At 44.4% G+C, this 71,877-nt stretch overlaps 2 protein-coding genes and 1 long non-coding RNA gene across 8 annotated transcripts; 1 reads left to right on the top strand and 2 right to left on the bottom strand.

Moving 5' to 3' along the window:
• Positions 1-32,176: 32,176 nt before the first annotated feature.
• Positions 32,177-46,909, bottom strand: LOC138764949 (suppressor of IKBKE 1-like). Of its 4 annotated transcripts, none has more exons than XM_069941441.1 (6): positions 46,802-46,909; positions 45,427-45,587; positions 44,227-44,332; positions 40,793-40,932; positions 35,889-36,002; positions 32,177-33,653 (listed from the first exon to the last, which is right to left on the bottom strand). In XM_069941441.1, the coding sequence occupies exons 2-6, from the start codon at positions 45,583-45,585 to the stop codon at positions 33,564-33,566; spliced, it is 609 nt and encodes a 202-aa protein (XP_069797542.1). In that variant the 5' UTR covers positions 45,586-45,587; positions 46,802-46,909; the 3' UTR covers positions 32,177-33,563. The 4 variants fall into 4 exon arrangements, with proteins under 4 accessions (XP_069797542.1, XP_069797543.1, XP_069797544.1 ...); XM_069941442.1 differs by having other exon boundaries at positions 46,835-46,905; XM_069941443.1 differs by lacking the exon at positions 46,802-46,909 and adding an exon at positions 46,708-46,730.
• A 5,102-nt stretch (positions 46,910-52,011) lies between these two features.
• Positions 52,012-59,392, bottom strand: LOC138764943 (uncharacterized). Of its 2 annotated transcripts, none has more exons than XM_069941420.1 (2): positions 59,341-59,392; positions 52,012-57,570 (listed from the first exon to the last, which is right to left on the bottom strand). In XM_069941420.1, the coding sequence occupies exon 2, from the start codon at positions 52,831-52,833 to the stop codon at positions 52,162-52,164; it is 672 nt and encodes a 223-aa protein (XP_069797521.1). In that variant the 5' UTR covers positions 52,834-57,570; positions 59,341-59,392; the 3' UTR covers positions 52,012-52,161. The 2 variants fall into 2 exon arrangements, with proteins under 2 accessions (XP_069797521.1, XP_069797520.1); XM_069941419.1 differs by lacking the exon at positions 59,341-59,392 and adding an exon at positions 58,909-59,334.
• Positions 59,393-61,895: 2,503 nt separating this feature from the next.
• On the top strand, positions 61,896-71,012 carry LOC138762929 (uncharacterized). Of its 2 annotated transcripts, none has more exons than XR_011357241.1 (3): positions 61,896-62,043; positions 62,284-62,371; positions 70,483-71,012. It is a non-coding gene; the product is annotated as an uncharacterized lncRNA (long non-coding RNA). The 2 variants fall into 2 exon arrangements; XR_011357240.1 differs by lacking the exon at positions 61,896-62,043 and adding an exon at positions 62,059-62,149.
• The last annotated feature ends 865 nt before the right edge of the window (positions 71,013-71,877 follow it).

Genomic DNA, 71,877 nt, shown 5'->3' with positions numbered 1-71,877 from the left:
AGGCGCTGATGCGCTTTCTTCAAGATGCCATTAGTATGTTGGATCCAGGAAATATCCTCTGAAATAGTGACCTCCAAGAAAAATTTACTCACCCTCTCCACCTCTGATCTTCCAATAATCACTGGATCGTACATGTCTGGCTTTCCCTTCCTGAAGTCAACAATCAGCTCTTTAGTTTTGGTGACATTGAGTGCAAGGCTGTTGTTGTTGCATCATTCTGCCAAGTTTTCAATCTCCCTCCTGTATGCTGACTCATTTCCTTTCTTTAAACAACCCATTACCATGGTATTGTCAGCAAATTTGTAGATGGTGTTATTGTTCTATCGAGCAACACAGTTGTAGGTGTAAAGTGAGTAGAGCAGGAGGGTAAGAATGCAACCATGTGGTGCTCCGGTTCTGATGGAGATTATCATACCAATCCTCTCTGTTTGTGATCTGGAGGTGAGGAAATCCAGGAACCAGTAACACAGTGGAGTGTTGAGTCCCAGGTCTTGGAGTTTGCTGATCAGGTTTTGAGGGGATGATGGTGTTAAGGGTCAAACTGAAGTCAATAAAGAGCATCCCAATGAATACATCTTTGCTGTCTAGGTGTTCCAGGGTTTTGTGTAGAGCCAGTGAGATGGCATCCACTGTAGACCTGTTGCTACAATAGGCAAATTGGAATGTATCAATGTTGCTGCTCAGACAGGAGTTGATAGGCTTCAACATCAGCCTTTCAAAACACTTCATCACTGTTGATGTAAGTGTTACTGGTCGATAGTCATTAAGGCAGGTTACTACACGCCTGTTTGAAACAGGTGTGTACCACACCCTGCTGGACTGAGATGTTGAAAATATCCATGAATACATTGTCACAACAAAAATCTTGCATTCAACATTATCAAAATCAAGGAGATGATTGTGGACTCCAGGAGGAAATCAGGAGAACACAAATCTGTCATCATTGAGGGTTTAGCAGTGAAGAGAGGATCAAGAACATCAAATTCCTGGGTGTCAACATCTATGAGGATCTGTCCTGAGGCCTCTATATCAATGCAATCATGAAGAAGACTCACCAGTGGCTATTTTTCACGAAGAGTTTTGAGGAGATTTGTTCTGTCACCAAAGATTCTCGAAATTTTCTACAGGTATTCTGTGGAGAGCATTCTGTCAGGTTGCATCACGGTATGGTATGCAGACGCCAATGTACAGGACACAAAAAAGCTCCAGAGAGTTGTCAACTCGGCCAGCGACTTCACAGGCACCAATCTTCACTCCATTGAGGACATCTACAAGAAGCATTAACTCCATAATACTGTTAAACAACTGATTGATCCTGTGTCCTGATAAGAATGAATTTTGAGTTAAATGTTAAAACACTGTTAAGTATGGCGAAAGACTGATTGAGTTAACCCATTGAAAATTTCATCAGACACTTCCTATGCATTGAAAGATTCATGAGACTAAAAACAATTAGGCTGGCTTGTCTGTTTTCTACTGTATAAATATGCACTTGAGATTGGTGAAATTTAGAGTTCTGATGGTGGTTTAACTACTACAGGCTTTCATAATATCATGTTAACAAACTCTTGGAGTGACCTTTAAGTCTTCGTCTTTGACTTAATTTGTGCATCAGATATCAGCACCAAGCCTCAATGGACCCCTCTATATGTAGTCCTGGAGTTTAGAATGTAAACATAAGATGAATTATTTCAAATAATCACACAACCTGGGCATTGAACTGAGTTGTTGCTTTCAGGGAATTGTGGACCTGAAACTCAAGGACCCTCTGTTCATTAACATTCCTTAATGCCCTACCATTTACTTTATATGTTCCATCCCTATTTGACTTAAGAAAATGCACCTATCAGGATTAAATACTATCTGCCACAGTTCTACTTTCCATCTGATCTATATCCTTTAGAAAATCTTCCTCAATATACAACAACACCCACCAACTTTTGTATCATCTACAGACTTACTAATTGAACATCTTCATAGATATTCAAGTTGTTAATATATAATCACAAACAATAAAGGGCCCAGCACTGATCCCTGCAGTACTTTATTCTCCATCCAACTCCAACTCCAATTCTGACCTCTGGCCCCTTCCCCCCTCAGACGCAATAAACATAGAGTCTCCCTTATCTTCACCTACCACCCGGCCAGCCTCTGCATCCAACATTATCCTCCGGAATTTACAGCACTTACAACAGGATCCCACTACCACAAATATCTTCCCCTCTCCTCCCCTCTTTGCCTTCTGTAGGGACCACTCCCTCCGTGACTCTCTCATGCACATCCCTCCCCACCAATTTCCCCACCCCAACCCCAGGAACCTTCCCCTGCAGCTACAGCTCCTCCTTCACCTCAGACCAGGGTCCCAATCAGGCCTTCCAAGTGAAGAAACACTTCACTTGTGCATTGTCACTGGTGCAGACAGAGTGAAGGTGCTCAGCGAAGTGATTTCCCAATCTGCACCCAGTCTCTTCGATGTAGAGAAGACCACAAAGGGAGCACCGGATGCAGTAAATTTTGTCCTGTGGATGCACAAGTGAAGTGACTTCACAGTAGCCAACCAGTTCAATTTTGAGTCACACTCCCATACTTACGTCTGTCCATGGCCTTATGCACTGTCCCTCCAAGACCACCCGCAAATTGGAAGAACCACACTTTTCCAGTTTCTGTTAACCTGCTCTCCTATTCCCCTCCCTCCTTCCCTTCCCCTTTCCAGTTCTCCTCCCTCCCTTCTCCCTCTATTCACTTAGCCATCCTTCCTCCCATTGATCACTGTTATTCCCTCCCTCCCTTCTCCACCAGCCTTTGAGACCACCCTTTCCCCCCACTCTTTTGTCTGGATGCCTGCCAACACTTGTCCATACCTTGATGAAGGGTTCAAGTCCGAAACAGTGGTTATGTATTTTTATCTTTGCTACACAAGGACATTGTTTGACCTGCTGAGTTTCTCCAGCTTTGTGTTTTTACTTCAACCGTAATATCTGCAGATTTTTGTGTTTTACTTCCTACTCTGACCTATTGATCTGTAGTGTAACAATGAAACCCACTGTCAGCTGGAGAAATAGCACTTCACCTTCTGATGGGGTATGTCTCAGCCTTCCAGACTCAATGAGGAATTCAATGATTTCAGGAAACTCTGCTTTTATCAGAACTGATCGATCCTGCTGTAAGTCATCCATCAGTAACATTTTCTATCAATGACTACTCATAGCTCTGCATTTCATAGCTTTTACTTTCCATTATGCTTTCCCTTTCTCTTAGTGCTCCGATTAACCTCTTCACCAGGTAACTTTATTAATAGCTTATCCCTTTGATAATTGTGGTCTCACACTATCAGAGGTATTTCCTGTATTCTGTCCACTCTCTCTGCAACTTAAAAATAATTTGCCTTCTCTCTTTTTCAGTCCTGACAAAGTATCTTTAACCTCTGTTTCTCCCTCCACAAACATTGCCTGACCTGCCGAGTATTTCCAACATTTTCAGCTTTTGATTCTGATTTCAGCACCTGCAGTTCTTTCAATTTTCATAGACTGAGAAAAGCTGTCATCAGGAACAAGAATGAGAGGATGCAAAATGAAGGTGGCTAATCAAAAGGACATGGGTGAAGAACTTCACAGAGCAAGTGATTGCTGGAAAACTCTTCCAGAGGTAGTAGTCAAGGTAGAGTAGCCAAATAAGTACTTGAACAGGATGAAATTTCTGGAACACAAGATGTGGGTGACCTGGATTGTCTTTGCACTGAGCTGGTATCAATTTGATAAGTTAAAGAATCTTCTTCCAAGGTGTAAACTTTCTGTGATTTTCGCCATACTGCATTCAACATGTATTGTAGGTCCATTGTTCGAAACTCCAGTCACCCAGTTCAATCCTCACCTCCTGTCAGTATGGAGTTGCCTGTTCTCCCTGTGACCACAGGAATTTCCTCCGGCTGCTCCCATCTCATCCGAATCCCAAAGACGTGCAGGTTACTTGCGTACGTGATTGGTAGAATCTTGGGGGCGGGATGTGGGTAACTGCTGATGGGAATCAGAGAAGAATAAAATGGGATTAGGATAGATTATTGTAAATGAGTGGGTGATGGGGTTGGCACAGACTCAAAGAACTGAAAGGCCTGTTTCCATGTTGTAAGTCTCTCTGATGTGAATATTTGTCTGACTGGCACTAAACATGAGTTTTGAATAATTTAGATTTGATAGAGACACAGCACAAAAACAGCCCTATTCGCCCACCACATTGGTGAATGCAGCAATAAAACATTGACTGTCATTGTTGGAAACAGAATTCAGCATGCAACAGAAGACCCTCAGGTGCCATTTATGTATGGCAGAAGCAACACAGTGAGATAAAAGAGGGGTAGAGATAAAGGAAACAAAATGATGTGTACATACTGTAAGTGCAGATAAGTGTGCATATGTGTGAGTATGCGCTCAAGTGTGTGTGAGTGTGTATGTGCACATTGTACTGACAATAACCACACCAGCAGTGCGAGTAGAAGACAGCTTTAATAAACTAACATGTACACTAAGAGGTCTTGTCTCTCTCCAAGATGAACCTGGAAGGCTAGACTGTAGCTTTGGACAAGGTCACCGGGATGACTCCTGGTGACCTAGTGGCGTAATTTCATATCACCACATTCACCCCCCCTTTAAAAAATTATTATTTCCCACCCCCCCACCCGATCCTTCTTCCCTTGTTTGTAAGTTCATAATTCCAAAATTTTTTGTGCCTTCCGTTGCCTTCTGGACCTCCTCGGTAGTGGTATAGGGGTGGGGAGTGTGGTCTGCCTTTCGGCCTTTCTTGGTGGAGGTGTGGGAGTGAGAAGTACTAGATGGCCATGTGGCCGTGTGGGCTGGGGATCCTCTTGTATGGGATTAGGTCCTGCCATCAAGTCTAGGGTGGTGATATTTTGTGGGGCGGGCGTACCCAGGCTCCTGATTTCTGGGGTGGGTGGTCTAGTCCTCTGGGGTGACTCGATGGATGACTGTTCTAGTGACTGCTGCTGCGCTCCTTGTTGATCCGTAGACATCTGTGTTTCCTCCGTGTTGTTCACACATCCGGCCGGCGCGAGATCCCTGGTGGCCATCGAGTCTTCTCTTCCATCTGGGAATGTGACGAAGGCGTACTGAGGGTTCGCGTGCCTCAACTCCTCTTGATCCACCAGCGGGTCTGCTTTGTGGGGTCTGCAGTGCTTCCGGAGGAGAACAGGTCCCGGTGTCGTCATCCATTTGGGCAGCAATATGCCTGTTGTTGCTTTCCTTGTGAAAGAAAAGATACGGTCATGTGGGGTCATGTTAGTGGAAGTACACAACAAAGAACGTATAGAGTGTAGGGCTTCTGGCAATACTTCTTGCCATCTAGTAACAGGCAGGTCTTTTGCTTTTAAAGTCAAGAGGACCGTTTTCCAGATAGTGGCATTTTCCCTTTCGACTTGTCCATTCCCCCTGGGATTGTAACTTGTAGTACGGCTGGCAGCAATCCCTCTCTCGTGCCGGTACTGCTGTACTTCTGTGCTCATGAATGCAGCTCCCCTGTCTGTGTGTATGTAGTTCGGGTACCCAAATATGCTGAAGATGGGTTGGAGGCATTTTATAACTGTTAGGAATTAAAGTACCTTTAAAGAAATTGCTCGAGACAAAAATTGAGAACAAAGAACATTTATTACTACAACAATGCAAAGTTGGGTGCTTCCCCTTACCCTGGGAATACACACACACACTGGGGCTCACCCAACTTTTATACAGTCAATTTCAGTATCAGAATGCCCTCCCCCTTACATTCTTCTGCCCCCTGGATGGGTTTGGCATAGGTAATTCTTCCTGCCTACGTGCAGTTTCAGTACACTTGAAGGACCAGGGGGTATCCTGTGGGTGCCCCATCATGTCATTGTCCTTATTCACACCTTCCTGATTCTCTGGGCTACAGTCTCTTGATATGCAGAGTTGACTCATTCTATCTAGGGTTGGCTAATTTCATATGTATAAATCTGTGTATGGTTAGCTAATTAGAAATGTATGACTTGGTACTTCTGTCCAGGGCTAGGAGACCCTTATCTGATCCAGACTACCTCAACTTCCTACATTCTATTGTACCTTACCATTCCTTATCTTAGTCCTATGGTCTTGTCACAAAGACTAGAAGATTCTTATGTTAATCGTGCAGACTCTGCTTTCCTGCATCCTAAGCCCCAAGCTTATCCTGTTTGAACTGGTTTCAGCCATTTTACTGATGAACTTTAGTTTCTTCCATGTTCATAATTTTAGGTCAATTTTCCCATCTCTCACAATAACAATGGCTGCTGATACATCAGAACACGGGATTGCGAAGGGGAAACGGGAATATTCATCTATTACATTTGGGAAATAGACATTTCTATTATTGGGCGGAAGAGGGCCTTTAAAATTGAGGCTGAGGCACTCAAAAGGTTTGGTAGCTTTTATCAGGGTGACTTTGTGTGGCCGGTAAAATTGCGCACAGATGGGGCAGCTCTTGTTCACTGACCTCACTTCCTCTACCGAAAATGGAAGGTTTTGGGTTTTAATGAAGTGAAACAGTCTAGTGACCCCCGGGTGGCCCAGCTCATTGTGCAAGCTTGCAACTGGGACGTGGGATTAAGGATGGCACGTGCCTCTGGATAGCGCGTCCGGGGGCTCGTTGAGTCTCCCAGGGTGGTATAGAATGTCGTAGTTAAATGTAGACAATTCTATCTGCCAGCACAGGATTTTGTTGTTCTTATGTTCTGGTTATCGAATACAAAAGCCACAGACTGTTGGTCCGTGATGTGTTTGCATGCCAGATAATGTCGCCAGTGCCTTACTGCTTCCACAATGGTTAGGGGCTCCTTCTCTACTGCTGAGTGTCTTTCCTCTGACCCCTGTAGGGTTCGCGATAAAAAGGCCACCGGTCGTCCATCTTGGTTTAAGGTGGCTGGCAGATCCAGATCGGATGCATCCGTTTCAGGTAGAAACGGGATCGACTCATCTATGGACCGCATGGTAGCTTTAGCGATATGGACCCTAATGTCCCTGAATCCTCTGGTGGCTGCTGGGCACAGTGGGAAATCGGAGGCTTTTATAAGTGGGCGGGCCCTGTCAGAGTAGTTGGGGACCCATTGGGCGTAGTAAGCGAACAGTCCCAAACACCTTTTTAGAGCTTTCAGCGTGTGTGGCACTGGGAGGTCTAGGAGAGGGCGCATACGGACTGGGTCTGGGCTGATTTCCCCGTTCTGCACTATGTAGCCCAGGATTGGCAACTTCCTGGCATTAAAGACACATTTGTCCCTGTTGTATGTTAAGTTCCTTTCCTTGGCTGCCTGGAAGAAGCGTTTTAAATTCGTGTCATGATCCTCTTGAGTGTGGCCACAGATTGTCACGTTGTCCAAGTAGGGGAACACTGCTTTCAGTTGGAACTCATCTACTATTCGTTCCATTTCTTTCTGAAACAGGGTCACTCCATTGGTGACACCGAAGGGGAGTCGCAGAAATTGATACAGCCTGCCGTCTGCCTCAAATGCCGTGTAAATGCGATCGCTGTTTCTAAAGGGCAGTTGGTGATATGCTGCCTTCAGGTCTATGGTGGAGATCACCTTATACTGCGCAATGTTGTTGACCATGTCTGCTAGGTGTGCCAGGGGGTAGACATCTAGTTAGGTAAATTTGTTGATTGTCTGGCTGTAATCCACTACCATGTGCAGTTTTTCTCCTGACTTTACTACAACCACCTGGGCTCTCCAGGGGCTGCTGCTCTGCTCTATGATGTCCTCCTGTAGTAGCCTGTGAACCTCTGTCCTAATGAAGGCTCTGTCCCTCGGGCTGTACCTCCTGCTCTTTGTGGCTATTGGTGTGCATTCTGGGGTCAGGTATGTAAACAGCGGAGGAGGTTCTATGTTCAGGACAGACAGGCTGCAGTGTTGTTTCTTCGTAAGGCGTAGTGGGGGGTGAGGCCCGTTGTGCACTATTGTAATGCTTTCTAACTGGCACTGAAAATCTAACCCCAATAGTACCGGGGCACAGAGGTGAGGGAGTTCTAGTAATTTGAACCCTTTGTATTTTGTGCCCTGGATTTCTAGAGTAACCCTGCAAAACTGTTTTACCTTAGCCCCAAGGCTGCTGGCTGCTAACAGGATCTGGTGATCACTCGGGCGTGTGGGGAGGGCAAGGCGGTTGACGAACCCCTGGTCAATAAAACTTTCAGTGCTTCCACTACCTATTATGCAATTTACCCTCACATCATTAGTTTTGATGCACACAGTGGCATCAGATAAATTGTGTGGACTTGCCTGATTCATGCGTAGGGAAGCAAGTCTGGCGTGTCCTTCCATCCGATAGTACTCGGCGTCATATTCATCTCCTGAAGACTGTCCTCTGCTCTGTAGCATTTGTCCAAGATGGCCAGCTGCACATGCCATTCTTCTTCTTCTGTTTGTTGGTGGAGAAAGAAGAGCTTTCCCACCTCTCATTAGCATGAGAATGGACCTTGGCTGTGGCCTTGGGGCTTCTGCAGACTTTTGCATAATACCCACGTTTTCCACAGATGGAACAGACATTTTCTCTGGCAGGGCAGAGGGCTCTGGGGTCCACAGATAAAGCACTTGGGACCCTCAAGGCGCTGCTGCTGCTGTGAATTCCTGTGAGGCAGCAAACTTTTCTTTTCGTGGGGCTAGAGAGTCCAGCAGTGACGTTTGTCCCAGCCCCAGGGTCCTGTGAATACTCCTCCAATTCTTTCCTGGTGCTTTCTAAAGCTTCTGCAATCATCTAGCCCCACCATTCCTTTCTCCAGCAATCAACATTTCGTCTCAGTGGACTGACCGTATGCCCGCAACAATTCTGTCCCTAATAAGGTCCTCCGCATACTCCTGAACTGATACTGCTTTAAAGTTGCAGCCTCTCGCCAGGTCTTTCAGAGAGAGTATAAAGTCTTTGGCAGACTCCCCTACTTGTTGTGACCTGGTCATGAGTCTGTACCGGGAGTGGAGTTCACTATGGCCCCTTACTGTAATGGCTCTGTAAAATGCTCATTACCTCTTGGTAGGACCTGGCATCCTGTATAAGGGAGTAAGGGTGGTCTCCCAGCTGCGCTAACAGCAGCATTAATAGCTCTTTATCTGATGCCTCAGCACCCTCTATGTAATTCAGAAAGCATCTCTGCCAGCGGCCGAAGTGCATGCCAGCTCCGGAATTTCTGGGGTCGAGCTCCAGCCTGTCTGGTTGCAGAACATGGCTAAGCCGCAGTCTCTGGTCCCTTACGTAATGTGGGGGAACCCCGGGGGTCATTCCCGGTCTCCACATGGTCTTTGGGTCTAGGTGTAGCAAGGGCAGACCCTGGGGTACTGCGAGCTGCTGGTAGGGCCTCTGTGGGGCTTGTGTCTGCTGGAGGAGTAACCTGGGTGCTTGGGGCTGTTGGCTGAGTCTCTGGCTTTGGGACGTTTGCAGTAGGCATGGGGGGTGGGCGGGAATCCCAGCAGTACCCCGTGGAACTGGGGTAACTGCTGCTGGGGGTGTGACGGTAGTGGTGTCTCCTTTCCCTGACTCTGGAGTGGTCGGGAATTCTGCACATATGTAGCAATTGGGAGCACGACGTGGAGATCCTTCCACCCGTGCTTGTAGTGGCCCCTTTCTGATTGGACCAGGGTTTAGGGTCGGTGGCATCTGTACCGGCAAACCCACGGGCACACAGGGCTCTTGGCCATTTCTTACCTGCCCTATTGTACTTCTGTGGTCTTCCCCGCATTCCACCACGCTTCCAATTCAGCGGTCCCTCACTGTCTCTGTCCCCAAATTCCTTTCCTCAGGAAGAGGCTCCAGGTGGTCGGGAATGCGCGTTGGTGCAGAAGCAGCTTCCATCCTATGATATTAGTTTATTAAATTGCACAGACAATAACCACACCAGCAGTACGAGTATCTTTCTTTGGCTTGGCTTCGCGGACGAAGATTTATGGAGGGGGTAAAAGTCCACGTCAGCTGCAGTCTCGTTTGTGGCTGACAAGTCCGATGCGGGACAGGTAGTCATGGTGGGGAGCTGACTGATGGAGGACCTCAGTTTTCTTCAGGCTGACTTCCAGGCCAAACATTTTGGCAGTTTCCGCAAAGCAGGACGTCAAGCGCTGAAGAGCTGGCTCTGAATGGGCAACTAAAGCGGCATCGTCTGCAAAGAGTAGTTCACGGACAAGTTTCTCTTGTGTCTTGGTGTGAGCTTGCAGGCGCCTCAGATTGAAGAGACTGCCATCCGTGCGGTACCGGATGTAAACAGCGTCTTCATTGTTGGGGTCTTTCATGGCTTGGTTCAGCATCATGCTGAAGAAGATTGAAAAGAGGGTTGGTGCGAGAACACAGCCTTGCTTCATGCCATTGTTAATGGAGAAGGGTTCAGAGAGCTCATTGCTGTATCTGACCCGACCTTGTTGGTTTTCGTGCAGTTGGATAATCATGTTGAGGAACTTTGGGGGACATCCGATGCGCTCTAGTATTTGCCAAAGCCCTTTCCTGCTCACGGTGTCGAAGGCTTTGGTGAGGTCAACAAAGGTGATGTAGAGTCCTTTGTTTTGTTCTCTGCACTTTTCTTGGAGCTGTCTGAGGGCAAAGACCATGTCAGTACTTCCTCTGTTTGCACGAAAGCCGCACTGTGATTCTGGGAGAATATTCTCGGCGACACTAGGTATTATTCTATTTAGTAGAATCCTAGCGAAGATTTTGCCTGCAATGGAGAGCAGCGTGATTCCCCTGTAGTTTGAGCAGTCTGATTTCTCGCCTTTGTTTTTGTACAGGGTGATAATGGTGGCATCACGAAGATCCTGAGGCAGTTTTCCTTGGTCCCAACAAAGCTTGAAAAACTCATGCAGTTTGGCATGCAGAGTTTTGCCGCCAGCCTTCCAGACCTCTGGGGGGATTCCATCCATACCTGCTGCTTTGCCACTTTTTAGTTGTTCGATTGCCTTATATGTCTCATCCAGGATGAGGACCTCATCCAGCTCTAGCCTTAGGGGCTGTTGAGGGAGCTGGAGCAGGGCGGAATCTTGGACTGAGCGGTTGGCATTGAAAAGAGATTGGAAGTGTTCTGACCATCGGCTGAGGATGGAGATCTTGTCGCTGAGGAGGACTTTGCCGTCTGATCTGCGCAGCGGGCTTTGGACTTGGGGTGAGGGGCCGTACACAGCCTTTAGAGCCTCGTAGAAACCCCTGAAGTCGCCAATGTCCGCGCTGAGCTGGGTTCGTTTGGCGAGGCTAGTCCACCACTCATTTTGGATCTCCCGGAGTTTGCGCTGAAGATGGCTGCATGCGCGATGGAAGGCTTGTTTCTTCTCTGGACAGGACGGCTTTGTAAGGTGAGCCTGGTGGGCAGCTCGCTTCTTTGCCAGCAGCTCCTGGATTTCCTGGCTGTTTTCGTCAAACCAGTCCTTGTTTTTCCTGGAGGAGAAGCCCAGTACCTCTTCAGTGGATTGCACTATGGTAGTCTTCAACTGATCCCAGAGGGTTTCAGGGGACGGGTCCGTGAGGCGGGTTGCATCGTCGAGCTTTGCTTTGAGGTTTGCCTGGAAGTTTCCTCTCGCTTCGTCTGACTGCAGGTTTCCAACATTGAACCTCTTTCTGGGGGCTTTGCTGTTCCTGGGCTTTGGCTTGAAGTGAAGGTTGAGCTTGCAGCGAACCAGCCGGTGGTCAGAGTGGCATTCCGCGCTAGGCATGACCCTGGTGTGGAGCACATCTCGTTTGTCACTTTCTCGCACCAGGATGTAGTCCAGGAGGTGCCAGTGTTTGGATCGGGGATGCATCCAGGTGGTCTTAAGGCTGTCCCTCTGCTGAAAAAGGGTGTTTGTAATGACAAGCCGCTGTTCTGCACAGAGCTCCAACAGGAGGCACCCATTGTCGTTGCACTTGCCGACGCCATGCTTGCCCAGGATTCCTGGCCAGGTTTCTGAGTCTTTGCCGACATGAGCGTTGAAGTCGCCCAGGATGACAACCTTGTCAGCTGCAGGGGTGCGTTGGATGAGGTTGCGCAGGTCGGTGTAGAACTTGTCCTTTTCTGCTGGTTCCGCCTGGAGGGTTGGAGCATAGACACTGATGAGGGTGATGCGACGCTTGTTTTGAAGGGGGAGTCGCATGGACATGTTTCGGTCCGAGAGGCCTGTCGGAAGGTTTTCGAGTTTGGAGGCAATGAAGCTCTTGACCATGAAGCCTACACCAGATAGGCGTCGTTCATCCGAAGGCTTGCCAGACCAGTAGAGTGTGTAGCCCGCGCCGCGTTCTTGGAGGCTGCCTACATCTGCCAGGCGGACTTCACTGAGAGCGGCTATGTCGATTTCAAGTCTGAGGAGTTCTTGTGCAATGAGGGCAGACCGACGTTCAGGTCGGTGGCTGTCAGCCTTGTCTAGCATGGTTCTGATGTTCCAGCATGCTACCTTGAGTTTGTGAGCATCTTTTGAGGGGGTGGACGTGGAGGGGGAGGACGTGGAGGGGGAGGACGTGGACCTGTCCTCGGGCCTGCGCAAAGGAGCTTTTAGGTGGAGTGCAGTGCGCGCAGTACTGGCCCCACCCTTTACACCCATGGTTCGTGTGCCGTGGCCGAGCGAGCTGGGACGTGGCAGCGAGGTCCTTGGGTCGTAGGTTTTATATCGGAGTGGCCTTCTCCTATGCAGGTTTCTTACCCGGGCTGGAGGGGTCTGCCTCCCCTCTTAGGTCGGTCCATACTGCCCGGACCGGGGCCAAGGCCGCCGCAGCTCTCCCTGTGCCTGGACTGGGGCCGCCGCCTCCCACTCTCTGCCCGGATCGGGGCCTCCGCCTGCCTCACTCGACCGAGGCCGGGGCCACCGTCTCCCCCTTGCTCCTGCCCGGATCGGGGGCGCCACCGCCTACCACTGTATACTGTATACAGTATACAGTACGAGTATAAGACAGCTTTAATAAACTAATATATACACTAAGAGGTCTTGTCTCTGCAAGACGAACCTGGAAGGCTCGACTGTAGCTCTGGTCTGCTTTATATACAAGGTCACCGGGATGACCCCTGGTGACCTAGTGGTGTAATGACATATCAACACACACGTATTTGTAATGATGCAATGTGAATTATTAAGTTATGTCAATTATATTGAACCATGAAGGTTTTGTTTCCTGAACATTATTGGGTGCGTTTTATGGATTTTGGGCTGCTGATCATGAAAATCACTTTAAAAATTTCCTGTCATGTACCATTTATTAGATATTACCTATTTTTGTGATTTCCTGTTATTTAAATTTTTTTAAATTTTTCATTTGCATCAATACATAAACAGTATTTATATCCATATCCATAAGAATAATAAAAACTACGACGCAAAAATACATTTTTTATATCCCCCCACCCTCCCCCTCCTGACCTGAAAAAAAAGAAAAAAAAGCCTGTCTAACGAACATATATCTTTTAATTTCAAATTGACATAATAATCTTAAACTAATTAAGGTGGGTTGGATGGAAGCGTGGTGGAAGCTGTGTAAAGTCGTAGTAATAAAATCCATGTAACCATATAACCATTTAACCACTTACAGCACAGAACAGGCCAGTTCGGCCCTACTAGTCCATGCCGTAACAAATTCCCACCCTCCTAGTCCCACTGACCAGCACCCGGTCCATACCCCTCCAGTCCTCTCCTATCCATGTAACTATCCAGTCTTTCCTTAAATGTAACCAATGATCCCACCTCAACCACGTCTGTCGGAAGCTCATTCCACATCCCTACCACCCTTTGCGTAAAGAAATTTCCCCTCGTGTTCCCCTTATAATTTTCCCCCTTCAATCTTAAACCATGTCCTCTAGTTTGAATCTCCCCCACTCTTAATTGAAAAAGCCTATCCACATTTACTCTGTCTGTCCCTTTTAAAATCTTAAACACCTCTATCAAGTCCCCTCTCAATCTTCTACGCTCCAGAGAAAAAAGCCCCAGTCTGCACAACCTTTCCCTGTAACTCAAACCTTGAAATCCTGTCAACATTCTTGTGAACCTTCTCTGCACTCTCTCTATTTTGTTTATATCTTATATCTTATATTAGGATTTTGAAATCTTATCAAATTTTTCTGGTTCGATTTGTAAATTGTATGTTATTTTCTCTAATGCTATTCAATTTAATAGTTCCATTCGCCATCTATTCAACCTCACAATATCATCTGATTTCCATGTTACAGCTATATTTTTTTCATATTGCTACACTTAAAAACTTCTTTTGATAAATATCTAACTTCAAATGAAAATATCTTCCAATAGAAATATTCTGGGATCCTTCAAAATCTGTGTCTTCCAAACTCATCCCAATAAAATACGTGTCTTTCCATTTCCTGTCACATTTTAAATCGACCAAGTCTACAAGACCATGAAGTGCAGCGTGTCCGTGAAAATTAATCTTCTGCATTTACACTTGGACGTCTTCCCTGCTGATCTTGGTGCAGTCAGCGGTGAACACGGTGAAAGATTTCATCAGGACACTGCGACCATGGAAAAGCGGCATCAGGGTAATTGGAATCCATCAACGCTGGCCGACTATTGTTGGACACTGACACAAGAGGCATGAGATGCTGAATACAAACAAAAATCAGCGGCAAAATATTTTTAGGTCAGGTGAACTAATGCAATGAGTCAGTATCATTTTGTGATTAAACATGCTAAATTTAATAAAAGTTAATTTAATGTTTCTTCCTTTTCCTACACGATACCACAAATCTAAAATTATCTTTGTGTTCATCTTGAGGTTGTCTATCATAATCGCCACATTTTGTTCAAGAAACAAACCTTTTTTAAAAAAAAATTGTTATCCACTGCTTAGTCAGCTCAGAGCTCTGATTTACCTGTAGGTGGGAAATGGTTCAGTATTTTTAATAATAAGACAATTAAAATATCATAATGCATCTGATCTGAAGACATCAAATTTATCCGATCAGGATGAACAATGCTCATGTTGCTTCTGACAATATTTCAGCAAAGGGGTACCGAGTGAGAAGTAACAGTCAACCTGACACATGCCAGGCAATGACCACCTTCAAGAAGGGAAAATCTTACCATTTCCCTTGACAATTCTACCTGGGTTACCACTGATCAAAAATGGAAGTGGATCAGCCTCAAATATTATGCTGAACGTTCATCTCCTGACTCTCCAAATCCCTTTCACCATCTCATCAGGATGGTTTGGAATTCTCTCACTTGCCTGGACAAGGTCAACTGCAGCCATTGAAGCAGCTTATCATTAGCCAGGAAGAAGCAATATACTGAGGTGGCCCTCTTTCACCCACCCTTCAACACACAGCTCACTTTACAGTTTGCCAGCACTACGTGTCTGCACTGACTATTAGGTTTCTTCAACAAATCAGAAAATTCCAGTTCCTGGAATATCAGGGAGATGTGGCAAGGCCAGCTGTTGATATCCATGCCAATCAGCAGTGGTACCACCACCACTGAGTTCCCTTCCACATCGCACGTAGACACAGAACTCTCTCACACCCAGACATTGCTGCCCAAACACAGCCAGCGCTGGCACAGCCATTTCACACACATTCAGATTACGGACAGAAGCTTTGTGCTCCTGGAGCTGGCACTTTTGGTCATTCCTACCCTTCACTGTGAATGTTACACATGACATGGGCATCTAGCTTGCTGTCCATTACATTTAATCGCATTGGCAGTAACTATGGACCACCCACTAACATCTGAACATTTCAAAAAAGTTTGTGTCCCATTTGTACCTTTGTTTCTAAAAATCCTCTTGATTTTAAGAATCACCTTGTGCCATCTATCAGTGGAAATACATCTCAGTGATTGACTTGATCCATTTTATAGACGGAGCAGTTGTCTTTTCTCCTTCACACTTACTGACCTTTTTTTGAGTTTCCAATGTAGTCACGAGAGTGACTTTCGTCAGCTGAAGATGGGTGATACAGTTAGCCTGGGTTCGAATCTGGCACCGTTTGTAAGGAGTTTGTACATTCTCCTTGTATCTTTGTGGGTTTCCTCTGGGTTCTCTGGTTTCCTCCCACCCTTCAAAATATATGGGGGGCTGTTGGTTAATGGGGTATTTGGGTGGCATGGACTTGTTGGACTGTTAGGGCCTGTTACCATGCTGTATGGTTTTTTTGAAAATGTCTATGTCTATATGCCTAAATATTTTTTATAAAGTTAAAAAAATGTAAAACTTTAATTTAGTTTTGCACAACACAGATGAGATAATATCTGGCTTAGAACATGTGGCACATAAAACCATTCTGTTTATGGAAACATTTCTCATTCTCTGGCTTCTTCTGGTTGAATTCTTTTTGCCGCAAGGGGTTCGTTGTGGTGAAACCTCAATCAGAACACTGGCCTCACTTTCACGCAGTCCGTCCCTCATTCTTCCCTCCCTTTTCGAGAAATTTCTGTCTCCTTCCCCATAGGAGCCATCATCCATGGCGAGTCTGAAGACTCCCATTGCTATCTCCATCCTGCTTTCTGTGAAGATTCATTCTATTCTCCCAGTTCCTGCAATAAGTGGACCCCACACAGCTGACTTTGAAATGAATGCCTTTATCCTTAACTTGTCCTTCCTTCTGTTGATAGAGTCCTCATCAACATTCTGGGCATCTGTTCTCACCCACTTTCCTCTGAGCCAGAGCAAAGACAGAGATCCCCTTGTCACTGCCTCTCATCCCACCAGCCCCTCAATCAATAGATCACCTTCTGCCATCTTCTGTGAGAATTCAACCACTGGAGGCAACTTCCCCTCTCTGCCTCTTTCAGCATTTCAAAAGGACAATTGCCCTTGAAACACCCTAGTCAACTCTTCCATCTCCAGCACATGCTCTCCTTTTTATGGCTATTACCAGGCGACCACAGCTGATACTCTTTTGTCATTTCCATTCCCACCAGCCAGTGATCCAAAAGTTCCTTGCTAGCATATCAACAGTTCATTTGTACTTCTTCCCATCTAATGTGTTGAACTCAGTGCTCACAATACAGTTGTCTCTACTTTGGCCGAACTGAATGCAGATTGTGTGACTCCCTTTCTGAACTCCTTCCTTCAGATAGCATCGGAGAAACTCTATTTGGTGTTGCTGTCACTTTAATCGTTCTCCTCGTTCCCACTCTTACCTATCTGTTGCTAAAAAGCTTCAATGTAAGCCTCAGGGACCACAGCTAAAGAAAGATCTGCTGCAAGGTTATCCATCTGTAATATTAACTTGTCTTTCCTCTCTCCAGACACTGCCTGTGTACTTGTTGTTTCCAGCTTTTTCCTTTTAGCTTCATCTTTTAACATTCACTCTGACCTGCATTTCACAGCATATTTCCCTTTGTTCTCAGCCCCCCACCCCCTTTAAATCTAATCACCAGATTGCACTGTAAACTGAGCATTTCAGCCTGACCTTATCAGATATATTTCCTTTATCTGTTGAGTTTTTCCAGCATTTACTGTATTTATTTTGAATATTTGCCATCCCAACAAGGTTCCAGATTTAGCTGAATTCCAACTTTCCTTCATAAACCACAAGGATATTTCATTTACTCACTCTGATGGCTGCTGTAAGCTTCAGGAACTAATATCCAGCAGAGGTAGATTCAGGGGAGCTGTACAGAGAGAGTTGGGATCATCTGACACAGCTGTTGGGGCTTGCAATGCATGGTCTACTTATTAAAATGAAATGCTTCAAAAGTCTGTCCCTAATTAGTCACGTGAAACTCCATATGGCGACTGACTGACTGAAGTAGTACGCGAGCTCTCCTTATTTCCTGTAGTAACCCATTTTTTCTAACCAAACTGCAATCTGTGCAACTGTTTCTTACATGACATTTTACATAAGTTTTTCATCACCTTACGACACCTCGAGCAATCTGTCAGCATTTTTTAACATAAAATGCCAAACCCCGTTTTAAATTAGCTGCTTTATTTCACTTAAAGTGCTCCAATGCAGTTGACAGGTGATATTGATATTTACAAAGCCTGAATTTAATTTTCTGGAACAAGGAGAGAATAAAATGTTTTGGGACATGAAAATATTTGCAGTATTTACATTCAATTGTCATTTCTTGCTGGGTACAATGTTAAATCATTCAGAAATATGAAATTCACAAGAATTTAATTAGGCATGACAATGTGAGACTGCAACTTGGCACTTCCACGAGTGCAATTCTAGATGGGCTGCCCCTTGTGATTCCACGTATGCGAAGTTCCGAACTCCAGACAGTGGCAGGGAATTGGCGATGTATTGAAAAGAATGTCTTTTCTATGTGGAAGGAACAGCAAGGAGAAAGAATACTGATACAGAGACAATCTTATACAGGTCCACAGATCTGAACCTGCTTCACTCTCCACAGATGCTACCTGACTCGCTGAATATTTCCAGTACTTTCCCTTTAATATTCAGGGAGGACTTGCCATGAGATCTAGTAATGGATGCATAGGGGAACAGGTTGGCAGTAATGACAACAATACCATATGCTTTTAAATGAGGATAAAGAAAATCCAGATTGACAGATTGGAGATAAGCTGATTGTCAGGGGAAGATCAGTGGTAGCAACACAGAAAACACCATTAAGTAAACCATCAGGATCATTTAAAACCATGTTCAGCAGAGTGCAAGATAATACATTCTTCTAAAAAGACTAAATATTAATCAAGCAAGTCTCCGTGGATGAATAAAGACACAAGAGAACAACTGAAAGGAAGGAATTTAACCATTAAATTTTTAATACCTTTATTCCACACTGAAAAAAACCCATTAACGTACACAGCTGAAAGCACACTGAGCAGGAAGAATATTTGAAACATTGAACTCAAATTAATTGTTGGATGGTGAGAAGACACATTAAGAGCGTTTCGTAGACATGATGGGTTGTTTACAGTTCACTCGATCGTGTGATCACTACAGAGTCTGTGAACATGATTGAATCGGCATCACGAGAGAGTATGCTGTATGCCATCACCTAGCATCGCAAAAGAGTAGCGTCCTGCATATTGCAAGTGTGGGAACAGATCGGAATTCAAAATTAAAAGTATGGATTCGGACCACTGTAACTTTGAAAAATCATGTCGGAGCACCGTAAGTAGGGAAGCACCTGTATTTAAATCATTATTTACTACATGAAACAACATTGTTCAATATTTTATAGGGCACATCAATAGAGATTGGAAAGAGAACAGGGCCACTAATGGACAGGCAGGACAATTCTGTTGAAAGCCAAATTAAATGTGAAATGATGGAAATATCAAATCATTTTTCTTTTTACTCGTGTTTACTCGGGAGAGAGAAAAGGGAGACCTGACATTCAATAAGTACTTTTAAGTTAGAAAAATGGGATAGTAAGGGAGCTAAATTTAACTCAGTGCGGAGAACACTGTTGATCAAAGTGGCTGACACCGTGTGCTTTGAAAGAATACAAGGAAGGGAAAGCAGTGGCATTATTACTGACATTTAGTAATTCATTAGATAATCTGCAATACCAGAGCCAGCTTTCCATTCTGCTACTCTGACACCTTATTCATCAGACAATTATGAGAACATTTAGATGCACCTTTTCATTTCTTCAATCTACTCCCCCTTTATTCAAACATTTGAGTGAGATTGTTCAAGAAAATGTTTCCTCTTTTCATGCTGTCTTTTTCCCTCTTGGTTTGTTTATTGCAAAATCATATGAAAAAATTCCATAATGTGAATTGTTAACAATTTTTACTTCAATAGCTTAGACTGGAATCAAAAACACAATTTTCAAGCGGGAGATCCTAAACTCATTTAATTCAAACAAAATCATTTCTTTTTGACCATATTTACAATGATAAACTAACAACATTGTTGACCTGCTTAATTATTGAATTAAATTGAATTATTTACGGCCACGTGTACTGACACAAAGTGAAACAAAAAATCAATAAGTGAACCTATCTTTGAGCACACGGGTAGTGGAAATAAATTGTTCTGTTAAAACAGTGCAAAAATAGTTTCATTTTACCCTTGAGCAGTTCATCTAGTAATCTGATAACAGTGGGGAAGAAATTCCCCTGGATTCCAACAGTTTTCAAACCCTTATATCTTCTACTTGATGGGAGGGTGGGGAAAAGAAAGAATGAATGGAGTGGGAGGGGTCTTTTAATAGTTGGTTGCTTTCCCGTGGCGGCATGATGCAAAGTAATGGGTTTGCATAATGGCCTGGGTTGTGTTCAACAACTCTCTGCAGTTTCTTGCAATATTGGGATTGGCCTCAATAGCCACAGCCAACACTGCTCAACAAACCAGTAACTACTAGAGATGCAATATCCCATAATTGACCACGAGTGACAGAGGCCACACACACATAGAACCATATAACCATATAACCATTTACGGAGCGGAAACAGGCCATGTTGGCCTTTCGAGTCCGCACCGGTTCACTGATTTTGTGCGCCCTCTTCAGGCTTTGATCCGGACAGAACAATCCCTCTGTCAAGCTGTGATCCATCAATGGTGTAAATGCACAATGCTGGAGAAACTCAGCAGGTCTAACAGTGTACTTTATGTCGCAAAGATAAAAATACATAACCAACATTTTGGGTTTGAGCCCTTCATCAAGGTATGACAAATGTAGGCAGGTGCCCGAACACAATGGTGGGTGAGGGGAGGAGCACAGTCCTATAGGCAGATGATAATAGGTGGATAAGGGAGGTATGGCACACCAGCAGGTTGGGGTGGGGGGGGGGGGGGAAGTCTCTGTGAATAGAGAGAGGGAAGGGGCTGTAGTGCTGGAGAAAAGAAAGGGAAGTGAGGGAGAACGGAGAGTACGCTAGGAGAAACTGGAGGAGTCGATAGTAATGTCATCAGGTTGGAGAGTGCCCACATGGAAAATTAAGTGTTACACTTTTGGTGGTCTTGGTGGGTCAGTTCACGAGGCCATGGAGAGACATGTCAGCATGGGAGTGGGGTGCGGAATTTTAGCAGTTGGCCACTGGGAGATCCCTGTCACTTATACGGACAGCAAAGGTGCTCAGCAAGGCAATCTCCCAGTCTGTGTCTTTTCTCTCTGACATAGAGAGACCACAGCGGGAGCACCAGATGCAGGAGATAACTCCCACAGATACACAAGTTGCTTCATTTGAAAGGACTGTTTGGGGCCTGGAATTGTGGTGAGGGAGGAGGTGTGGAACTTCCTTCGTTCGCAGAGCAAGGTGCCAAGGTGGAGACTGGTGGAAATAAATCTGTGGACGAGGGAGTCAAGGAGGGAGCGGTCCCTACGAAAGAAGGAAAGGGGAGGAAGGGAGATCTGCTTGGTAGTGGGATCATATTGGAGGTGATGGAAATTCTGGAGGATAATGTGTTGGATGTGGAGGCTAGTAGGCTGGTAGGTGAGGACAAGGGGAATCCTGTGTTTTTTAACGTCTGAGGGCAGAGGGGGCCAGGGAAGATGAGTGGGAAATGGAGGAGATGCAGGGAAAAGCTGAGTTCATGGTGGTGGAGGGGAAGCCACATTTGTGGAAAAAGGCAAACATTTCAGATGATGTGGGAGATGGAGAAATTAGGAGAAAGGAATACAGTTCTTGAAGGGGACTGGGTATGAAGAAGTGTAGTTGAGGTAGTTTTATGAGGTAGTAGGTTTGTAAAATATGTCTGTGGAAAGCTTGTCACCTGAGATGGAGACAGAGAGATCAAGAAAGAGTATTGCCAGAGATGGACCAGGTGAATTTGAGATCGGGGAGGAATTTGACAGCAAAGTGAATGAAGTTGTCGAGCTCATCATTAATGCATGAGGCAGCCCCGATGTAGTCATCAATAAAGTGGAGGAAGAGTTGAGGGGCCTTGCCTGTGTAGGCTTGCAACATGGATTACTCCACAAAGCCCCACAAACAGGCAGGCAGAGCTTGGACCCATACAGCTACCTGTGGCTACTCCTTTGATTTGAAAAAAGTGGGATGAGCTAAAGGAGAAGTTATTAAGAGTGAGACCAAGTTCTGCCAGGCAGAGGAGGGAAACTGGTTAGCTCTCTTGTCAAGAAAGAAACAAAGAGCTTTGAGACCTTCTGTATGGAAGATGCAGGTGTAAAGGGATTTTCATAATGAAAACAAGATGGTGAAGTTCAGAAAATTGGAAGTCATTGAAGAGATGGAGGGCATGTGAGGTCTTGCAGATGTAGGTGGGGAAGGATTGGACCAGGGAAGAAAAGATAGAGTCAAGGTAAGTGAATATTATTTTGGTGGGAAAAGAGCATGTGGGTCTACCTGGATAATTAGGTTTGTGTATCTTGGGTAAGGGGTAAAACTGGGCAGTGCAGGAATGGGAAACAATGAGGCTGGAGGCCATGGGAGGGAGGTGACCCGAGGTGTTGGAGACAGTGGTGATGTGCTGTGGTAGGGTCCTCTGGAAGTGCTAAGTAGAAGGTGTCTAGAGTTGTCATCTGGTCTCGGCAAGGTAGATGTAGGTGCACCAAACCATAACAGCACAACCCTTGTCTGCGGGTTTGCTTGTGAGGTTGGGGTTGATACGGGCAGAGCGTTTAGAGGAGGTGAGATTGGAATAAGAGTGGGGATTGGTGAAGTTGAGACAGTTAATGTTTCAGCAGCATCTGGAAATAAATAGAGCCAAAGTAGCCAGGACAAGATGTCCAAAAGGTAGAAGGCTTAAAGCAGGGGAAAGGATCTTGAGTATGGTCCTACTTGCTACGGTGCATCTAAAAAAAGTGGTCAGAGACATTAGGGACATGTTGAATTTCTTTGGATTTCTAAGGAAGTTGACATTGGTGCATCTTCCTGACCCTAGCTTCAATGTATTTGGACCAGGACAGATTATTGGTGTTATTTACACCTAAAAGCTTAAAGGTCTCTACCATTTTCAGCCCAGCACCCATTGAAATCACATCAATTTAATTTAAATATGTATTAACAAAGTTTGTGTGGTGATTTGGACTTTTTTTAATCAGGGCAGTCATAATTAAAGTGCAAATGAAATAGACACATCACAGTTTTCTATCTCGTAAACCAAAACAATCTGCATTGTGAAAAGAATGTCCAGTTTGCAAAGGAATATACCCTTTCTTTCCCCAGAATTTTTTTGTAGATTAAATTAATTTATATCTCATTTCTTTCTTACGGGACATCATATCTTTCTCTGAATGCATTAGTGATGTTGCAAAAGTTAACGGGCTATCCACCTTCACTGCTCTCTGTGGACAGAAGCAATAGCGTGGATCTCTCAGTGGCCACCCATTTCAATTCTCCATCCCATTCCCTTGCTGAACATGCCTGCCCATGGTCTCATGCACTGCCAGACAGAGATCACCGTAAACTGGAGGAACATCACCTCATCTTCTAATTGGCCCCCCTCCAACCAGTTGGCATTAATTTCGACTCCTCTGGCTTTCGTTACCCACCCCCCCCGCCTTCCCCTGTCACCTTTCCCTATTTCTGCCCCTCCATTTTGTCTCCTTTTGCACATCATCCCTTATCGTGTCTTTTTTTCAATATTTTTATTGGTTTTATCAAATAAATGTTCCACAGGTAGATAACAATAAAGTATTAACAAATCTCGTATAGCAATACAAGTAGTACTGAGATCAATGTATCATTAAAAAGAAAAACACTATACTAAATATCTAATTCAATCCCCTCCCTTCAGAGGCTACTGACCAACACAAACAGTTCACTATTCATAATGAAAAAAGGTAAACATTGGGTTCAAAAACCGAAAACTAGTTAATCTTAAAAATTTTCAAACTAATTAAGAAAAGAGCCCCATAAAGAAACAAAGTTAGGATTCACTTCAGTAGCAGAACATCTAATTTTTTTCAAAGTCAGACAAGCCATCATATCAGACAACCATTGAGTGTGAGTGGAAGACACAGCATCTTTCCATCTCATTAAAATGGTCCTTCTTTTAATAAGGGAGGAGAGAGCAACTACAGTCCTTTATCATATCAAATTAACACCTTTGTTGGTCTGGATTCTACCCCCCCCTCCCCCCATTGTTTGAATTCTGAGACTTTCTAAGATTTCCTGCTTCTGGCTTATTCTGCTTATTCCTTGAAAAAGGGCTCAGGCCCAAAACTTCGGCGATACATCTTTGTCTCCTATAGGCGATATGTATTACGTTGTATCACGTTGCTCTCCATTGCAGGCAAAATCTTCGCTAGGATTCTACTAAATAGAATAATACCTAGTGTCGCCGAGAATATTCTCCCAGAATCACAGTGCGGCTTTCGCGCAAACAGAGGAACCACTGACATGGTCTTTGCCCTCAGACAGCTCCAAGAAAAGTGCAGAAAACAAAACAAAGGACTCTACATCACCTTTGTTGACCTCACCAAAGCCTTCGACACCGTGAGCAGGAAAGGGCTTTGGCAAATACTAGAGCGCATCGGATGTCCCCCAAAGTTCCTCAACATGATTATCCAACTGCACGAAAACCAACAAGGTCGGGTCAGATACAGCAATGAGCTCTCTGAACCCTTCTCCATTAACAATGGCGTGAAGCAAGGCTGTGTTCTCGCACCAACCCTCTTTTCAATCTTCTTCAGCATGATGCTGAACCAAGCCATGAAAGACCCCAACAATGAAGACGCTGTTTACATCCGGTACCGCACGGATGGCAGTCTCTTCAATCTGAGGCGCCTGCAAGCTCACACCAAGACACAAGAGAAACTTGTCCGTGAACTACTCTTTGCAGATGATGCCGCTTTAGTTGCCCATTCAGAGCCAGCTCTTCAGCGCTTGACGTCCTGCTTTGCGGAAACTGCCAAAATGTTTGGCCTGGAAGTCAGCCTGAAGAAAACTGAGGTCCTCCATCAGCCAGCTCCCCACCATGACTACCAGACCCCCACATCTCCATCGGGCACACAAAACTCAAAACGGTCAACCAGTTTACCTATCTCGGCTGCACCATTTCATCAGATGCAAGGATCGACAATGAGATAGACAACAGACTCGCCAAGGCAAATAGCGCCTTTGGAAGACTACACAAAAGAGTCTGGAAAAACAACCAACTGAAAAACCTCACAAAGATAAGCGTATACAGAGCCGTTGTCATACCCACACTCCTGTTCGGCTCCGAATCATGTGTCCTCTACCGGCACCACCTACGGCTCCTAGAACGCTTCCACCAGCGTTGTCTCCGCTCCATCCTCAACATCCATTGGAGCGCTCACACCCCTAACGTCGAGGTACTCGAGATGGCAGAGGTCGACAGCATCGAGTCCACGCTGCTGAAGATCCAGCTGCGCTGGATGGGTCACGTCTCCAGAATGGAGGACCATCGCCTTCCCAAGATCGTATTATATGGCGAGCTCTCCACTGGCCACCGTGACAGAGGTGCACCAAAGAAAAGGTACAAGGACTGCCTAAAGAAATCTCTTGGTGCCTGCCACATTGACCACCGCCAGTGGGCTGATAACGCCTCAAACCGTGCATCTTGGCGCCTCACAGTTTGGCGGGCAGCAGCCTCCTTTGAAGAAGACCGCAGAGCCCACCTCACTGACAAAAGGCAAAGGAGGAAAAACCCAACACCCAACCCCAACCAACCAATTTTCCCTTGCAACCGCTGCAATCGTGTCTGCCTGTCCCGCATCGGACTGGTCAGCCACAAACGAGCCTGCAGCTGACGTGGACTTTTTATCCCCTCCATAAATCTTCGTCCGCGAAGCCAAGCCAAAGAAAAGAAAGATAGGCGATATAAAGACTGGCTGAGTTTCTCCAGTATTTTGGTGTGTTTTTACTACAATCACTGCATCTGTAGATTTTCGTGTTTTACTCAGAAGTAGCCCTCACCCACAAGCACAAGTATCCACTTTCCAGCAGGGGTCACTGGCCAGCAACCAAATGCATCAACTTTGATTTTCCCTTCACAAACATAGTGTCACTGAATGGAGCTGTTATACCTCAACAATTAAAGCAGCAAAATCAAAACAAACCTTGGAAAACCTGAATCATCTCCCAGTTTGGATTATTTAAGCAACTACTGAATACATTCTAATGAAGGGCTCCTGACCTCTTTTTCACTCTATAGATGCTGCATCGGACTTGTCAGTCACCAACGAGCGTACAGCAGACGTGGTCATACCCCTCCATTTTGTCTCCTTTCGCACATCATCCCTTATCATATCTTTTTTCAATATTTTTATTGGTTTTATCAAATAAATGTTCCACAGGTAGATAACAATAAAGTATTAACAAATCTCGTATAGCAATACAAGTAGTACTGAGATCAATGTATCATTAAAAAGAAAAATACTATTCTAAATATCTAATTCAATCCCCTCCCTTCAGAGGCTACTGACCAACACAAACAGTTCACTATTCATAATGAAAAAAGGTAAACATTGGGTTCAAAAACCGAAAACTAGTTAATCTTAAAAATTTTCAAACTAATTAAGAAAAGAGCCCCATAAAGAAACAAAGTTAGGATTCGTCTGCGAAGCCAAGCCAAAGAAGAAGAAAGATGCTGCCTGACTCATTGAGTAGTTTCATCATTTTCTGTTTTTATTATATTCATTTTGTTGCAGATGGGATGATTTATTTTTTGCACGTGTACACCAATGATGTCTGGATCATTTATAGCAATAAACACATTTTTATTACAGCTAACAGCATTTGCGCTTGGTAAAGTCTGTGGTAGCTTTCTCAAATTCATCTCACCACATGAAACACTAGTCTGCAGATGCAGTGATTGTAGTAAAAACACAAGAATGCTGGAGGAACTCAGCAGGTCTCAGTGTCCATAGGAGCAGAAAGGTGAGAATCGATCGGGGGAGGGTGTGACTGTGAATACAGAGATTGTGGAAAGGGGTAGAGAGCGAAACAGCTCGAGTAAAGGAGATAAAGGGATAGGGGAAGGGGGCTAACAGAAACCAGAGACGTTAATGCCACCTGGTTGGAGAATGCCCACACAGAATAGGAGGTGTTGTTCATCCAATTTGTGGGTGGTCTCAGTCTGGCAGTGCAGGAGATTGTGGACAGACATGTTAACATGGGAGTGGAATGGGGAATTGAAATGGGTTGCCTCTGGGAGATGCCTGCTATTTCAGCAGGAAATGGAGGATCATGTCCAACCAGAAAGGAAATGGAGGATCATGTCCAACCAGATGGATTTAACATTCACTTTTCCGATTTCTGTTAGGCAACCCCCCCCACCCCCCGACCAGCTCTCCCCTTCCCCTTTTTTCTTTCTTCTGTCTCCATCTCTGCATTCAGATCAATTCTCACCTTTCCTCTCCTCTCCTCCCATTCATGACCAATTGTCACCTTTTGTCTGTTGGCCTGTGCTCTTCCCCCTGCCATTTGTTCCCTCCTCCCCAGAATTTTTAGTCGACACCTGTCTGCTTTTTGCTCACTCCTTGAAGGACTCAGGCCCGAAATGTCAGTTATACACTATAACCTTACCTCCTGTGTAACCTGCTGAGTTCCTCCAGCATTCTTGTGTTTTCACTTTGTTTGAATCGCAGCCTTAATTTCCACTTTCATCATGTACTTTCCTTTCTTCTGACGATAAAGGTCTTGGGCTAATTTGTCACTCATGTAACCATGTCCCATTGTAGCTGATGAGAGGAAAGAAGCTGTCATCACATTCAAAATCAGGTCTCAAAAGACAGTGATGGCTTTCAGTATCATTCTCAGATGCTGGGCATCACCATAAAGGCGGACATTCATTGGTCATCTCGTCGACGTGTGTACTTTCATCCCGAGATTTTGGTGTCAGTGAGGTGATGCTACTCCCTGAGAAAAACAGGGAATTCTCCAAGTGAAAAGATCGTGTGAAATATAATTAAACTAGCATCATGGCTGTGGGTTGGAGGGAAAGCAGGAGATGAGTCGTGTACCTGCCAGTCTTTGGACTCACTATCAAATTTCTTCATCAGTAAAGGCCATTTATACCTGTCGTCCTTTTGACTCTATTTCTCTTACTTTATTCATAGAGTTTGGCCTGCTGGGCACGTCTCTGCCTCACCATTACAATGCAATACGAAAAACAGAACTTTAAATGAGCTTGGAACTGCACTGATTTGGATCTCCTCTTGGTTCTACCTATCCCACTAAGTTGTTCTTCTCCCTTTCTGAATGACAGTGTTCCAGACTTAAAGCATCCATAGATGGTGCCTGACCTGCTGAGTGTTGTCAGTGTTTTCTAATTTTATTCCTGCTATTGTTTTTTTTTAAAGATAGAAAGTACAGTATCAAGCGATGTATAAAATACTGAAATGCCTGTCCATAGCTTATTTCAACAATGGCAGATGGCTTTTGAAGTGGTGAACCACTTGATCAACTTTGTGTGTTGATGGAAATGTACCCATCCTATTCAGTCTAGATTTTTCTTTTTACCAAAAATAGAATTTATTCACAATAAAAGATTTACAAAAGAAAAACCATTCAAAGAGTCTTCCCCTCAGTTTCACATCCATACATTTCTATCACTGTATATTGTTACACCCATTTCTATTTCCACCAGTGTGGCAGCTTTTCATTACTCTGTTAACAGTTTGAGGGGCTTCTCCTCAGTCTCAGCCCCTCGATGCCCACAAATGGGAGTTCTCTAGCCTGTGGTCCTTTTCCATAACGCCCTTGCATTGGCTGCACCAAGCTTCAGTGCGACTGTAAGCACGTACTCCTGCAGCCTGGAATATGCCAGTCGGCAGTATTCCTGGACTGACATTTCCATGTTGAGGGATGCCTTGATCTGTGCCTCGATTACTTGGCAACGTCACTCCTCTTAAGCCCTCATCCTTCCTGATGGATGCAGAACACAAATAAGATTGGAGAGGGTAGTCCTGCCCAACTCCAGATTGATGGCGAAGCTATCTGCTTCCCACCTATTGATATGAACTGCACTACAGATATCCATGTCAAGCAGTTTAATCCAATTCCAGATTCCCTCCCCCATACCCATTTTGGAGAGCAGGTCCATCACGTATGTACGCGAATTCCAGTCTAACATCTTCTCCTGGTCTAAGTTGACCAATTAAGTCTCCACCCTACTGTCTTGCACATAAGCAATGGTATCCCTGAGCCATGCAAGACTGTCAGATTTTCCTGCCCAGAACGGTGCAGGTTTGGACTGGGTGCATCACCTGCCGCAGGGCACACTTGATTGGTGATGGCCTTGGACAGGATTTTGCCATCAATGTTTAACAAATATATGGGTCTCCAATTCCTGATATCCTCCTTTCCTTTCTGGTTCAAGGGTGATGATGCGCTTCCTCACAAATTTGGATGTGCTGCCTGCCAGAGCATGGCATACCTCCGTAATAGAGGTCAGGAAGTTTTGGGAGGCTATTCTGTCTGTATCCTTCCAGTCATACAGTTCAGCATAAAAGGATCTGCAGATTCTCTGTACGCCTGTCTGCAAAGATGTGACTGAGCCATCCTCTTCATTAAGGCTGTGGATCACAGTGCTCTCTCGGTGAACCTTTTGGAAGAAGCATGAGCACGTATCATCCTGCTTTACTGTGTGGACTCTGGTTCGGGAAATGACTCTGAGGTATTCATTCCAACCTGTTCACCTTCTGGTCATTGACAACCCACAGGACATTGCACCTGGGGACTTTTGCAAGGGCAAAATGGATGTGACCAGATTCTCTGGGGATGGTTGTTGCCATCACAAATGTTGCTTCCAAGCTTTCTGGAGGAGCACATACACTTTCATCTTTTCATTGGGATTGAATAAAAGTGATCACTGAGCAATAATTCAGAAATTGTACACCCTAGTTGATGGTGAAGGGAAAGCCACTGAAGGGAGAGTTATGCTTCAGAAATACTGTTCCAAACAACAGATGCAGCATATAATAAAACTTTTACTGCAAAAGGTAATGAAAACATGACATTTTCTTCTGTATTAAACTGGATAAGTTTGAACAAATGGCAGGGTGAATTCAGGTTGCATTTTACAGGGCCTTTAACATCAAATTGTAGCAGCAAGTTGTACAATAGGATGAAAGGACAGATGAGCATAATGCCTGGAAATACTCAGGTCAGATCTAAGGGAAGAGATGATGAGTCAGTATTTCCAGTTTTGGTCAGAACTGGGAAGGAAGCCTGTAAAACTGGAGACACACAGGAAATAGCATCTGCTGGAATCGGAAACCAAACTGCATCTGCTGGAAGATGCTGCTCCTGTACTTGCTTCAGACCCATTCAAGAGTTTTGGCTAGAGACTTCCATTCTTTTCTCTCACTAGGTGCTTTCAAATTCCCTTGTAAAATGGGGTTAACCAGGCAATTTGCCCAGTTAGTGGCCCACTCACAAAGCAGCTTGAAAGGGTCTGACCCAGTCAGCGCCATCCAAAGCAAACCAGGTATCTGCCCTACCTCGGAGGTAGTCAGGGAACCCAATTAAACTTACCCAGGGCAAGTCGATCGGTGGCTTGAACAGCAACATGGCCAACCCGGTTATTCCCGTGACATCAGGACTTACACGCTGGCGTGACAGGGAAACCCTGGCTGAAGTGTCTATGGTGGTCCGGGGGACAGAGGGGTCGCTGCCATGGGGGAAAAAAAGGATGATGTCATGGGGGGGGGTAAAGGAGCTGCTGCAGGTGTGTGGGGGGGGGAGAGAGGGAGACCGACCGCTGGCGGGGGGGTGGGGGGTGGTGAAGAGAGGGAGACCGACCGCTGGCGGTGGGGGGGGGGGGGGGGAGAGACTAGTTCACCAGGTTGGCGATTTACTAAGACTATTCCCCCCCCCCCAGCTTAAAAGGTGCTGGATGCACCTTTGCCCCACTAATCACACCTGGGTCTCAGGAGGGCTACACAGGTGCTGCAGTTTAAAAGCACCTACTGATGCTGCTCGACCCACTGTGTTCCTTCAGCAGGATGTATTTGACTGTAAAACTACAGTGTGAGTGGGGGAGGGAATACCTGTGATAGGGTAAATCTGAAGTGGCTGGGGGAAGATAAGCTAAAAACAAGCATAGAACCCAAGACAAGGTTGTGGGAGCTGCAGAATGCAGGTCAGGAGAACAATCCCAGAAACTCAGGTTGGGCCTGTCCTCCAATCCCAGACAGAAAAATGAAACGCTGAGCAAAAATCACTGATGGATTTGTAGCGGCCAGGTTGCAGGGCACAGCACGGGACTCACCTAATGGACTGCACGCAAAAGCTAGTGTGCCGAGGATCGGCACGTTGATCTGCTGAGTCTCCTGCTGAAAGGTGCGGGACACTCAATTTAAACCTGTTGGTCCCATGGATTGGCAGCAAACCCATAGTGTCCTGTGGAGCTCAGGACATGCAGTATGTAAAAGAAGCTTGCAAACTGAATAAATCAGTCTCAAGTTGACTCCTCTGGCATGTGTTTGTATTACTTTAGTAGCTCTACCATAGTAGCCGCGACAGATTCAGATAAAGAAATCTTAAGTTGTAGAATTCAGTGTTGATTCCAGAGGGCTGCAATGTGGCCAGGCAGAAGACAAGGCATTGCTCCTCAAACTTGCATTTCACTGACAGCATAACAGGTCAAAGTGAAGTGAGAGGAGGAACTGAAGTGACAGAACAGGAAACTCAGGGTCAACCCTGTGAACGGAATGCAGGTGGCTCTACAAAGCAATCTGTGTTTGATTTCCCCAGTGGAGAGGAGACGATATTGTGGACACCAAGCATACACGAGATGGCACAAGTTTCAGAGATCACTGCTTCACCTGGACGATCTGTTTGGGTTCCTGGATGGTGGGAAGGGACAAAGTTAAAGGACAGAGTTTACATCGTCTGTGGTCATAAGTTCAATATAGATTTTTACACAAACATGTGTTTTGGGATCTGAGGCACCTGTAATTTATGATTTAATAAATAACATTTAAAATAGCGTTTCCTAAATGTTTCAGTCTGCTGCTCCCTTGGCCTCCAGGTCATCTCCCGAGCACCCCCACCATACAACGGGGCTGGGGTGGGGGGGGTTAGTGTTGGCCCTAAGTGGGGTGGGGGGTTGTCAGCGGTGGCGCTGAGAAGGGGGGGTTTCGGTGGTGGCTCCGAGAAAGGGGTGGTGGTTGTTGCGCTGGTGGGGGGGGGGGGGTACTGACGCCACTACAACATAGTGCCCACCGAGACCAGTTCTTGCACGATCTCCTTGTCATTTATTTTGCTCACTACCGTCACCCCGAATCTGGCCAGAAAATTACTGCACCGGCTCATTAAACTTTGCAGTAAACTGAATAACAAGAAGACGCAAGGTTCGGAACACCCCCTATTTCCTAACCCCCACCCAACTGCCCCCTTTTTCCTCACCGCCCCCTCAAACACTCACAACAATACACACCTGGGAATGATTACGTGAAAATAATTTAAGAAATTTATTTGGACATTTACAAACAGAAGGACTTGGCCAAGCAAATTAAAGGATTCCAGCTGTAGTTGCAGAGACTTCTTAAGGAGATGCAATGATAAAAGTTTCCATTACTCAAACCCCAGGCTCTTAGGTTGCTACTGGAAATGGTAAAGGGGAGGCAAAGCACCCCACCCCATTCTTCAACCCATCACTGACTATCCCCACTCAACATGTGTCACAGAAGGATAAGTGGATAATGTAAAATATCCAGGACAAAACAATTGCATCTTTTTGGACACAATCCTGAAGCTACATTAATGGGAGAAAGAAACAAGGAAAAGAAGTAGCAGGGTTGGCTTTTGTGTGGCAGAAACACCAAATAGGAAGAAATTCTCATGTCAGTCCTGTAAGTGTCAAGTGATTTACAGCAGCAGGATCAAGGAGAAAAGTTCTTCGATTAATCCACTCATACTTGTGCCATAGCAACTTAGGCATGGAGGAAAGCATGAGCATAAACCTGTTCACTTTTTGTTCTGACTGGCCCCCACCTTTCCTGAAAGTCATGACCCACACTGGACAATACTAGTTCTTCCATCCTTGATGGGTGATTTGTCGAAGTCTGGAATTGTGAGAACCAGGAGGCCTTTCATGAACCATCACAGCCAGGTTTCACCTCTCCTTTCTACAAACACATACGCACAAGCTTTGTCCAGAAAGGAAAAAAAAGATATTCTTCTCCATTTTTGAGGCTGTAATAGTCAGGCCAAAGGTGGTGCAATATTGATTGCAATTAGCAAATACACTAAGAATAAAGGCTGGGGCTTCTTTGCTGAAAGTAACCACATCGGGAAATTCCAACCACCAATCAATGTTGTTCTTCATTATAAATTTAATCAGACTCATGTCTCAAGTTTGAATGTCAGAGTAGATGACTTGCTGTTTCTCAATTGGCTCATTGCCGTGCACTTAAATGTGCGGATATTCTGTCTGAATGGAGAAACAACTAAAAATAAGAACAAGGCAGATTTATTAAACTCAAGGTTCCCATCTTGTTGGTGGACTATGGAATAAATATTTGAATATTAGGTTCATCTTGTTTTCTTCCAAGAAAGTGGTTGTGTGGAATGAGCAGGCATTGGCTGCCACTGTCAATATTGGAGAAGTTGTAATGGGAAAAAGGACATCTACAAACTCAAAGCTTCTCCGAAGGCAATGGAGGTATTCTACTAGGAATTCTTATTAAAAAGTTTCTAGCTGAATCTTCATACCAAGTCCCATTCTTAGTAACATTGGTGACGACTGAGCATGTTATGAATTGGAGGCACTGTTCGAGTGGTTGTAAGTCAGTGCAGCGACCTGATTCAGGGACTATAAAACACAGCTGGCAGTTATTTTCCATATTGAAGAGGTTGAGCATTTTCCTGAAGAGTTATTTCTTTACTGAATGACACAAGCTCCCGCAATTCCTTATTTTCAAGCTATAAAACAAAATGTAAAAAAAAAATGAGCATGTTGGATTTGAAGTCATTTTCAAATCATTCAAGTCCTTCTACTTCTTCCTTTTATTGTGCATTTCTGAAGGTGCCAGCTCCTACCAAGCAATTGGTTTATGGAATATGGAAAACTGTCAGCCTGGATAGTGAACTGTAACATATTGAACAATAGTGCAAAAATGTGCCACCCTCAGCTGCTGCCAGAACTAAAAAGAATCAGGATTAGACTTGGGTGTGATTGCGGTGTTGCCGAATACCAACCAACTCACTATCTCGGACCACATAATAGCTTTGGAGATGGGGATGGTTTGAGTGAAATGGTGGAGTGTCATTATTAAATATATAGACAAGTGTCTCAGTGGATGCTGCATCCTTGAGGGCGAATGAGGTGGAGATAGATTCTTGGGCGCTCTGGAGGAATAGTTGAGGGATTGGAGCTTCAAGTGTCTCAGCTACAATTTTCTAGTTATGACTAGGATCAAATGAGTGGACAATGGGAGAAAGAGCTCCAAGGACAAAACCGTAAAACGCCAGGTATCCGGCACTCTTACCATACATTTTACACTCTTAAAGCATTTTACTTTATTTTCAGTCATATTCTTTGAAAACTTTAACCATCACTGAATCTGCAGGTTCCTCCCCCTCTGCAGAGCTGCCCAAAAGATGAACAACAACATTATAGATAATTAACCCCCCCCCTCCAAGTTTACAGATAAAGCCTCTGACCGGGGCTCAAAAAGAAAAAAAAAGGAGTCACTTTTAGAGTCACCCCAATGGCGAGTGGCATCAACCAGATCTTCATCCTCGGTGATACTGTTTTATTCAAACTATAACTTTATTCAAATAACTGCTACGAGCAAAGAATGGACAAGGCACTCCATTGGCTGAATATTTGTTCCCATCTTCACCAAAGGTTTATTTGTTACTTCAGAAAAGATTTACTTTTACAATTTTAAACTTATTTTTTTAAACCTATTATTTTATTCTTATTTATTTTAATTTAAAAAAAAATACTTTCTTCTATTTTTTGCCAGTTGCTTGAGGCTGTTGGTTGCTTAAATTCCAGATACTAGGGGTTTTACTGTAGTCTGAATGTCCACAAAGTGGCAAGAGTGACACTTCACAGAAATAAACAAATTTGGGTCTGTTTCTTTGCAAAATCTGTTGCAAGCTAAACGAGATGACACAGAAAAGACAGATAGCTTGGTGACAAAAAAAATGCGAAGAGAAGGTGGGGCCTCATGCATATGAGGAGTTCAAACATGTTACAGGTTGAACCTCTTTAATCTGGTGACGTTGGGACCTGGCCATTGTCAGACCACAAACAATGCCAGAAAATAGAAGATGCACAGAAAACAGCTGTCAAAGGTGTGGTAGGTGCCTTGAGCAGACCCATTTCCTATCACAAATCTGATCCCAGCTGGCGTAGCAGTTGGCACAATGAGCAGTTAGTGCCAGTGATCTTGTGCTGTCTGTAAGAAGTTTGTACTAACGGCGACAGATTCAAAACTTGTTGGACAGAGTGGGATTACAGGTCACTGAGCGCCAGATAATAGGTTCAAACTGTGTGTGTAGAGAGAGAGAGAGAGAGAGAGAGAGAGAGAGAGAGAGAGAGAGTGAGAGAGAGAGGGAGAAAGACAGAGAGAGAGAGTGAGAGAGAGAAAGAGAGAGAGAGAGAGAGAGTGAGAGAGAGAGAGAGAAAGAGAGAGAGAGAGAGAGTGAGAGAGAGAGAGAGAGAGAGAGAGAGTGAGAGAAAGAGAGAGAGAGAGAGAGAGAGAATCAATGCGAGAACCAGAATGGGTGCAAAGAACAGAAGAAAATGTAAGGAGGCGAAACTACAAATTGGTTGATCGAAGAAATCTCTTCACTCTTGTTAAAAGGCATGGTGGTCTGCAGGGAGGAGAGATGCAAAGAGATGATGGGTGGCAATGAAAGAATTTGGCCCATGTTTTCCACAATGTCTCAGGAACAGGAGGGAATTTTGATGAGAAAGCAACAGATCCTCTTGTGGTTCCTGGACCACAGAACTGAATCTTCTACTATCAGGTCTAGCCAAGACATTCACACCACAAGGTTAACCAGTTCATCCTGCTAAATTATCACGGCAAGGTACAGTGATAGGAAACTGGTTCTGCTATCAGGAGAGAGGCGTTGTCTGTCGTATCACGTCAGCAGAGTGGCTGCCTAAAATCCGGTGGAGCACACTCTCAAAACTCCTACCTCCAGCTGGGCCATTTTTTCTTGAATTTGGCAGTTTTCTGGATCCCCCATTTGAACAGCTTTCCTCATGACTGTGGCCATTTCACAGATCTGTTCAATGTGAGTTTGCAACTCCTGGAAGTGGAAAAAGAAAAATCACCTGGGAAAAGTCAGCAAAATGGGGAATCTTAAGGTCAGCATGGTAAATATTTTAACCCAATATGCCATGGGAACTTCAACAAGGACACATGAAGTATTGCAATCTCAGTGAGATCTGTGACTCCACGGGAAACTCCGTTAGGTGTCCTAGAGTTCAGAGCATGTTGAAAACAAAATCAGCCTATACTTCTAAACATACCCTATCTTTTGAACAAGTGGACATTAAGTGAGGGGTGTTCAATCAAATAATTTGCCAAGTTAGGCATTATATTGCAACTTGACAGCTCGGTCTTAATCTTTCACACTGAAAACCCAACAGAGGTGACAATGGTATGTGGTCTCACGTCAGTGCAAGTTTACAAGCCCACACAGTGAAACCCTGAATAACAATGTCACTTAACTGTTTTCATAGAGAAATAATGAAGTCCTAATACCTCAGCGTATGCAAACTAAATAATACAAATGAAATTCAAAATATTTCAGAATTCATTATTTCATCATTACAAACAATAAGGATATCACAAGAAATTCCAGTGAAAATGCATTGTGAAAATACTTATTTAAACAAGGAAGCCCTCACCTCGTTTGCTGGTCTTTTTCACATCTGAATAATTATGGGACTGTGGCGGCACACATTCTCATGGCGAACTGGCCCCACTTGCAGCGAGGGTGGACGATATCATCCACCATCCCCTGGCTATGGGCAAGTACACCACCCTCAAAGACCTGCTGCTTGGAACTTTTGGGCCAACTCCTCAGCAACGGGCTTCCATGCTCCTTCACCTAGATGGGCTTGGGGACCGTAGACTATCGGCACTGATGGACGAAATGCTGGCCCTTTCGGAAGACCACAAGCCTTGTTTTCTCTTCCGCCAAATATTCCTGGAACAGATGCCGGAGGACATCCAGTTGCTCCTCACAGATGAAGACTTCTCGAACCCAAGGAGAGCAGCAGCTCGTGTGGATGCCCTTTGGCACATGAAGAGGGAGAACGAGGCATCCCTCAACCAGGTGGCACGGCCAGGAGCCAGGCAACCGCAAGCCGCTCCCGACCAAGCCAGAGGAGGGCCAGTCGACTTGGTGTTTCTATCACCAGCGCTGGGGAGTATAAGCCCATAAGTGCCGCCAGCCCTGAGGGTTTCAGGGAAGCGACCAGGCCAGCCGCCATTGATGGCTGCGACGGCTGGCCACACATCCTCCTTTATGCGACGGACAGATACACTGGCTGCCGATTCCTGGTGGACATAGGGGCTGAGCTCAGCGTCCTTCCTCCCACAGCATTAGAGATTCAGACCCGATCTTGAAGTCCAACCCTGCGGGTGGCCAACAGCTCCACCATCAGGACCTATGGCACCGGCAGGGCACAGATCCAGTTCGGGAAGGAGAAGTTCCACTGGAGGTTCATCCTGGCCTCCGTGGGCACTGCGGTGTTAGGGGCAGATTCCTCAGAGCTCACGGCCTACTGGTTGACATGAAGGGCAAAAGGCTGGTCAACGCCTGAATGTTCCACTCCACCCGATTGGACACAGCAGAAGCCCGCAGGCCCGAACTCACCGCCGTAGCCACTGCCAGGGACAAGTTCGATGAGATCCTCCACAAATTCCCCGCTATCCTAGCGTCACAGTTCAACGCTGCCCTGCCCCTGCATGGGGTCTTCCACCACATCGCCACACAGGGCCTCCCGAGAAGCTCCAGCAGGCAAAGGAGGCTCCAGGCTCCAGGAACTGGGAATCATCCGGCGCCTGGACATCGCCACTCCATATGGTCCCGAAATCGTCCGGGGGCTGGAGACTGTGAGGGGACTACAGTCGGTTTAACGACGCAACCACCCCTGACAGGTACCCGGTGCCCCACATACAGGACTTCTCCACCAACCTCCATGGCACACGGGTCTTCTCCAAAGTGAACCTCATGCGGGGATACTATCAGATCCTGGTCCATCCAGTCGACGTGGGTAAGACGGCCATTATCACCCCTTTTGGCGTATGCCCTTCCATCTAAAGAACAAGGCCCAAACGTTCCAGTGCCTCATGGATGCGGTTGGAAAAGACCTGGACTTTGTGTTAATTTACCTGACGATATTCTCATTGCTAGTTGCAACCATAACAAACACAAAACCCACCTCCGCACACTCTTTGCCTGGCTTGCGGACTTCAGCCTCACGGACAATGCGGCCAAATGCCAGTTCGGCAAGGAGTCCCTCCAGTTCCTGGGGCACAACATTTTGGTGGCTGGGGCTGCGCCGGTGCTGAAGAAGGTAGTGGCTGTTCAACGATTTCCCAAACCCTCCACCCTGATAGGCCTCCAAGAGTTTATGGTGATGGTGAACTTTTACCATCATTTCATCCCCGTAGCCACGTGCACCACGCACCCATTGTTCACGCTCATGGCCACCAAAGAAAAGACTTTATCGTGGTCAGAGGAGGTGGACAGGGCTTTCTTTGTGACAAAGAAGGTTCTAGCCAGCACCATGCTGCTGGTGCACCCGCGGCCAGAGGCGCACAAGGCACTGTCCATAGACGCCTCAGCTACGGCAGTGGGGGGGGGGGGGGGGGGGCGCGGGGTTCCTGGAACAGTGGCTTGATGGACAATGGCACCCGTTGGCCTTCTTCAGCAAGCAGCTGCGCCCACCAGAGCTCAAATGCAGCACCTCCGACCGGGAGCTCCTGGCGCTGTATTTGGCCATCCACCATTTCTGCTACTTCCTCGAGGGAAGACTGTTCACAGCCTTCACAGATCACATGCCCCTCACTCAAGCACTGGTGATGGCCAAGGATCCACCATGTCCACCAGACAGCAGTGCCACCTCTCGTACGTGTCTGAGTTCATGACCAACATCCGACATAGGACCGGCAAGGGCAATGTCGTGGTGGATGCGCTCTCCTGTCCAGCCATCAACATTCTCGTGCGCAGCCTGAATTACAAGCAACTGGCTCAGGCACAGAGGAACGACGCAGAGTCGCAGGCCTTGCGGACTGCCATCTCGGGCCTCAAACTAAGGATGTCCAAGCGCCCAGCAGCCCAGACACATTGCTCTGTGACGTCTCAACAGGCACGCCGCGATCAGTGGCGAAGGTCTTCAGTCTGATCCACGACCTCGCTTACCTAGCGGTAAAGACAACAGTGCGGATGGTCGCGGAGCAGTTTGTGTGGCACGGGCTGAAAGAGGAGGTGGCAGAACTGTATCAGGTGCCAGACCTCCAAGGTCCAGCGACACACGCGAGCCCCCATCCAGAACTTCGACCCGGCGTTTCGCAGATTCCAACACATCCACGTTGATGTCGTCAGGCTCCTGTCAGTGTCCAAGGAGGCTTGTTACATCCTCACAGTGGTGGACCAAGCCACAAGGTGGCTGGAGGCCATCACAATTAAGGAGGCCTCCACGGAGATGTGTGCCAGGACTCTGGTCAGCTAAGGGATCGCCCGTTTCAGTCCCGGCGCACATCACTAGCGACAGAGGGCCGCACTTCATGTCTGCCCTGTGGACTCAGATGGCGAAGCTCCTGGGGGTCAAGCTCCACCACACTGCAGCATACCACCCGCAGTCCAAAGGGTTGGTGGAGAGGTTCCACAGGCACCTGAAGGCATTGCTTATGGCCAGGCTCTCTGGACCAGACTGGGCGACGAACTACCCTGGGTCCTCCTCGGGATTAGGACGGCACCCAAGGAGGACCTGCAGGCCTCAGTAGCGGAAATGGTCTATGGCGCACTGCTTTCCCTGCAGGGTGAGTTTTTTGGCCCAGACCCTGACATCATGGCCACCGACAAAAACCTGCTGGCGGACTTACGCAGGAGACTGGCTTCCCTAGCTCCCCCACCCTCGGCACCCAGACGTTTCATCTCCCCAAAGAGCTCGACTTGGCCCAGTTCGTTTTCGTGTGGTGGGGACCACAAGGTGCACCGCTACAGTGACTGTACGAGGGGCCATACAAAGTCTTGCACCGGTCCTGCGGAACCTTCACCCTGGACGTTGGGGAGAGAGAGGAACTTTTTATGGTGGACCACCTGAAGGCGGCCCATCTGGACTTATCACAGCTGGCCGCGCCAAAGTGCCGGGGCCAGCTGCCAAACAGGATGCGTAGCCGGTTCTGGGGGGGGGGGCGGGGGTTGTTTGGCGTACACATCCTGCTTCTATCGCCACGTGGCAGGGCAGCCATGGGGAAATGGCATTGTCAGAGGTTTCTCTCTGACTCCAGCCTCCCTTCCAGCGCCCACCCTGGGCAGTGATTATGATGTCACAATCCACCAGGTGTGGCAGGGCAGCCATGGGGAAATGGCATTGTCAGAGGTTTCTCTCTGACTCCAGCCTCCCTTCCAGCGCCCACCCTGGGCAGTGATTATGATGTCACAATCCACCAGGTGACTGAGCTCCTGCTGCCCTTATTGGGGCGTGCTGAATTGGAATGAAAACAGTTGTAAACGACCCTCAATATGGTGGCTGTGTTTCTCCCACTGCCCACACTGCCACAGGACAATAAATATTTCAGAAATTTAAGGTCTTACTTGATGCCAACACTGCTGAAACCCCATAAAAAGACTAATTTTATATCACTGATATAAATTGAAACCCAATTCCAAATAATAAAGTTTAACAAAATCAGAATTACAGAGCATCAAACTTTCTATAAAAGAGAAGGGAGCACCAGCACGATCATTTCCTTTGTCTAACTCAGTTTATGTTAACCATCAGATTGATCCAAAATGACTAAAATCAGCCCTCTAAAGAAAGATTTTTCCTGTTTTAAACTAGGAACGCAGCTTCTTACCTGGGAATGCTCCTGGTATAAGTTGGTTATTGGTGTACTATCCAGCTTCCTAGAGGCTAAAAGATGTAACATCTGCTTCCTGTATTTACTCATGATGAGTTCCAAAGCATAGCGATGCTCTTCCAGGGAGAGCCACAGTTCTGAGAGAAACAAATCAACCATCAGCAAGTTAAGGGAGAACCATACTAATCTCAGACCACTCAGGCAACAGAAATTCTCAGGATAATCCTTATTGCAAACAGAAACTGCAGTGGTATGCCTGTATACCACACAACACTGGATGAAACAGAGACTGCTTACCATTTACTGCCACCTTCATATGATTTTCCAGAGAAGAAAAGGTAAGGTACTTCCAGTTTACCTCAAGATCCTTGTATTCAGGTAACATATCCGTAACAGAGTTGCTAACACACCATGGAAATCAAACTTGTCACCAACGTAAAATAAGGAAACCAGAGATTCAACACCATTTATCCCTCCTCCCCTGAACATTATCTTTGGATAATACTGAGATATTATCTTTGGTTAGAAAAACAATAAAATAATAATGTTAATTGTTATATACAATATACATATGAACCAAAATTTTTACTTACTGCAGCCAAACAGTTATTTGTTTTCAAAAAAAGTAAATAATTGAATTTTTAAAAATCAATAAATACCTAAGATAGAGACATAATAAATATTCACAATAATGCTACTGTATAAAAAATGACTTGCCATGGTCATTTTATGGAGCTATTTATGATCAGTGTAACAACCTGATGGCCTTTTGAAAGAAAATATTCTTGAACAAAGAGATACTTGTTTTCAGGCTTCAGTACCTTCCACTCAAAAGAAGCAGTGAGAAGAGGTTGTGACCATCTGAATGAATCAATACTAACTACTTATTTTCATTTCACATCTGTGAGGTGAATTTCTTTTTTATATCATGTGTTCCCAGTGAAAAATCCATTTCTACAAAAGCTAGTCAAGATATTGAACAATCTTCACACTTCTGCAGTTAACCAAAATAAAACTTTCAAGCTGAATATCTGCATTTAATCTAGTTTTACAGGGCTTGCTTCAGGTTCTTTATGTTTGAGTTGACATGGAGATTGAGGGCTTCAGCTTCTATTCAGTTTTCATCAGATGCAACTCCCCCATAGCTCTCTATACCCCTCCCATCCATGTACCTATAATTTTTTTTAATGTTAATGTCACATCTATGCACTGCATGGTTTCCTGTGGAGTGACAAAGTGAATCACCTCCTCTGCTACTCCAGCTGAGATCAGCCAACATTTTTGTGCCTGTGATGGCAGGTTTGGCAAACAATTTTACCCTGGGGGCCATCAGAGTGAAATCTCAGCCTTCCTTCACTACATTCCTGCTAGGAGCGCTATCTTGTGACTCAGTTGTGGGCGCACTGACTGACTTCTCTCTCTTCAACTCAAAGGCAGAGAAGATAATAATGATGCCCAATACAACAATGCTAAAGATCAGTCAACACTACTTAGACCTGCAACAATTTCTAGCTGCACAGAAAACCATCATTCTGAATTATTGTTTCAACTTGCCCAAGAGATTAAAGAAAAACAGGATAGCTATAGTAACCAGCCAACAGAAAAACAATTGTGAAGTATGCAGTGCAATGTTATATCACTATTCCCATTTATCCTTATTGATCAAAATTGGTAATAAATAATTCAAGTATAGTTTAGTGAGTGTACCATGGGGCAGTTTATGCTACTCGACTGTGAAAGAAATGCTGAAGTGATTTATATCCCTGACTAAACATCTGATTAGAAGATGTCAGTTCAGAGCTCACATTTTCTAGGATTATGGGTTTAATTCCAGTCTGTGCAAAGGGAACATTCCTCTCTCTGCCTGCTGATTGATCAATCCTTAGCACATGCCTCAGCCTTAACCCTTAGGTTACAATCTCTGCAACTAACTTTCCCAATTATGATGAGGGCTTTTCCACTTGAAATGTTAACAATTTCTCTTTTCACAGCGTACTGCTTCCAGCTGCTTCTGTTTCGATTGGAGTTTTCCAAAATGTTTAATTTTTCTGTTTTCAGGGGGAAATGTATGTTTTCTGTTCCCCCTTTTTTCAAATAGGAATTTTCAGGCCTGCCTCTTCCTTGCTGCATATAAAATAAGGAGTTAGCGTTCTACAAAGTGGAAACAGGCCCTTCAGCCAAGCTGTCTGACTTAGCTGGTCCCTTTTGCCTATACAGTAAAGCACCTGGTATCTGGCATCTATGGGTTTGGTAGGTGCCAGATAAGTGTATTTTACAGTTGCTTGAGACTTACTTTACAATGCCTAATCAGGATAAACAGTTTAAAAGACAAAAATACTATAATGTACTTGTATGGAATATCTAAACCTTAAAGCATTTTACTTTATTTTCAGTCACATTCTTCGAAAACATTTAACTGTCGTTGCATCTTCAGGTTTATCCCCCTCCATGGAGCCGCCCAAAAGACGAACAATAACATTATAAATAATTAACCAATAATTCTCCTAAGTTTACAGATAAAGCCTCTGACCGGGGTGACTCTTATCAAGGATAAGGAGACACTTTAAGAGAGTCACACACTTTAAGAGAGTCACCTCCAATGGCAAGCGGCATCTACCAGCTCTTCATTCTGGGCGACACGGTTGTGTTTCACTCAACTTTATTCAAACAGCTGCTACGAGCAAAGCACGGCCAAGGCCCTCCGCTGGCTGAATATTTGCTCCCATCTTCACCAAAGGTTTATGTGTTACTTCAGAGAACATTGATAATTCTAAACGTACATATTTTAAAAAGTATATTATTTTATTCTTATTTATTTTAATTTTTAGAAAAAAAAAATTTTCCTTGTTTTTTTTGCTGGTGCTTGAATTCCAGATACCGGGGGTTTTTACTGTATTTGGCACATATCCCTCTCAGCTTTTCCTATTTATGTACCTGCCCACTGCAATTTTACCCATCTCTACCACTTCCTCCGACAACTCATTCTGCAACTGTACAACCCTCAGTGCGAAAAAGATGCCCCATCAGATCCCATTTAAATCCATACAATGAATGGCAGACCAAGAGATGCACCAGAATTTCTGAATGAACTCTCATCAACTCGACAATGCTACTCAGACCAAAATAAACAGTGGGCAGGACATAATGTATTAACTAATTCATTGTATTTAACATCCCTCAGGCATAACCATTATTCATTTAATCTCCAAAGACACGTAAGGGTGCTCCTTAGAATGTGACCTTGTGAAGATACTGCAGAGGAAGCTTTTTCCAGGCATGAATTTCACTTCATCTGCAGAGATTTGATAATAATTACTGGGGATAAGAAAAAAAAACCCCTCAACTCTGGTAGCTGTTAATATATTCTGATATTTTTCTGAACCAGAATAACTCGTCATTAAGAGGCTTTTAATTAGTAAGAAAAGAGAAACCTTTATTTTCCTGCTGCAGATCCCGTATCTGTGTGTTCTCCTGAGAAAGGAGGGAGTATGGCTTGTAACTGGACAGTTTCTTCAGCTTTGCAAAATCTTCCTGATTCTGAAAATAAGGAAAGATGAATGGAGCAATTCGCAGGTGAAGCGGTCTCTATCCCTCTGTTTTTTTGTGTTTCGGTGTTACTGGTCCACTGCTGTATATCTACTTAACTAAAAAAAATGTAAATCTTGCTTGTGAGACTTCAAGCCTGTTTGCTTCAGCTCTTGACAAGACCGCTCCTCATTCTCTTCAGCACTCCTGAACTAGAATGGAATAAATGCAATTTGGATTACCGGGAAATCCCAGCCTTACTTAAAAACAGAAAAAAATCTCTGTCAATGGCTAAATCATGCACATTCCCTTGACCAAATATTACAAAGGCTAATTAACAAATAGAAGAGGGGAATAATTGAAGAATGCGCTCATTAATACATTTCTATTAGCATAAAGAGGGGGAACTTGCAATTTGGCATTTACAGAAAAAAATGAGCGAGTTAGAGATAAATTGGCTCAAAAAAAGCTGTTTTTGCAAGAAGTCAGAGAGATAGACAAGCATTGAAGGCCAGAGACATCTTACTGCTTTATATTTGACCAAAGAGATTACAGATGGTGTAATCTGGATCAATAAACAAATTGCTGGAGGAAGTCAACAGGTCAAGCAGCATCTCGGAAGAAGCGGGATTGTCAACAGTTTGGGCTGAGACCCTCCATCAGAACTTACTCAACAGTGAAGATTGTGCTACAAGTGATGGGGTGCAGGAACTGAACCACCTTGTGGAATTATCTTCAGGTAAAGTAATGACTCAAAGAGGCAGCCCATAAACACTTCCATCGGAGCATTGAGATAATGGGCAATAAATGTGGGCCCAAGCAGAAACTTGACATTCCAAGAATTAATTCTAGTCCATGCAAAGGGAATAATCAATCCTTATCACATCCCTTACCCACATGGGAACGTGGTGGAGGAGTTACTGGGGGGGGGGAAGAAAGGAGTGCAAAGGCGCAGGGAAAGATGCACAGGAACATCAACCGGAAGAAGCTGTTAACAGAAACTTATGCAAACTATGAGGAACAGTAATTTATCAGGAAGGAGAGACATTCCTTAAGAACATACAGTGCGAGCTCAATGCTTCATTGTCAAGTGGACTTTGTCTTACCCGATCTGAGGTTCCTGACCCAACTTCCTTCATATTCTCCACCCTTTTATTGAGTGTGGAGGTCTGATCAATGAGGGACTCTGTTGCATTATGATGATCCTTCAGTCGCTCCACCAAAGCCTTTGCATCAGTCAGCACCTTCTCGATAGTGCATGCCATCACTAAGGAACAGAGGGAAACTGTTGGATTTGTCATCAACAGAACGCTGGGTCTGATAATTATTTGTTTATTGCTCTGAGTTTTGGAGACTTGTTTTGAAAGAGACAGGTTTTTCCATTGCTTTTTTTTCCCTCAGAAAGCAGTCAACTCATAAAGAAGATTAGATTCAAAAGAGAATTATGAGGGCTTGTAAATCATTCCCAGATATTATTCTTCATAAACAAGCAAATTATCCAATCAGGTTCAACATCACAGGCAAACCCAATTAAGATGTGTACATATCCCCTATGTCATTAACAATAACCAGACATTTTACCCTATGAGGCCCAGGGCAATAGGAACACAGCCACTGTCACTCCACTCAATGCAAGAGACACATTTTCTCTGGCTCAGATCCACAATGGTCACTGCATTTACTGCAAGGAAACCCTCAAGAAATGTAGCTTTCAACAATGGTGATTTCATGACACCACTTACTACATTTCAGCTGGTTGAAAGAGAATGAGCCAGACTCATCCCAGTTTCCTTTAATTTGTCCTGTATCCTGCACTTCAATGTTGTTCAATTACACATCTAAGTCCTTTTTAAATGTGAATAAGTCTTTGGTTTCCAGCATCCTTTCAACTTATTTTAGATCATGGTCTCACAGCTCCACTGACCTGGGTTTAATTCTGACCTCTGGTGTGATTTGTGTGGGCTTTGGTCGTTCTCCTGGGGACAACGTGGGTTTGCTTTTTGTGCTGCGACGAACTTAAGTATCTCAACAACTGCTGGGTTAATTGGTTCCTATAGTGTCGGGGCAAGGGGTGTAATCTGGGAGTTAATGTAGTGTGGGGAGAAATAAACGGGATGACTGTGAAGAGATGCTTCATGGTCAGCATGAAGTTATTGGGCCAAAGGGCCTGTTTTCATCGCTCGCCTAAAGCATTACAGAGACTTTTTTGAATCAGTCGCTCACATGGACTCATCAGCCAAAAGTTGTAAAGGAAAACCAGACGAGCAAGTGCCCTTTGCCAATAGAGATGGGAAACACATCTAGCCAGGGGCATTTTCACAAGGAGAACGGCTCAGTCACGCCGAATTAAAGCCAACTCTCCTGGAAAAGGGGCGTTTTAAACAAACCTTTGACACAAGGCTTTACTTATGACCTGGCCACACTGCAGGGAGCTCACCCCTGCCGTCAGCTCCCTCCCTCCCTCCGACCAGTCGCTCTTACCCGGCCTTTCCCACTGCTAATTCAACCCCTCACCGACGCTTCCGCTCAGTCATCCAGGCTCCTTCACTTCCTGCTCCGCCGCCCCTGCGTCACTTCCTACTTAGCCGCCCTGCGTCACTTCCTACTCAGCTGCCCTGCGTCACTTCCTACTCCGCCGCCCCTGCGTCACTTCTTACTCCGCCGCACCTGCGTCACTTGCTCCTCGAAAGTGGGGCCATCCAATGCGCATCGGGTTTGAAATGGAAGTTGTGAGTTTTGCATCGGTCGCCTCGCAAGGGCGTCCTTTGGCCTTGCCATGGACTAGTTGAACCATTAACCCGCGAGCTTGTAGGAGTCACACGGTGTGCAAACAGGCCACTCGGCCCACGGCGTCCTGCTGACCACTGGGCACCATGACTTCCAACTTCCAGCACTTGGTCTGTCACATTCAATTCCTAAGCAATTCAAGTGCTCAGCCCGACTCCTCTTAAATCCTGACTCTGCTTCCATCACACTGGCTGTATTCCAGGAATTCCCCATCTCTGTATGGAAAAGATCCACCAAAACCTTCTGCCCCTTACACTAAACTTCTGTCTTCTAGTTTTATTAACTTTTGATAAGGTTCACTACGGTTCATTAGCTATTTCACTTAGAATTTTACATACCTCAATCAGGTCCCCTCTTCACCTTCTCTATTCCTGAGAACACATTTAGAGCTTGTCAGTCTCTTCTTATAACTGACAACATCCTGGTGAATCTCCTCTGCACACTCTTCTGTGCCATTACATCCTTCCTCTAGTCTGGTGACCAGAAATGTGCACGGTTATTCGAGGTGACATTTTATAAAGTTGGAACAACATTCCAGCTCTTCAGATTCAGAATCAGAATTTATTGTCATGAACAAGTCATGAAATTCGTTTTTTTTGTGTGGCAGCATCATATTAGAACCATCTTACGACATTACTATAAAAAAATAAAAATAATAGTGCATGAAAAATCTCTGGTCCATTGATTATTCAGAAATCAGATGGCAGCGGGGAAGAAGCTGACCTTGTGCCGCTGAGTGCTCGTCTTTAGGTTCTTGAACCTTTTTCCCCAGTGGTAACAATGAAGAGGGCATGGCCTGGGTGGTGGGCGTCTTTGAGGAGAGAGGCTGCTTTTTTAAGACACCTTATGTAGATGTCCTCAATGGAGTGAAATCTAGTGCCTGTGATGTCACAGGCCAAGTTAACCCTCTGGAGTTTATTCTTGTCCTGAGAGTTGACACCTCCATACTAGGCAGTGATGCAACCAGCCAGAATGCTTTTCACAGTCCACCTGTAGAGGTTTACGCGAGTCTTCAGTGACATACCGAACCTCCTCAGACACCTCACCAAATATATCCACTAATGAGCCTCCTTTGTGATTGCATCAATATGGAGGATCCAGGACAGATCCTTGGAGATGTTGACACCCAAGAATTTGAACTTCTTGACTCTCCACTTCTGAGCCCTCAATGAAGACTGGGCCATGTTCCCCTGACTTCCTCCTGATTTATTGTTAGAGTACATATGTGACATCATATACAACCCTGAGATTCTTTTTCCTGTGGCTGAGGCAGAATTATCAGCCAACCACACTCTTTTAAAGACTCTTATATTTGCACTTTATTGTTTGTTTTTTTTTCTCCTCTGTGTTGCACATCTCAGGGATGTATGTGTAATAATGTATGTACTCTGACAATAAATCTAAAATCTCCAAAAAAAAACTATATAATATACATATATAAACAAATAAAGAACTGCAAGCAGATAACAAATGTAAACAAGCTGACTGTCCAAAACAGAGAATAGAAAATAAATGAAGTGCAAAAGTAAGAGTCCTTAAATGAGTCCCTGATTGAGTTCGTTGTTGAGGAGTCTAATGGTGGAGGAGTAGCAGCTGTTTCTGAACCTGGTGGTGCGAGTCTTGTGGCATCTTTAGCTCTTTCCTGATGGCAGCAGCGAGAACAGAGCTTGTGTTCAAAGAACTTGTGTGCTCTTGAGCTCAAAGCCCCAACTAAGGAAAAATCAGTACACCATATTCCTTAACCACATTATTTACCCATGTTGCTACATTCAAGTGACTTGCTCACCAAACTGCCTCTCTTCCTCAATAATCCCTCAGATTATTGGTGTATGCCCTAGTGATTCTCAACCTTTTTTTTCTATTTACAATACACCTTAAGTAACCCCTTACACTCCACAGAGCACCAAAAACACCTCACATTTAACTCCATCTTCTGTTCCCCTATCCCTAGGTACTGCACAACTCTTTGAATAGTTTGTTTTTACTGCAACAACCCTATTTCTCTTTCCAGAGATGCTGATTCACCTGCCGAGTGTTTTCAACATTTTCTATGATTCATGCAGAGTCACCAGGATCACAAAAAAAATTCACTAATTTGCATGTTATTTTAATCTTTTAATAAGGAAATAAAAGTTACTTGTGTTGGAAGCAGCATATTGGTGTGGATGGAAGATCGGTTGGCTTTCAATAAACGAGAATCCTTCCAGGTGGACAGGCTGAAGTCAGCACACCTACCGTGTGCTGTAGTCCAGTTCGGCTAATGACGCCTGTAGATCTTATTTGGGCATTGAGCAGGTGCCCAGGAACACCCAAGGCAGTTCATCCACCCAGTCGGGACCGGTGAGGTGGGCCATAAGTGCCGACTTAAGGTGGTGGTGTAGTCGCTCGACCAGCCCATTGGCCTGCGGGTGATAGGCCGTGGTGCGGTGTAGCTCGATCCCCAGCCTGTTGGCGAGCTGTGGCCAGAGCACGGTGGTGAACTGGGTGCCCCGATCGCTGGTGAGGTGATTCGGGACGCTGAACTGGGCAGCCCAACTGTGCCCAAATGCAATTTACTTGCATTTCTTTCAGTCTAGTGGTACTGCATTGGGTGTTCTCTGCAGCAGAGAAGCCAAAAGCAGCTTGTGTGATCACTTTGCAACACTTCCAGTTTCCTGTCACCTTCATTCATTCATCATCCCATTCCCACTCCATCACTTGTCTATGACTTCCTGCTGAGGATCCTGTCTCATCCTGAGATTCTGAGGATAATTGTAAGCACAAGTAACAGCACCTCATCCTCTACTGGGTTTGTTGCTGCGTTCTAGACTCAGCATTGAATTCTCCAACTTTTGATCAACCCTGTTTTTGCTCTTAATCAAAGCCGATTGTTTCTGCCTGTGATCATATTGGTTCAGTTTATTTGCATTGTTTAAGCTACAGAACATATCCCACAGCCTCAGTATGGACAACCCATTACGCACATAAAGATTCAAGATACCTTTATTGTCAAAAATAGCACAGAGCATGTAATATTACATGAAAGGAGTAAAACACGAAAGTCTGTAGATTCCTTGATTGAAGTAAAAACACAATGCTAGAGAAACTCAGCAGTCAAACTGTCCTTTAGATAGCAAAGATAAATATACATAACCAACGTTTTAGGCTTGATCCCCTCATCAAGGTGCGACAAAATTTAGGCAGGCGCCCAGACACATCTTTCCTGCTCCTTCCCTCTCGGCCTTCTCCCTCTGCGATTCTCTCTGCACTCATCCTCCCCACCCATCACATCACATGCCTGGCACCTTCCCCTGTGCCCGCAGGAGCTGCAACACTTGCATCCACATCTCCTCCCTCACCATGGTCCAGGGCCCCAAACAGGCCTTTCAAGTGAAGCAACACTTCACTTGAATATCCAGTAGACTTAGTTACTGCAGCTATTTCCCCCATTTGTGGCATTCTCTACATCGGACAGACCAGTCGCAGATCGGGAGATTGCTTCGTTCAGCACCTCCGCTCCGTCCGCAACGACAGCGACCTCCCAGTGGTCAACCATTTCAATTCTAGGTCACACTCCCACGCTCATGTGTCTTTCCATGGCCTTATGTACTTCCCCACCTTGACCACCCACAGACTGGAGGAACAACACCTTATTTTCTGTCTGGGCACCCTCCAGCCAAATGGCATTAACATTGACTTAAACCTGCTCGCCTTTTCTTCTCCCCATTTTTCTGTCTTTCCAGTTCATCTACCCATCCAGCCATCCCTCCTCCCCATCAATGTTACAGTCCCCTCCCTCCTTTCTCTACCTATCATCTCCTGCCTTTGCCACCCCCCCCCCTTCCCACCCCCTCTCTTTTGTTTGGACGCCTGCCGGCATTTTCTCATACTTTGATGAAGGGCTCAAGCCCGAAACGTCAGTTATGTATCTTTACCTTTCCTACATAAAGGACACTGTTTAACTTGCTGAGCTTCTCCAGCATTTTGTGATTTTTACTTCAACCACGGTATCTACGGATTTTTGTGATTTACTTCTACTATGTATGAGATGTTGTCCACTAGACTGCTCACAAAACAACCTCTGTCCCTGCATTTTGTACACGTGACAATAAACGAGCTTAACTGGTGTCAATTTATGTTTGATGACACACCTAATGTACCTTGTGATGTTTAGCTATGTTAAAAGTGTTTATTAAAATAATGTTGTTGATGTTGAATGCTGTAAATGGCCATTGAGCCACTAGATGTCACCAGAGTCATTCATGCTTGTTTCAGTCTTTTTCTGATCAGTGAAGGATATCTAGATGGATAAAGTAAATGATCCTGGAATCATCTGCATAGCAAATCGCAAAAAGAAAAGGAAACATCGGATGCAGAAAAGATAAATTTAAAGTGGAAACATTAAAAATAAAATGCTGGAGCTGCCGTAATGGCAGCACTGCTGCTGATGTGGAGCGGGGAGAGCAGGGAGTAGAGACACAGCACTTCCCCTCTTCCCACAATCCACTGACCCACAAACAAACTCAAACCCCATTGGCCTTGACCCCACCAGTCAGATAGCCATTCCTCTCAACCACTGACCTTTGGGGCTAACGGTCCACTGAATTGCAAGGAGCAGGCCTTCAGAAGAATGTCCAAATTTATCAAAAAAAGTTACCATTGAACCAAAGTGCCAATATTAATTTTTATAAACATTTAAAAAAACATTTAAAAGTCTATAACTCCAAAAGTAAAAACTGCTTTAAACCAGAATATTAAATTTTTGAGACACTCTTCCATTGATCCATTTGTGAGCCTATTGCTTAGTGCTGTAGGTGTTTGTATGTGGCAAGTGCATTGCGAGTTTATAACCAGAGTAATTAAGTATTGGTTTGTAGCGGCAGCTACACTGCTACTGAAATAACAGACAACCAGACGGGTTGAGCTCAGTGAGCAGAATTGATTTATTGCAGGCTGCCTGGCTGGCCTTATACTCCCAGCCTGGACCTGGCTGAGAATCGCGTTGGGGGTGCTGACGGCGCCATTTTGCCCGGCTGCCCCACCGGATGTGTTACAAGCAGGGCTGGTTCGCCTGCCTAACGGCATGCCGCCACACAGCTCCCCCCAGAACCGGCACCGACGTCCTTTATAGTCGGGCGGTCTTGCTTCTTGGGCTGGGCCACAACAACTGGTTCGTTGGGGTCGAGGTATGCTGACTTCAGCCTGTCCACCGTAAGCAGTTCCCTCCTACCGCCAATGTCCAGTGTGAAAATGGACCCTGAATGCTGGATGACTTTGTACGGCCCTTCATAAGGCATCTCCAGAGGTGCCGTGGACGGGCTTCGCCGAATAAAAACATACTCTGCTGAGTGTAGCTCGCTGGGGATGTAAGATGCCTGTGTGCCGTGTCTGGGCAGCGGTGGGGGTGCGAAGGACCCCAACTGGGCCCGGAGGTGGGGGAGTAGTTCATCCGGTGACTGTTGGGTGTTGTGAGGTGCGTTGACGAACTCACCAGGTAGTGAGTCAGGATCGGTGAGGTGGGCCATAAGTGCCGACTTAAGGTGGTGGTGTAGTCGCTCGACCAGCCCATTGGCCTGCGGGTGATAGGCCATGGTGCGGTGTAGCTCGATCTCCAGCCTGTTGGTGAGCTGTGGCCAGAGCATGGGTGGTGAACTGGCTGCCCCGATCGCCGGTGAGGTGATTCGGGACGCTGAACCGGGCAGCCCAACTGTGCAAAAGCACTCGGGAGCAGGAGTCCGTGAAGGCATCTGGCATCGGGATCGCCCCGGGCCAACGAGTGGTGCAGTCCACCACTGTGAAAAGGTAATGGTTACCCCGGGAAACAGGTAAGGGCCCGACGATGTCCATGTAATGTGGCTGAACCATTCCTGGACGTGCTCAAACTCCTGTACGGGCGCTCTGGTGTGCCTGTGCAACTTGGACAGCTGGCAATGGGTGCAGGTTCTGGCCTAACCCGCGATCTGCTTCCGCAGCCCGTGCCAGACAAAATGAACTGCCAATATATGGCGTGTGGACCTGATGGAAGGGTGCGAAAGGTCATGGATATGGTGGAAGACTTGCCTGCACCACTGCTGGGGAACCACTGGTCATGGGGTGCCCAAGGAAACATCACACAGGATGGTGCCCTCACCGCTAGGAGCTGGGAGGTCCTGGAACCGCAGGCCTGTGATGGCAGTACTGAAGGCTCGCGTCTCCTCGTTAGACTTCTGGTCTCAGGTGAGCTGGTCGAAGTTGAGGCCGGGTGTCAGTGCGCAGATGGCCGATTGTTAGAGTGCATTGGTGACCACGTTGTCCTTCCCCACCTTGTGCCGAATGTTGGTGGTAAACTCCGACACAAAGGAGAGGTGACGCTGCTTGCGGGCTGACCAGGGATCCTTTGCCATGGTGAGTGCCTGAGTGAGGGGTTTGTGGTCGGTAAAGATGGTAAAAGTCCTTCCCTCCAAGAAATAGCAGAAATGCCGCACTGCCAGGTACGTGCTCAGTAACTCACGGTCGAAGGCGGTATACTTGTGCTCTGGTGGGCAGAGAAGCTGGCTGAAGAATGCCAGCGGCTTCCACTGTCCATTCACTTGCTGCTCCAGGATGGCGCTGACGGCTGTGGCAGAGGCATTGATGGAGAGCACCATATGCAGGTCGGTGTGTGGGTGGGCGAGCATGATAGCCTTCGCGAGGTCATCCTTCGTGGCCTCGAATGCCCTGCAGGCCTCTGGAGTTCAGGTAAGTGTTTTGTGTTTGGCTGCGATGAGGGCGAAGAGCGGCTGCATGATGCGTGCAGCACCTGGGATGATATGATATTAGAAATTGACCATACCCGCGAACTCCTGCAGTCTCTTGAGGTTGTCTTGGCGTGGGAACTCCTTGATTGCGGTGACCTTTGTAGCGGCGGGCGTGACTCCTTCGACTGTGATGGTATGGTGCAGGAACTGCATGGACTCTTTCCCGAACTTGCATTTGGCTGGGTTGATCATGAGGCCGAAGTTGGGCAGAGGGGAAAAGAGGGTGCGCAGGTAGGCCTTGTGTTGCACCCGATCCCTGCTGGCCACAAGGATGTCGTACAAGTAAATGAAGACGAAATCTCAGTCCCTGCCCACTGAGTCCATAAGCCGCTAGAAGGTCTGGGCGACATTCTTGAGCCCGAACGGCATGCGAAGGAATTCGAACAAGCCAAAGGGAGTGATGATGGCCGTCTTGGGTATGTCCTCGGTGTGCACTGGGATTTGGTGATTCCCGCGCACCAGGTCGACCTTGGAGAATATCCTTGTGCCATGCAGGTTGGCCGTAAAGTCCTGGATGTGAGGGATCGGGTAACGGTCAGGAACTGTTGCCTCGTTGAGCCACCAGTAGTCTTTGCAGGGGTACCAGCCGCCGGAGGCTTTCGGGACCAGGTGGAACGGTGAAGCCCAAGGGCTGTTGGAGTGCCCAATGATCCCCAGCTCCAGCAGATGCAAAAACTCTTCCTTCGCCACCTGGAGCTTATCTGGCGGGAGCTGGTGTACCTTGACATGGACCGGTGGGCCTTGGGTGGGGATGTGATGGAACATCCTGTGGCACGGTGAGGCAGTGGAGAACTGTGGCTTGAGGAGGATACGCTGGAACTCGTCCTTGGGCATGCTGATTATGGCCATCTGCGGCTGCTCTGTGCAGGAGGCGTTGAGGCGAACGGATGGAAGGTACGGGCATCTACCAGGTGCCTACCCGGAATGTCAACCAGGAGCCCGTGGGCAAGGAGGAAGTCGGCACCCAGGATGGCGGTCAGAAGGGATGAGATAGTGAACCTCCACGAGAACTTTTGCCGGCTGATCTGGAAGTGGATGGTCTTGTCTCCATACATCTGGATCTCCATTGCATTTGCTGCATGGAGGGGAGTCCTTGAGGCCGGTTCCTGGACTTGATGGCCGTGGCCAGAATGACACTGATCTGGGCCCCAGTATCGACGAGGAAACGTCGGCCATTGACTGAGTCCTGCAGGTAGAGAAGGCTGTGGCTCTGGCCAGCTGCCGCAGCCATTAACAGCGGCCAGTCTGCTCATTTCCCTGGAACGTGCAGGGCTGACGACACTTCCAAGCCTTGGCTCCCCAGCACTGGTGTTAGAAGCAAAGGCCCGGAACAGATGCCTTGCCTCTGGTTATGCTCTTTGTGGCCCCTGCAGGGACCGGGTGTTCTACCGCAGCGCAAGAGGAAGGCTTGGAATGGTCATGCCCGTGACTCGCGACCTGCTGGACTGCTGAACCCTCCGGGAATCGCTCAAACCATAGCTCTTGAGCCTTCTGAGCAACCTTCCTCAGGTCAGCAAAACTCTCTTGGGCCAGTGGCAGTAGGATGTCCTCAGGAAAGATGCACTCAAAAAGAGGACAGTTGGTGTGATCAGCCATGGTTGCAAGCATCTCGTCCATTAGCTCAATCGGGGACCTGTCCCCCAAGGCGTCGAGGTGCAGCATCCGAGCGGCACACCTGGATAGTCCAAGGGAGCTGGTGAGCACCCGCTTATCTTCCGTGTGTGGGTGTTGAACGAGGTGCAGCACGTGTTTGGCGGTGGCCTGGTTCAGGGCAGCAACCACATGGTAGAACCTGGTCGTGTCTGAGGAAATCTGGCAGAGGTGAAACGGAGCCTCTGTGTGGCTGAACCAGGTCTCTGGCTCATGCTCCCAGTAGTCAGGGAGCTTGATGGCTATAGCACTGACCGAAGGGTTGTTCATGTTGGGTTCAAAGGCATTTGAACCTATTGGGGTCACCAATTGTAGCAGCAGCTACACTGCTACTGAAATAACACACAACCAGACGGGGTGAGCTCAGTGAGCAGAACTGATTTATTGCAGGCTGCCTGGCTGGCCTTATATTCCTAGCCCAGACCTGGCTGAGAACCGCGCTGGGGGCGCTGATGTCACCAGGGCGTCACGTGGGTCCCCAAACACGGGCTTCTGAGCCCGGTGCCAAGGTTGAAGGGGAAACCCCCAAAGGGGCTGCTTTGGCCGGCTGCCCCGCCATGTGTGTTACAAGCGGGGCCGGTTTGCCTGCCTAACGGTGTGCTGCCACAGGTTCTCTATTTCGAGCCCCACAAGAAAAACAAGACAAATGGACCTCAATGGTCATTATACAAAAGATCCATCTTTTTAAAAAATGTTCACCTGCTGGACACCTGATATTTGAGTGTTATTGTAGGAAATGCCAGAGGAAAATAACTCTTCAGTGTTTGAATTATATTCACTGGATTAGTAAATTTCCCAGAGAAAAGGCAAGAACCTGGACGTTTGATGCAAAAAACGCTGAAACTCTTAAAAGCTTACATGGAGAGAGAATGTAATCAAAACTGGTAAAAGTTAAACACATACTAAGATATTGAAGCAAACGTAAGTGGGATTAAAGGTGAGAGTTTAAGTAGAAGGGAGGAAAAAATAAAACCCTTTGGCCCACCAACTCCCCGCTGTCCATAAAACACCTGTTTACACCAATCTTTACATTTATCCCACACTTTATATTTTCATTGCATTACATTTTTTCCAGATTGTACTGCTCATCTCTACATTAGGGACAATTAACATCGCAATTAGCATAACGTATCTTTAGGATGTGGGAGAAAACTGTAGCAGCTGAGGTAAACCCACACTGTCACAAGGAATCTGAGCAAAGTTCATATAGACAGCACCCAAGGTCAGAATGGAGTCTGACTCTCTGGTGCTGTGAGGCAGCTCCACCAAGTTGTACCACCAAGTGACATTAAATGACACAAAGGTTGATAGTACAAGGTGACAGAAGGTGTAAAGGGGCAAGTGAAGAAATCAAAAACAATCGAGAGAAGACATATATTGTAGAGAGAAATGGCAATCTGAAATTACAACAGGAAAGTCCTGCACATGCTGGAAATGAAATCAGAACATGCTGGACATCCTGACCATTTGAAACTGTTCATAAAAATCTCCGTAATGTGCCTGTTTGAAAGATAAGATACGGTTCATTGAAGTTATGTTGCCCTTCATGGAAACAGAGGAGGAACAGTTAATGCTTTGGACATAATCCAATCAAGTCACGTCAAATCAAGTCATATAATTGCACAAATACAACCCTATGAAACAGCATTTTCTGGTCCTCGGAACAAAACACACAGACACACAATCAGACATAACACACATACAGACAAACGATATCTATGCAGATTCATAAATACAAGTAAATAAATAAATATAGTTTTGCTCCAATGAGAGTCTCAAATGGTTAATGAGAGCAGTTCCTTTGGTCGTTCAACATTCTCACTGCCTGTGGGAAGAAGCTGTTCCTCATGGTGCTGGCTCTGATCCTCCTGTATCTCTTCCCTGATGAGAGCAGCTGAAAGATGCGATGTGTAGAGAGGAAGGGGCCCTCAATCTTCAGACAATTATTCTATTAGATCACATTGGTGGGAAGGAGGGAAACTCCAGTGATCCTCTCTGCCACTCTTAAGGTCCTGTGGATTGACATCCGATCCATTTCTCTGCAGTCACCGTACCACACTGTGAAACATTAGGAGAATTAGATTAAATTTAACTAGAGTGTGGCTTTCTATTGCTGTCTGGAGGCTCTTGCTAGAAAGTGTGTCTGGTGGAGTAAAAGATCAGGAATAGGCCATGTTGCCTCCAAAGGTAGTTGAAACTGGGGAATTTGGCAGTTAAAAAAGTCAACTTCTCCAAAAGTAAATCTAAATTTATTAAAATTGCATTGTCAATAGTCATGAAATGTATAGCAGTAACATGGAAATCTGATTCCCGACTTCACATTGATCATTGGAACATGGAAGTGTAAAGTTGTATTCCCCTTGAGAAGATTACTTATAGTCTTAGGAATAGATACAGTATGTTCATCAAAATTTGACAACCTTGTTTAGATTACTTAGATGTTCAGATTGAATAATTTATTTTGATATCTGTCAGCCCTTTATTAGAAATTTAATGCTTTAAAAATAATGTGACTCTAAAATGTTGAACCTTGCTCCTGTTAGTTTTTCTTTTCTATTTTCTTTCTTTTTATCTCCCTCTATTCCCTGCTGCATGCCCCTTTCTAATCTTGGGAGGGGACGCTGGGAGAAGAGGGACTCTCCTTTAATTTATTTTCAGACCTTATGAATTTTTAAAAATGATTTTATATTCAATGTATTATTGTTACTATATTAATTGTCCTATATTCAGTATTTTCTTAAAACTTAAATAAAATATTTAAAAAAAACAAAATAAAATAAAGAGTTGAAGTCCAGGGCCCCTCACCACCCTCTTTAACATTAGAAATATGGCCAATCAGTTTTAGCAGTGGAGAGTTTGCAGAACTCATGCAATCACAGTCAATCTTCAAGAGAAATACTTCTAAAAATATATTTTTATGTCTTGGGAATAAAATTTGTTTGAGGGTGCACTACTCTGTGTATGGTGATGGGGCTATTGATCTGTTCTTCAATGGCAACCTCATAACTAGATTGTGATCCCTATTCTACATTGGATAGACGGGGCTTAGACTGGGAGATCACTTTGATGAGCACCTCGGCTCTGTCAGCTGCAGTAGTGTGGATCTCCAAGTGGCCACCCTTTTCAATTCCTCATCCCATTCCTTGCTGACCTATCTGTCCTTGGTCTCAAACACTGCCAGACTGAGACCACCCACAAATTGGAGGAACAACACCTCATCTTCTGACTGGGCACCCTCCAACCAGAAAGCATTAACATCAACTTCTCTGGTTTCTGTTAATCACCCCCCCCCCACTTTTTCTTCCCCCTGTCACCTTTCTTCCAGCTCTCTCTCTCTCTTCCCCCTCCCCTCCTTTTCCCTCTGTCTTCTTTCACAGAGCCAAAATTAATTCTCACCTCTCCTCTTATTGTATCCAATTGATGCCTTTTGTTGGTCTGGACTTCTCTCACTGCAAGCCTGCAGTCTTTATTCTGATGCCTTCCTGTTCTTTGCTTACACCATGAAGAAGGACCCAGGTCAGTAATCTATCTTTACCTCCTATGGATGCTGTGAGACTGGCTAAGTTCCTCTAGCATTTACTATAACATAGGGATCTGCAGACTTTCATATTTCACACTGTTGAACTTATTTCTCAGGGAATGCTTACAAAGAAGAATACTGGCAATGACTTCATAAAAATATACCTACAAGGGCAAACTTTCACTAAGTAATTAAAAATGTACTATTTTAATTGTAATTCTATTCAATTTAAATTCTCATAAAAATCTAATGGAGTTTTGAAAAGAAACAACAGGGAAAGAATGGCAGAAAAGGAGCTAATCAGATACTTTCAGAAGTGAATGGTGATCCTCCCACAAATGATCCTGCTATTAGTGGTTGTCTATACCTAATGACTCATTTTGCAGAGGGACAGGTTCACATGGCATGACTGTGTAACATCAAGCATCAGAGAAGGCCAGGCTGTACTCATCCTTGACCCTTTCTGATCTCCAGCTTCTGTTGTAAATAGCCGTCATAAACTGTCTGATAAGCGTTGGATTGTAATCCATCATTCAACTTCATTATCTGTCTTTTTTGTTTGTGTTTCTTCATTGTAAACAACCCGTATCCAGACTAAAGCAATATGACTCCTGCAGTGCTACCTCTCTGCCGCTCCTATTTATTTACTCAGTGACTATGGTAGATACCAGAGTTCTGTCCTTGATGACTTCTCTTTGCTCGGTCTTGTCCTGTTTTCCCTTCAGCTTCTATCTGGACATTTCCACTTAAACACATTACCACCTATCAAACCTGAAGGCAGCTCTGGACTCTGTCCAGGGCTCATTAGTGGACACCTTCTTAACAGAAACCGAGGCAGCTTAGTCCAGGTTCCAGTGAACTCAAAACTGCAAACCTGCCCATTAATGTGGGGCTAGTCAGTTGAATGCACAAAGGTACAAAGAAGGAAAGAACAGAAAATAAAAAAAAATTTCAGAATCAGAATTAATTGTCATGAACATGTTTTGCAGCAGCATTACAGGTGCAAATATTGCTATAAATCACATTAAAAATGAATAAATTAGTGCAAAAGAAGAGAAAGCGAGGTAGTGTCTATGGTTCATTGTCCATCAGAAATCTAATGACAAAGGGGAAGAAGCTCTTTTTGAACATAAGAACATAAGAAATAGGAGCGGAAGTTGGCCATCCGGCCCGTTGAGCCTTGCTCCGCCATTCAATGAGATCATGGCTGATCTGATGATAGGCTCATCTCTACCAACCTGCCTTTTCCTCAGATCCTTTAATTCCCCTACTATGTAAACATCTATCCAACCTGATCTTAAATATATTTACTGAGGTTGCCTCCACTGCTTCAATGAGCAGTGAATTCCACAGATTCACCACTCTTTGGGAAGAGCAGTTCCTCCTCATCTCCGTCTTAAATCTACTACCCTGAATCTTGAGGCTATGTCCCCTAGTTCTTATCTCCCCCACTATTGGACCATTGTGTGTTTGTCTTCAGTCTCCTGTACCTCCTTCCTGATGGAATCAGTGTGAAGAGGGCATGGCCTAGGTGGTGAGGTTCTTTAAGGATCGAGGCTGCTTTCTTGAGACACCACTTCTTGTAGATGTCCTCGACGGAGTGAAGACTGATCCCCATGAGCTTGCAACTCTCTGTGATCTTTTCCTGACCTGTGTATTTCAGCTGAGTCTTCATTATTTCTCTAAAGCTGTTGGAATATTCTGAGCAGAGAACCAAGACCTTTGTCCCTCTGAGGCACCAGTCTCCCTTTGATGTCACTTTCCTTGTTTGTCATTGTGGTTGCTCATTCATACAAAATGGATACCAATGTCATATGTATCTTTGGCAGTAATATCTGGTGACACAAACAAAAGTTGAGTTTATTTTGTCACGGAATGTGCACAGTTGGATGTTTGGGTTGGTAAAATAATATTTGCTGCAGGAGTGCTGTACTGATGTTGATGTTCATTTAAAAGTCATTACATGGCAGTGTTAATAATTATCTTTTTGTTGAGAATCATTATTGAAATCTTACTCTCTCTCAGACATACATCAGAGAGATGGTCAGCTGTTGATTACTTATTTCATGATTTAGAATAAGCTTCTAGCCATACATCTTGCATGTATGTGTGGGATTGGAATAGTGAGTAGACCTGGCAACAAAAACCAAAGCAGGGCTGCAGATATTAATAGGGAAGGTCACAATGGGAGGGTCACAAGTCTGTTAAATTTCAAATGTGCAGGAAGGTTTTCATTTGGCACCAGGGTGACATGCACCTTTGTTTTTAACTCACTCTTCTGATCATATCTTGAACCAAGCACCCTTTCAACCAGAGCTCACATGAAGTTTAAAAATCAAATTATCGTTACTGAATGAAGATCTACCGGACCAATGCCTGAAGAGGGCGCACAAAATCAGTGAACCGGTGCGGACTCGAAAGGCCAACATGGCCTGTTTCCGCTCCGTAAATGGTTATATGGTTACATGGTTATATGATGTTATGCAAACCCTGACTACATCTGTGGATGGTTTCTAATCAGTTTTACTAGAAGCAGTGGGAACAATGGGGAATTATCCCGGAAATGGGCCCTTTTAAATGATTTCCTCCTTTGCAATAAAGAAGAGCCATACTCTCCCCCCAGCATGAAGGAACCCTTGCTTCCCCTTATTTCAAAGAGATTAGCGACACTCTTTCAATCTGACAGTGTCTACCAAACACAATACTTTTACCACCAATAAGGGCAAGAGCAGCAGATGGCTAGAAACACCACTTACAGGTTCCCTCCAACTTGTGTGCTATCCTGACTTGGAAACAATCTGATGATGAGTGATCACTAAGTTAAATACAACATTTGATTCTTTATCTTTGGATATAGGGTACAGAAAACTGAAGGCCTGCACCTCTCAGTTCATGAATGGTTGCTTTCCAATGGCATGAAGGCTCTTGAACCTCCCTTTGTTACATGGACTGCTCCAACACCACATAAATGTCTGTCCACACTATTGTTACACCAGTTTTCTTGGGCTATGGTAACTGAATATTTATGATCCATCTTTTATATTTATTATCTCTTAATTTAAGGTTTACTTTTTTTTTACTTTACAAAATCTCTGGCTGCAGCAAGTAAGAATTTTGGTGAGCATGTATATTGTTCAATATGTATGACAATGAACTCACAATCATTAGCGCATTAACATGATTGAAGTTGATATTAGTGTGAGAAGGAGGAAGATGAGTTTCAAATCATAGTTTTTTAAAATCTTAATTAGGATGAAGATAAATTGACTATGTTGGAGTGAGCAAAGTATGATGAACTGGGAAAGATCAAAAGGACAAAGTAGGGATACAAAGGAAGTGGTAAGAAACAAAAAAAAAATACACTAAGGGTAAAGTACTTGTGACCGTGTATCGAGGATAATATTGACAAATGTTTATCAATAGATGATATTTTAATAGAATAAAGATCTTTGTGTAATATGAAGTCCTGAAAGACTGGTGTGGATGGTTTTATGATTTCCCAGCTATTATTGCTAACTCCAGCCCTGTCCAGGGACTATTGATTGGGTGGGAACCAATTCTAATTTACGTAATATCATACATTTATAATGATTTATTGGATTTAAGATCAGCCACAATGGCTGGAATTAAAAATGATTGAGAACGTGATTTGAACATAACATTTTCAGTTGAAGATTGAAGCTTGATTAATGATTCTTCATTTTGTGCAAGGCACTGTTTATTACAATTTAAGGTGGTACATAGAACACATATGTCCAAACTTAAATTATCCCATTTTTATGCAGATATTGATCCACTATGTGAGAAGTGTAAAATATTTGAAGCTTCACTGAATCATATGTTTTGGGAGTGTGCAATTTTAGAGAGATTTTGGAAAGACACCTTCCAAACATTATCAACGATTTTTAAGATTAGTATAGAACTTTGTCCATTAATTACTTAGTTTGGTTTTTCATGTGAGGCAGATACACTTCTGTCTGCATCTCAGGAGGAACCTTAGCCACATTGATCGCAGACGATCAATCATACTGAAATGGAAAGATGACTCTTCTCCTACTCATACACAGTGGTCACATGATATAATGTCCTATTTAAGCTTGGAAAAAATTAGATACAACATTAAAAATAGAAAGTTTAAATTTATAAAGATGTGCTATTCATAGAATACTATCAAAGAATTTTGTATTTTGATTCTCTGTCTGATGTCTGGAGGTCGCCATCAGATTCACAAATTGTCCTTTTTTATATATAAGGTAAACCTTGTTTCGGGGGAGGGGGTAAATTAGATTTAGCTTTTAGGTTTTTTTTGTTTGTTTTCTTTTTTTTTATTATTTTTATCAATTTTTATTTGGCTTAACTTGGTAAATATGGGTTTAACATAGTTATTATAGACTAATTAATTACTCATTTCTTATGTGGATCAAGGAACTGTTTAATGTAATTCCATTAATTTTTTAAATATATGCTTGTATATTCATGTGATGACTGGTTATGTGTTTTGTTTGCAAGTTTATATGTTAAACATTAAAAATATTTAAAAAAGGAAAAAAAAATGTCCTGCACCTCATATTGGTAGGGCAATGTGAGCAAAGTGCTCAGTCTGCCAAATAGAACTAATCCTAGGATTAGAGAAGATTAAAATAACAGCGCAGAACTCAATTGGCCAGGAATGCAGAAAGTGGTAAATGTACTCAAATTCATCATGGACTCCAACCTCCCAACCATTGCAGATATCTAAGTGAGATGCTGCCTCAAGAAGGCAGCCAACATCATAAAGGACTCCTATTACCCTGGTCATTGCTACTTTTGGGCAGATGGTGCAGAAGCCTGTAAACCAGCATATCTACGTTCAAGAACTGTTTCTTTCCAACAGCTTTCCAATTAAACCTCCCATTGGTACACTAATCATGATCTACTCTGACACCATAAAGGGACTGGCTGCATTATTGCAAGTTACCATTTTTGCACTGGGATTAATATGAATATTTATTATCAACCTATTGAGAGTGTTCTGTCTGGCTGCATCATTGTGTAGTATGGAGGCAGCAAAGCATCTGACAGGAAGTCCATATGGAGGATCATTTAAACAGCTGAAAGGATCACTGGGGTCTCCCTTTCCTCTACAGATGACTGGGAACACTGTCTAAACAGGGCTCAAGCAGTTAGTGGAACGTCTTTACAGTGCCAGTGATCAGGTCCATGGTTTATATCCTGTGCTGTCTTGTACATTCTCCCCGTATCTGTGTGGATTTTCCATGGGGCTCTGGTTTCCTCCCACCATTCAAAAACATACCGGTGGTGTAGGCTAATGGGATGTAAATTGGGCGGCATGGATTTGTAGGCCAAAATGGCCTGTTACCATGCTATATGTCTAAATTTAAAAAAAGACCATTTACATCCAGTGGACAGTATCTTCAACCCACTACTATCAAGAAGTTACAGGAGATTCAAAATCAGGACTGCAAGGCTGGGTATTAGCTTCTTTCCACAGGCTGTGAGATTGATGAACAGCATCCTGCAAGTGTGAAAATCATCCCAAATATTTATTTTGATTATTTCTATGATCATTATGTTCATTGTATTGTGCATTTTTGTCCGTACAGTATGGTCTGGAGAGCTGATGTTTCGTCATGTTGCATATGTACAATCAGATGACAATAAACTTGAACTTGATTTCAAGTCAAGTTTATTGTCATCTGATTGCTCAAGTACAATCCGATGAAACAACATTCTCCAGTCCTTGGTGCAAAATATGCAGACACACAACCAGACAAACAATATCTATATGCAGGACAATTATAAATGTATAGAAATAGATATTGCTTAGTACATTTGAGAGTTTGGATGGTTAGTGTGAACAGTTCCTTTGGCTATTCAGCCTGGTGGTGCTGACTCTAATACTCCCATATCTCTTCCCTGACAAGAGCTATGTGTGGAGTGGAAGTGATTTTGCACACTCTTTCAGACAACAATCCTGGTAGATCCCATCGATTCTGGGGGGAGGGAGACCAGTGATCCTCTCTTCCACTCTTATGGTCCTGTGGATTGACTTCCGATCCATTTCTCTTCAGCAACCGTACCGCACTGTGATGCAGCCGGCCAGGATTTTCCCTATAGATAATGGTGGCTGGTAGCCTTGCCTGCCTCATTCAGGAAGTGCAGTCGCTGTTTAATTAGTTTATTATTTTAGTTTTTCTTTAAAAATACTCGTTCGCTGCATCAAGTAAGAATTTTGGTGCATATGTGCATTGTAAAATGTATCTGATGATAAACTTATTATCTGTAATCAATCATTGAAAGGAACCCAAGTTATAGGATTTATCCACAGTGAAGACAAAGCAAAGGAGAAAGGGGACAGGAACTAAATGGAATTTAAGAAGACAAAATTTTAGCCATTCTTAAAATCAAAAGAGAAAAGATGGTTTTAACCAATAGTGATAATAATAAAAGTTTTTCATATTAGAAATCAAAAAGGAATTAAAGATCACATATGTCTGCTGAAAATAGTTGGGTCACCCACTCTAGCTCTTTGGTTGTGGGTGAAGTGCTACACAACAATTTCACATCAGTCTATGCACCTGTGAGTGAAGTTTTATTCCTTCTCCTCAATGTTCAGCCAACAAGGATCAAAATGCCGTAAAACTGACCACTATTGTAATATTGCCTGTGAGCGTAGAGTCATCCAGCTCAGACCCTTGTCCATGCTGAGCATCAGGTAACTGCCAATATGAACTCATTTACCAGCATTAGTTCATAGCCTTCTTTGCTTTGGCAAATCAAATGCTCACCTAAGTAGTTTTTAAATACTGTGAAAGAACATGCTGCCAAATAATAAACAGTATATTCCAGATTCCAACCTCCTGAAGTGTTACAAATTCCTCATATGTCTTCTCACTCTTTTAGTCCTCAACTTAACTTGATGTCCTTTGGTCTTCGTTGCCTCCAAGATGCTGAGACTTACTCTCCATTCTATGCCCTTCATATTTTTGAACACATTTATCAGTTACCTCTTGGCTTTCTCTCCTCCAAGAAAAACAAACCCAGCCTATTTAGTCTCTTCACATGAAGTGAAATAGTCCAATCATGGTGACATGATGGTGAATCTTCTCTCTGCACTTTGTCCAAGTGCCATTACATCCTCCCCATAGAGTGGTGACTGGAGCCAGTTAGAAATGTCCTTGGGGTGCCTCACTGCAAATTGTTGATGTTGTGGTTGAGGTGTTCTGTTTTGAATTATAGCATGAATATTAAAAGAAGTAGTAACATCCCCATGGATGGAATAAGAAATCATGAAATAAATAGGTCTGCAGGCCCACATGACATCTACCCATAGGAGATAAAATACTGGGAGAGGTGTTTTGTCAGCTGGTATCTGCAATGATTTAATAGAATTAGCAGACTCTCTCTGAAAATCAGCTCAGGGAGATCTCATTTTCAAAGAAAATAATCAAGGCGAGGTAACAACTGACCATCCAGCTTGATATCATCTTTTCAAAATTCTTGGAAGGATCCTAATTGGTACTCTTTGATTGTCAGGGAAGAGGGAACTCTCAGCATTGCCTTTTGTAGAGCCATCACTTACAATTGAATTTTTTGAAGATCTTTAATTAATTAGTTTTTTTATTAGACATATGCCACGGTAACAGGCCCTTTTGACCCACGAACAAATGCTGCCCAATTACAACCCAATTGACTTACAACCCCAGTTTTAAGGGTGGGTGGAAACTGAAGCACCCAGAGGAAACCCACACAGACAAGGGGATAGCACACAAACTCCTAACAGACAGTGCAGGATTTGATCCCCAGCCGCTGGTACTGTAACAGCATTGCACTAACTGCTATGCTAACTGTGCCACCCTTATTTAATCATTAATTAATTTAATTATTGATTAAATGGCCACTTTATTGCTTTTGAGAAGCAGGTTACTTCACAAAAATGGAACCTGGTGCATTCACTGAGAGCTTGAAATTCTGGCCCAGGAGGTAATTGTGCAATTAAAAGGTTGTAGTTAATGCTTGTGATTCAGCTTGGAAACACATTGCCCGTGCGCACTGTTGCCATTGAGTCAGCCCTCAGTACCTGCCAGTATGATCATTAAGTTTGCAGATGATACTAAAATCTGTGCAAAGTTGGAGCAATTAAAAGTTATAGAAATTACCCCTTCAACTTATGTGTAGAATGAACCATGTTGCTATTTCTCTATACCTCAGTTTATGAAACACTAGACAAAAGTGAATATTTACCAAGTCTGCACTTTCAGTATGTAAACCGAATAAGAATCTACGAAAATGGCCAATCCAATCGTTTTGCCAAATATGTTAATGATACATTTAGGGTTCTGTGAATCTTCTGTTTATTCCTATTACAATATCAGTCACATGTTAATCCAGCTTTAGTTGAAACTATGATTAAATTCACTATTATTTTTAAGTCAAAACTAAGCATGTCAGGCAAAATAAAGGAGAGGAAACATACTGACATTAAATGTTTTTCCTGATAGCGAGGACTCCTCTCACAGGCCTTCTGAAAAGTCAGAAGAAGGGAAAATGATCTTAAACAGGCGGGTGTCAGCCTGCTTTTTCTGCACAAGATTACTCATCATCATTATTAAGGCCACTATGTCACATGTGAGATCTCCACTTTCACCCACATATGAAATTATTTTGCATTGCTCTGTTCCTTGGTGACACAGAAAAGACAGGCCTTTTCAGCCCCTTTAAGTCAGGGGGGTGGGGGTAAACAGATCAGAGGGCACCATTCAAACCTCACACCTGAATTCTCTGCCTGTGGATATCAAGGTGATGACCACCCTGAACATTGCAGCCTCCAGATAACACAGTAAATGGGGAAAAATAAACTGTATTAATAGGCTCCCTTCAGAACCCAGAGCTCTCCACGAATTCCAAGGACTGCACTTCCTGATCATAGAAGTTGTGGCTGGCCATGAGAGAAAGTCTCCCACCACGATCAACGTGTATGTGAACACTTGTCCTGCATATTATTGTTTGTGTATGTGTTATGTCTGGTTGTGTGCCTGCGCGTTTTGCACCGACTGGAGAGCACTTTTCATTGGTTGTACTTGTGGAATCAGATGACAATAAACTTAACTTGTCTTGACTTGACTTGATGTATATCTGGAGAGCCTGTCTGACTCTGTCTCTCCCTACATCTCACAGGATTGAAGGTTGGGTGAAAAGGGCTATCAACTCCTTCCTCATTCTGTGTCCTGATTTTCCACATCAATGGTTTTTAAATGTATATTTGTTCTCTCTGTCTCCATCTGGTGATCAGGTCCCAGCAGCATGACTTGGAGCTGAAATCCCTCACCTACAATTTTAGCTGTTACCAAGTTAAGCTAGTTGGATCTGCCTTTAATTCCCATACCTCAGCCATGGGGTAGGTTCCTGGTCACTGAGGGAGTAGGGGATGAGGTAAGGATGAGAAGCAGCAAGACAAGGAGCCACATGCCTGTGTGATTCCTCATGAGATTTTTACTCAAGAATCCATTTATTGTCATGTGCACAAATTACACAAACATCTTTTTCTTTTGTTTGCCCTGTAAAAGCACACAAAGATTTTTTATCTTGCAGTTATAGGACAGCAAAGCATAAAAGGATCTGTAATAAATTTGGACAACCTGTTAGACTTCACAGTGAGTTGTCCTTCCTGATACGCATTATCTCTGTTCAGACCTAAATTTATTATTTAAAATGTAGATATACAGCACTTTAATAGGCTGTGCCACCCAATTGCCCTACAACCCTGGCTGTAGACTGGGAGGAAGCTGGAGGCTTCGGGGAAGACCCATGAAGAATGTACAAACTCCTTACAGACAGTGCAAGGTTTGAACCCTGCTCCCCATTGCTGGTGCAGTAACAGCGTTGCACTAACCGCTATGCTAACTGTGGTACCCCAAAATCTGTTTGATAAAACTAACCAGATTTATAGCATAGCACCACTCAAAACTCTCTCTATAGTTTATTGAAAGCTGTTGCATTGTTAGTTCTCCAACAATATTACACAACTTTTAACTCTTAATTAACTATAACCTTGACTCCCATGTAATTAGCACTGATGCTGGAAGCAACTCACCCTGATTTTGATTCTATTTATAGCTTCCTTGGGCTTGGGTTAGCTCTCACCTAACTCTGATAAAAGAATCGAGCTTGTGGCAATTGTATGATGTCACTGTCACCCATTCTGATTGCCCCTTCAGTGTCTAGTTTATCCATCGTGAGCCCATGCACATAACTCACTAAGTCCAATTAACCCACTCATGGCATCAACTTCTATTGAAGAGTTGTGTAACTCTGAGTGTTCACCACCTAGAGATGTTGTTCATGCTCTACTGATGTTTTATGGACTGACTACAAAATTATTGTAAATAGACAGCGTCAATGTGCTTATGAGCTAATATTGTTTGTAAAAGAAAGAACTTTCTTCATAGCTTCTTCATGTCCCATCTCCTTTTAAAAAAAGTTACTCATAAGAAAACTCATAATCTCTTGTTGAAATTTGATCAATTTTTGACCATTATTGGTCAAGCAGGAGCTACATACACTCCTTCCTGTAGGTTTGGAACCCACACTTGAGGTTTGATATGCTGGCATTATCTTTTGCTCCCTATTCAACCTCAAAGGTTTTTTTTCAATATGTGCTTGAACCAAGGGGCTGCAATCATAACATCTACATTTTTAATTCATGACAAAAGGTCAAATCAGTTGGTTCATATTTCCTTTTGTAACTGGTCACCTGATATAAAAATAAGGCAAAAAAAAAAGGATCTGCTTTTCCAATTTCTGTCCCTCGCCTGTAGGCAGATAAGCAGAGGTTATTTTTGGGTTCTTTATTTGTATCTACAGCATTTTGACCTTTTAGCGAAGATATATCATTGAAAAGTAAACAGCTACTGAGGCTGAAAATCTGAAATAAAAACAGGAAATGTTGTGGATATAAAACAAGACAGGCAGCAACTGTGAAGGAAGAAACTGATGAAGTTCCGATGAACAGTGATTGACCTAAATTATTAATTTTATTTCACCATTCAAAGATAATTCATTAATTGAAATGGTGTCACTTTACTAAGGATTTCTAACATGTGATTATTAGGAATCTTTTAAGGGCCTGCAGTGATTGAAGTGTCAGCATTTGAGACATACATTGTTAGTTGTCATTCTCCTTGAAATGTGTCTATTGTCTTTCTTGAATTTCAGCTATTTCTCCACATGTTCAAATATTTAGCAATATTATAGGATTAGATTTGGTGGAGCCCTGGAATTATCGGTTAGAATACTGTTGTTCAAATATCTTTTGAGTAATGCTATTTGCTTTATTACTACAACATGTCACCTAAGGCATAGTTAGTGCTGGGAATTTTAGAGGAACACAATGCCTCAATGCAGAAACAATGACCATGAATGTCCTTGTTAATACCAATTCATTTTTGCAGACAAATTTGGTGAAGTCGATTACTGATAGAATTTGAAGGTCCTCCTCAACATGACTTGACTAGAAATTAATAAAGAGACCACCTTCATTGTACTTGTGCAATCCTGATGATGAATAAATTTGAACTGAACTGAACCGATTGAGTGAATAAACTCATTCCATTCAACCATCGTACGTCAGAAATGCGTCAATTTATGTGAACGTTGATATGCATTTCATCTGTCAAAGTTTATCCTCAGTGATGATTCAGGATCTATGAATGGGAAGCACAGCTCACCATTTTACCGAGTGATTTGGTTGCCAAGTCGACAGACCAAATGTACATACCATTAACTCTGGCCTTGTTAAATGCATAGAAGTTGCATGTCCTTGATGAAGGGGAATGGAAGAGAATGCATTCAATATGTTTGCATCTACAATTGGATTATTGAAACATGACTAGAGGAATTTAAAGATTTGTAATCAATAAATGACCCCAAATGGCCTGTCAAATTGAGTTTATATTAATGATAATAAAGAATTGTCAAGTTACCCGGTGTGATTGCCTTCCAGCTTACATTTCTTGCCCTAATAGTATGATGCGGTGGCATCCTACTACGGTGCATCTCAGAATATTCTTGCATTTACTGGCCCTCTCATAGTTCCTTTGAATTCCAGGTTCCAGGACCACAGATGTCTTAATGGATGATCACAATTAGCCTCAGGAACATCTGGCTGGTAACAGCAGGATCATGAATTGAGTGACTGCAATCTGGTGTACCTGACTTGGGGGGTGGGGGGGGGATTGCACTTTCATCCTTCACGCCCTGAGTGTAATGTTCCTGGGACCATTTGGTCAATGGACTGCATCATCACACAACTGGCATTAAAATATCAAGACCCTGTGCTAACATTGATGGCCAACTCCTGCTTCGTCTTGCCAAATTTCTCCCAGTTGTCAGCTCTCCATTTGGATAGAACTGCCAGAGCTCTGATTGGAATGGCTTGTAACCACACAGAGCTGCATTGGCTTCCAATTGTGTTTCGTGAAGTTGAAACCTGATCCATCAGTAAAGTAGATGTGCTAATACCAGCTGGCACATTAATGTCTTCCACTTCCAGAAAGGATGTTATATGATCCTAATTCTGTATGAACTGTGCAGTGTTAGATATTATTCTTGCATTATGAGGATTCCACTCCTTTCTTGCAAATTCTGAGTCTCTGTCACATCTGCCCCCATGACGAGGTCATTAGAGATGTCTTCCATCTTCAAACAATGTGGCTTCCCCTCTATCACTATCAACTCACTAGATGACCTCATCCGCATATCCTCCAATACCTCTAGATCTGCCCCCAACCCCTACGTGCAACAAGGACAGGATTCTCCTTATCCTCACCTAACATCCCACCAGGCTC

This window comes from Narcine bancroftii, chromosome 5 (genome assembly GCF_036971445.1).
Source record: "Narcine bancroftii isolate sNarBan1 chromosome 5, sNarBan1.hap1, whole genome shotgun sequence".
In the NCBI taxonomy this organism is placed as follows: domain Eukaryota; kingdom Metazoa; phylum Chordata; class Chondrichthyes; order Torpediniformes; family Narcinidae; genus Narcine; species Narcine bancroftii.
Note: the sequence above shows the minus strand (reverse complement) of the source record. Positions and strands in the feature narration are given on the sequence as shown.

Coding starts and splice junctions, on each gene's coding strand:
- LOC138764943 (XM_069941420.1), bottom strand. CDS start 52,833: ATGCCTTCACGGACTCCTGCTCCCGAGTGCTTTTGCACAGTTGGGCTG.
- LOC138764949 (XM_069941441.1), bottom strand. CDS start 45,585: ATGGCATGCACTATCGAGAAGGTGCTGACTGATGCAAAGGCTTTGGTG. Junction 40,933..44,226: donor TCTGCAGCAGGAAAATAAAG/GTTTCTCTTTTC, acceptor TGTTTCTCTCAG/AACTGTGGCTCTCCCTGGAA. Junction 36,003..40,792: donor TATACCAGGAGCATTCCCAG/GTAAGAAGCTGC, acceptor TTCCACTTCCAG/GAGTTGCAAACTCACATTGA.